Here is a 72,089-nt window from a genome sequence, read left to right as displayed (position 1 = left end):
CATTCAACTGCTTTTCATCAATCAGAATCAATCGTTGATGACACTGCTTTAACCAATCAACTTTCAGCCTGGCCGGAAAGGGATTTTCTCAAATGAAGTGATTTCTCAAATGAAGGGATTTTTCAATGAATGGATTTTTCAATGGTTTTCTCAATGAAGGATTTCCTCCAAGAAGAGATTTCTCAATGAAGGGATTTTCTCAAATGAAGGGACTTTCCAATGTATGGCCTCCTCAAAGAAAGGATTTCTCAACGAGGGGATTTTTAATGAAGGGTTTTCTCAATGAAGGCTTTCTCGAAGAAGGGATTTCTCAATGAAGGCACTTTTCAATGTATGGCTTCATCGGATTCCAGAACAATGATATTCAAAGGGTCAAGTAATTTCATCTTTGGCCATCTTAAAGAATAAAAAAAAAATTCAGGACAATAATCAAGTAAAACAAATTATGCATTTCATGAAACTCCAAACTAAAGACAAAACTCAATTGCAAAAGAAGCTTTCATTAAGCTATTCACATATGCAAGAAAAAGTTTTCGTGGACTTTAGTAAATAACAACCCTTAGATTTACTGAAACTCCCTTCGAGAGAGAAGATATTCGACCATCCAAATTGTGCAAAGACCCTTCAGGATTTTCAAATTTCGTCATTGGAGGTGGATGCCTCAAAGGCGTCTTTGTGTTCGGGAAAGGGGTTTGTACTTATGTTCGGTCCTTGTTCTGCACTTCTTCTAATCAATATTTCCCCCGCCTCGATCATTTCTTGGACTTTCTGTTTAAGTGCTCTACAATCAGTAGTTGGGTGGCCAGGTGCTCCCGAATGATAGGCACAAGTGTACTGTGGGTTATATCCGCCAGAGATACCATGAGGGTAAGTTGGAGGGGGAATTTCACCGATTTTACCGGCGGTTTTTAATTGTTCATATAATCGGTCCAAAGGTTGGCCGAAATTGGTGAATGTTCGAGAACGATTTTGATCGTGGGTTTCAGTATGTTAGGGGTAGTTGTAGATGGGTCTGTTTGGTCGGGGAAATTGTTGATTGTAGAGAGGTCGGGGTCGAACTTGTTGGAAGTTAGGTTGGAATATTTGAAAAGGGGCCATAGGCGAGTTGTTGTAGTTAGGGCGAGGTCGAGGATGAGTGGTATTGGTATGGTAAACAGGATGAGGGCTTGAATAGTAAGGATAAGGGTTTGAGTAGGTAGGGTATTGTCAAGGTCTGGGTCTTGGAACAGGGTTTCGATTCCAGACAAAAACAGTTTCCCCCTCTTGCTTTTTGAATTGTTGCTTCTTCCCATTACTAACTTGGCTTTGCAAGGCATCCAACTGGGATTTGAGGGCAGAGACATTAACAATCTTCCCAACTTTCACGAAGTCATCGAACTCTTCAAGCTTATTGACAATAGCGGCAAATGAGCATCCAGTCATGCGAAAAATTTCTTCAAAGTACGGCGGATCATGTGCTTTAATGAAAGTGCGTATGATTTCGTCCTCGGTCATTGGTGGCTCGACTTTTGCAGCTATTTTTCTCCACCTTTTGGCATAAGTCTTGTGATCCTCGGAGGGTTTTCTCTTTATCCCTTCCAACGTGGTTCGTGTCGGAGCCAGCTCGCAATTATACTCGTATTGCCTTACAAATGCATTGGACAAGTCCAGCCAGGTCTTTGCCTCTTCGGGTTTCAGCTTGGAATACCAGTCGAGTGCATCCCCCTCTAGACTTTCTGGGAATAGCCTCAAAGGCAGATTTTCATCATCTGTTGGCCTACCCAACTTGTTGGCGAACAATCGGAGGTGTGTCTTGGGATTTTCCGTCCCATCATACTTGTTGAATTTCAGGGTTTTGAACCCCTCAGGCAACTGCACATTCGGGAAAAGGCAAAGCTCATCGTAATCCAGGACTCCTTGTTTGTTCAACCCCTGACTTTTCCTTATGAATTCGTCAAAACGGTCAAGGCGTTTGAGAAGCTTTATATCAATAGGAGCAGAAGATTCTCCCATCTCTGGCTTGTTTTGAATGGTATGGTTTGGCAAGAAAGGCTCAGCAGCAGCGTGATAAAAGGCTTGTGGATTCAGAGGCATGTTTGGATCACCTTGAGGCTGAAATCCTTGCCCATAGGGAGGATAGAACGGAGGATTTTGAGCATAGGCATACTGCGGGTTGTAAACTCCCTCAAAAGTGGTTTGAATTGGAGGAATGACAAATGGCTCGGATTCTGGTTGTTTGATGGGCGCAAGCTCGGACTGCACTCCGCTACTAACGAGCTCGTCAATCAACTTCTTTTGTGTGCCCATTTCAGATGCCATTTCCCCAAATTTGGTGAGTAATTCAGTCAACTGAACCCCAGGACTTGTAGCTTCTGGCTGGGTGGTTGCAGCGGTCTTATCAGACGATTCTGGCCGAGTACTCATGTCTACACGATTCCTTTGGGCTTTACTACGGGATCGCGTTGTGATGGGGTTTCGACGAGAAGCTATGTTTAAATATTACCTGAGAATTTTTGAAAGATTGCCTTTAAATTTAACCCTCGCTTGGTTATTCCAATGAAATAAAGAAAAAGAAAAGAAAAAGACAAGAGTTAGTAAATATCGAAAAAATTCGGATGCATGTCCTATGGGGGAGCCCTTTTTGTGCCAAGGGTAGGCCTAGCATGAAAATGCAATCTTCTGAGGTAGGCACTATACCATACCTGATGAATCTGATCAACTCATTGAGTGAAAAATAATTTTGAAAAATTTGGTCAACTGGAGTGACGAGAGACACTTGTCAAAATGAGGTCAACGTCCGAATGGATTGATCACTTTTGATCAATACCAGAATTTGCAAAAACGCACGAGTTTGACCTTGACGAACTTCCTATCGAAGAGATTGGAATTCGTTGACAAATTTTCTCAGTGAAACACGGGTCAAAACCCCAACTGATCAAATGTCTGGATGCAATGGATGTTTTTCTCAAATAGCGACTAGGTTTCCCAATTTGAAATTCGACATTGAAACCCTGATTGGTCAAATGGGTTGAATGAAATTGACCATTTATTTAAAATCGACCGGATTACCACAAAAAGGAAAACGGGTCAAATGAATTGAGTGAAATTTAAAAACTTACTCAAAATTGACCGAATCATCCTAAAAAAGGAACTTGATTGACTGAAATTGAGAATTTTATTCAAAACGCACCGGATCATCCTAAAAAGGGAACTTGATCAAATGAATTGAATGAAATTGAGAATTTATTCAAAATCGACCTGATCACCCTAAAAAAGGGTAACTGATCAAACGCATTGAATGGGAATTTGATAATTTATTTAAAATTGACTAGATCGCCCTAAAAAGGGTAAGCTGGCCAAATGATTTGAATGAAATCGATGATTTATTAAAAGAATGACGTGATTGCCCTAAAAAAGGCAAATTAGTCAAAAGAATTGAATGAAATTGATGATTTATTCAAAATTGCTCGAATTGCCTTAAAGTGAATGAATTGGCAAAATGGATCGATTGAATTGTCCAACCATTGGTGAATTCAAAATTATTGAGATGCATTAGTCTATGAGCCTTCTAAAATCCAAATTTTGGCCTCAATTCACTTATTGTCTCAATAGTGAGGAAATATTGGTAAATGTCTTCAAATTAATGTCCTTTACGCAAGGAATTTTTACCAATTTTGATAAAATGGCCAAAAAGTGATTATTAGACGCTCATATTCCAAAAATCGCTCTTATGAAGACGATCGGATCCTACCTTACCTTGTGCACTACCCCTTTGGATGGTACAAAATGTAAACGTGCAAGTCTCTTTGGATTAAGTATCCGAGACACAAGGTGGTTTATTCCTGACACGGGATCCCCTAAATGGCATTCCCTTTCTAGGGTTTAATGCATGATGCCAGTTTATTAAAGCGATGTAAATATGTGACAAATATGACCTAAGGGACATAAATAATGCATCGAGGGGAAAAAGGTCTAAAAATGAAATGTACTTGTTGAAAAATAAGTGTAATGACTGAAATTTAAACATGTGAGTTATCTAGTGGGTAGGTCACTAAAAGAATGCCGAAGAGGCCTCTTATTGCTAAGGCACATGAATGCAAGCCAAGAAAACAACGAAATGGTTAGTACAATTGATAGTACACATAACATATTGGGAGCAAATAAGAAAGGAAATACAATAAATAAAAACAAGTAAAAGGGGTGGAACCCCTTCCCTCGTGCCTAATGTGCTTAAAAAGGGTGAGACTGACTCTAACCTAGAAAAACTCTAACATGGATGCATGAGGCTGGGGCTCACTCATGCAACTAGACTCGATAAGGCTTCGGCTCCCAAACCTTCAGAGTTAAAGGCGAAGGGTCATCACTCCCAGGGCTCTTGGTCGGTGGTTCGAATGATCCCTTAGGTAGCGCTATGGGCGCAGCGCACACCATCCGCCTACCCAAGGCGATCGATTCTAATCCTACAAGGCGGTGTGGGAAACGCCCACGAAAATAAAATAAAATAGGATAACAATAAATAAACGTGCACATATGAAGTGCTCCCTATTTTGAGGGAAAGGGTTGAGAACCAACGCGAGGCTCTAAAGGTGACACACACCCCCCTAAATGCAATGCGAGCGCGAGATAAACATGTAAACATACATCCAAACAATCAATCATACATACATGAGCGAAGGGGTAGTTTAATGCGTACGTGAGACAAAAAGGTCCTAAAAATGGAAGATGCAACCCTAATATCCACATGCCATGCATAACAAGGGTAAAAAAGGGAAATGAATGGCTAAGTCAAATGGTTGGACCCACTTAGGAAGTCCCCAGTGGAGTCGCCAAGTTGTCGCGCCCCACTTTTTGATAATGTGTGTGGAAGTAGTGTGTGTAGTGTGTGTGAACGTGTGTAGAAGTGAAAGCAAAGACCGTAGGATTGTAAAATGCGACGGTTTTGGTCAAGTAAAGTTCAAAAGGATTTTATGTATGAAAAATGGAGTCGCCACTTGGTATAGAGTTAGGGTGTACCAAGTCACCCAAAAATGAATTTTGTTTTTTGAATGAAAAAGTAAACAAACCCTTTTTGAAATCTTTTAGGTCTACGTAACCAAAAAAAGGGATCGGGAGTCACGTTTGGTAAGGGAGAAGGCAAAGGTGGAGCCTAAGGCACTCTCTTACCCTAGCCAAAACTAGTTGCGTGACTTAACCCTACTTTTCCAAATTATTCTACCCAAAGAATATATCGCGTGTTGGATATGACTATATGAATGCAAAAACCTAGACCTAGGGGGACATGGGGGAAATTTCTCTTCAAAGGTTGAGTGGTGCCAATCACATTAATTGTGAAGCCCAATAATGATCCTTTGGAGAGGTCACGTACAATCCTAAATGACGTAAAAATGAGTGGAATGAATGCATGCCATGTGAAAATGTGAGTTTGTGTGTAATGAAAAAGTAATAAAAATAATAGTGGGTAAGTAGAAATGTGCAAATGGATTTACAAAATAAGGTGAGTAAAAATGACAATGTGAAAATAACATAAAGTGCATGTGTGCGAGTGATATTATAAAGTGTAAGTAGTTGAGTGAAAACGTGCAAAATTAAAGTAGTGTGAAGTGAGAATGTGGAAAAAGGGTTAGAATATAAAGTAGAAGTGTATGTGATAGCTAATGAGTAAAATGCATGAATCCTATAGGAATGCATCAAGACGGGAACGGGGAGTCCTAATTTTGTGACTTTAATTTTTCCTTTGATTAGAAAGGAGAACTAGCGTGCTAAGGCTATTTTGTAGCCACACTCGCTCGTTTCCCTTATCGAAAGGGGACTCTTCAAGCAAATGTATCCTATAACTAGCATGAGAATGCAAAAAGCCTAGAATGAGGGGAAAAGGATTGCAAGAGCATGCCAAATGATAAAAACTAAGAAAAATGCATGAAATGTAGTGAACATGCAAATATGCACTAACAAAAGGGGGACGGCCTATTGGGTCTAGCGTTGGACTAGCGCATTCTATGAATTCCTACTAGCGTTGGACTAGTGGAAACGTACATTCATCCATCACATTCATTCATGGCTATGGAAAGCGAGTAGACATACCAAACACTCGTAAACACGTAGCACGTAACACTTAGCATGCTCGACTAGATGCAAGAACCTAATAAAGCAAATTAACACATAGCAACAAAAACAAGCAATCAAGCTAATGGACCTATTACATTTGCTAGCTAGGCACACGTCTTCAATAGGTCTTCATCAAATGCTCCTCCAAGCCCTATCTATTACAAGCCAAGAGGTGTACACATACCCCATAAAAGAATAACTTAATTAAAAGCAAAAGTAAATAAAATAAATGAAAGAGATTAAGGAAAAGCAAGGAAAACAAAGTAGACATGCAATTCTCACTTAGCACATTGGATCACATAGGGGAGAGACAAAAAAGATAAAAGAAGTTATACCTCCCTTGGAATGGTGTCTCAATGAAAGAAAAATGGCATATTTATCCTCCAAAATAAAAGAAATGGTCAAGGTACCAATTTATTTGGGAAAATTAAAGAAAATATGCAAACACGGGCTCACATGGTCATAAAACTCTTAAATTCATTCATGAAGTGCAATTTAAACAAAGCATGGTAGTTAATTGAAACAAACAAGCAATTGAGTTGAATAATGAAAGTTGCCAATGACCAAATTTAGGACATTATTCAATTGGTTGGGTCATAGTAGCATTAGTTAGAAGCCAAGGGGTTGAAATGCAATTCTTCCTTTATTTTCATGCATGCAATCTACGTAGAAGAAGTGTTCTTTTCCTGCAATATTTCTGCCGTGAATTCCTTTCCATTTTATCATGCAAATATGTTCATCAAATGCCAGGATTTCTACTATCAATCATTGACTAAACATGCAACTTCATTGCAGGATTAAAACAAAAATTGAAGCTGACCATCAAGGGTAAAAATTAAACAGCAAAAGAAGGAAAAAGAAAAAGATGCAGCAGGGCTCTCTGCAATTCAAAGAGCCCAGCCGCAATCTTCATTTCTTAGTTGCAGGCTTTAGCCTCAAGTGCAGAATTCAGCTCCATCATCCAGCTTTCCAACTTAACATTAAAACTGCACACAATCCAAACACAACTATCACACAATCTGCCCACTTTGCATCATGAAACTTGTAAATTTAGATATCAATAGTCGGACAACATGCATGCAAAAACTGAACAGTCCAAGTGATGTTTATCAATGCAGCAAAATGAAAATGAAAGCAAGACCTTCAACTCATGTTATGAACCTCCCTCAACCACAAGCATCTATTCTTAAAAGAACTAAACATAGCAGCTAGATGTAAAGTGTAGCAAAGTTCTTTGCAACATTCATATAATCTCGGCAAAACACAGCTTTGAAACAATTCCAAACAAAACATGGCTGAGCACCTTAAGATAATGCAATTGTTGGAAAAATTTCATACAATCTTTCATTCAAAGCTACAAACAAGCTTCTGCAACTAAGACTTTTGACATCTGATTTAAAATTATATCACAAAGCTAGCTGCCAACTTTCATTTTCAAATGTAGATTTCGGCCTCCCATACAACTTTGAGCAGATATTTTCAAAAACCAACCCTACAACTTTAAGCTAAGCGAACTACATGACCCCCCCACCATCGAATCAAGCAAAAGAACTTAGAAAGGGATCATGCCAAAAATCTGGAAAAATATACAAGAATGGTTCGGCAACTTGGTTACTTATTTTTCCAGCAAGTATTTGAACCTGATTTCAACATTTCAGACTTTAAACATACAAACTCAACTCCAAACCTCCTATTTCCTTTTCCTCAAAACAGGTTAAACATGCAATTTAGGTGGAAAAACTTGATGTGCAGTCACAGAATAGAAAAACAAAACAGAGAATGCAACTTTTTTTTGTTTTTGCTAAGAAATTTTGCAGCTACAAAGCTCGTGTAGGTTAAAATGTCAAAACATCTCATTAAACCCACCATTTATTCACCAAATGCACACACATTTTCCAGATATCTATTTTAGCAATGAAGAAACCAAAAAATGCAGCAAGGAAAACACCAAACATTTCATTCTCGGACCATGAAGCAACCATTTCATTCTCTCGGACCTTCAAACCAAACTAGAAAACTAGTAATCCAAATCCATTAAACTCCCAAACACAACACAAAAATGCAGGAGACAAACCATTGAAGGTCATGCGGAAAACAGAAATGAAAGAACACACAAACAGAAACAAACAGGAACGGCAAGAATAAACGGCAAGAATGAGTCAAAAACTAATTCCAAACCTACATAAACCTCAAATCTGCTGGGCTTGCTTGAAGATATGAAGTAAAGGGATTACCTTTAGCACCTTATGGGATCCCGTGAACAAAGCAGAAACGAAGAAATTGCGTGAGGACGTCGACTTCAACGCCACAGATTTCTGGTGAAGAAATTTCTGGAACACAGCAACGTTTCTTCTTGTTCAGCCGCCACTTCCTTCTTCTTGCTTCTCAAAACCCTCGGTTTTCCTTTCTTTTCCCAGCCCGTCACCTTTTATGCTTCCTTTACTCCCAGCTCCAAGACCCTTGCTTCCCCCTTTTTTTTTTAGTCTTTTCTTCTCAAACTTCTCATCCTTCGCTCCTTCTCACTCTCTCTTCGTTGTTTTTCTTCAGCCGCCAACTCCTGAATCTCTCTATATCTCACTTTTCCCTTTTTTCTTAGCCGTCAGCTTGCTCCCTCTTCTGATTGCTGTCCTTGCAATCTTCCTCCCCAAACTCACAGCCCAAGTCCCTTTTCCTCAGCTCACTCTTTCCTCAAACCTCCGTCACAGACCCTCAGACCCCGTGACCAAACTTCCTCCTCTGTTTTTCTTTCTTTCCGATCCTATCCTCTCCCTATTTGCGGCTCTCTCTTTGCGGCTCTCCCTTAGCTTTCTATTTATACCGGAGCCCTCTCAACCCTCAAACCTCCGTCCTTTCTTCTATATTTGCAGCCCAAAGGGCTGCCCCAATGCTCCTTTGCAAGCTGCGAAAAAATGCAGCTTGCATGCGCGTATCTTTTATCTTTTTTTTTATAATTTAACAAAATATATATAACTAATTAAGAAAAATAACTAATGAAGAAACGCTAATTAAGATAAAAATGAAATGCTAATTTTCTTGTCTTTTTCTTTTCTCTTTTCTAGAAACTCTACACTAAAACTTAAAACTAAAAATAAAAATAAAAAATAAAAAAAATAAAAACTAACTAAAAAAACTAAAACTAAAAGGTGAATAAACTAAAACGACAAAATAAAAACTAAAATAAAAAGCAAATGAAATAAATGACTAAAAGGGCAAAAACGAATGAAACTATAATGCAAACTGTCTAAAACAGAATCATGAAATTAACAAAAAACAATAGATAAGAATTATCACTAAAATGAAGCATTAAAAATTTGGTGTCTACAGTCGTACTCCCCCGTTTCCCTTTCCAATCTTAAGGGGCGTACATGTACCTTCTTGCTCAGAGCTACTCCCGGAAAAGCCCCTTTTCTTGACTTGGAAGTTTTTCACCTGTAGCCTAGCATTCTCTACTCTTTGCGCCTTCTTTACGGCATCGCTAAAGGCGTTAATTTGGGCTACGGCTAGATCTTTCTGGATCTCCACGTTCAAGCTCTGGATAAAACGCCTAATCCGCCCTTGCTCGGTCATAATCAACTCAAGGGCAAATTTGGATAGGCGGGTGAACTGGCTTTCATATTCCGCTACAGATTGGGTCCCTTGGCGAAGTCGGATAAACTTGTCTTCCTTTCACTCCTGGACTAGAGGAGGGAAGAATTTCGCGTTAAACTCTCGCATAAAATTCACCCAAGTCTTGAGCATTTGTTCTCGTTCCCATTTTTGCCGAATAACGTTCCACCAGGAACGGGCGCCCCTTCTAGGTGAAAGACGGCGAAGGTTACCTGCCTCTCCTCGGTATAGTGCAAGGCAGCAAAAATATGTACCATTTTCTCGAGCCACCTTTCGACGACATCCGGGTCGGGCCCCCCAATGAACTTCGGTGGGGCGAACTTCTAGAATCTCTCAAGAGGCCTATCGTCGCTCTCGACGTGGTTGCCAGGATTTTCAGGGTTAGGGTTCGGATTTTGGCCCTATTGCTGCACCACTTATGCCAGCAGGTTGGTCATTTGCTGCATGGCGGCAGCTATTTGAACGTTGGGGTCAATCCTCAGTTCAGGGTTGGGTCCAGATGAGGTTTCCCCAGCACCCCTGTCCGGCGTGGGTTGCCTACGCCCGCGCCCACGTCCCCGGCCACTACGTGTGCCCTCCATTGATCTAAGTCAATCTAAGGTCGAGGTGCAAAGATAATATTAAAGATAATTATAAGCATAAGCAAATAACAAGAGGTACACACAGATCAAGAGCATATATACACACAACTGTACCGAACCAGTCACACAGTAGCAGTCAATTAGATACAACCAAAAGGGGTCCATGAAGGTATCGGGGTCATCCAAAAGTACTATAGACAGACTAGGTCACAAGTACAAAAATAACTCACGAAACGATTTTCCCCCTCTAGGGTTCCGTCCATAATCTACAAGAACAACACCATTTATATCTTAATCAAGGTTGATCATGTTTAACCACACCCGAACAAATCACACGAAATTCCATAGAATTACATTTCTAGCTCACCCAATCCTTTCTAACCTAGGCTCTCATCTCTTTCGTATCCGAGCGCAAGAATCCCATCCAAAATAATTCACAACTCGAGCCGGCCGGTCCCAAGCATAAATCATCCATATTAAAGATTCCTACCCGACATACATACCTAACTTCCTCAAGTCCCATGATAAAGATCTTTATACTTATAACATGCACGGTTCATAACTTACGCTCAAAAGAGCACTTAACCCTTAAAACACTTTCACCAAAAACAGGACCATAACACCACTTGGCCCAAACTCACTCAACGCAGAGACCACGCGAAACAGTTCTGATACCACCTATGACAGCCCCACCTCACCCTAAGGCGAACCAAAGGCTTCAGCGGACCGCCTGCCCAACTCTCACTAGGACTATGGAGTCAATTCACACAAACCCAATATAGTACGCGTGAAAGGTTCTAAGAAAATGAACAATTGCAGGCCACCAACAGTTACAACAGAGCTTACCAAACCTTACGGAAGTACGGAACGTCGGTTAAACACTTATACATTTTTTTACATCGGAGTCTTGAACAAGTGAACCAAAATACAAGCCGAAGTATTCATGCTACACAAAATACAATTAGGGTTTCGGTTACAAAGGAGCTTAACAAAATAACATATACATTACCTCGACCCCTTTTCTACCAAAATCGTGGTTTCAAAGTTTGTTCCTTGTAAGGAAAACAAAGATAACGGGAAGGGGTGAACTTATGCTCAATGAAGTACCAAAATAATGGCAAGTAAGAAACGTGGCCTTCATATTCAATTAGTCACAATGCGAATCAAATAAAGAAATGAACAAACACCATAGATAGAAAGGATACGGGTGGCTCTCAGGAGCCAAATTTCCATTTGCTTCACCGAAACTTGATCGAAATAATAGTTGACACTCCGTCAACGCTAAAGGAGTAACCAATACCATAGACTCCACTTTCTCCGATTTCTTCCACCTCACATACTCCTACCGGGCCCGAACTCCAATCAGTTCAGAAATGGTAATACTCGAGTATACCGGAATCAAAGGTTTCAATACCCAAAGATCCCAAAACAGACTACCGTGGTTCGTTATCTAATCGACCAGGTCCTTGCCGGCCCGATTCGAGTAACTAGGCCACAGGTGTTGAGCTCAGAGGTTACAGAAAGGTCGTTGGATACAAGTTTCCAAACGACGTCCGAACAAATACAGATACAGATAACAGATACAGATGACAGATTCATATTCGCACCAAAATTGGCATATGAATAGACAAAGAACGAGTGTGATAAAGTATACTCTCGTCTCAAACAAAATAAATAGATAGTTCACTCGTTCATATCACAGATTGCATGTACAGAAACCGAGTTAAACAACAAGTGAGGGGAGTGGTACACTCACAGGTTTAAGTACGGATACTTCAAAAGTTTTCACTTCAGACTGGCTTTAATCGCCAAGAAACCCTAAAATCATCAAAGTAAAACAATTGAAGGTTTCACATCCAAAATCGAGTAAACGGAATGTGCAAGTGAGACTCGACTACATGTCGTACGTCTTTCCAGGTTAAGTACTAGTACAAAAGAATAAACTATGACTTTTGAGCCAAAAGATAACAGTTGGTCCTAAGGTTACAAACAACTCCTAAAACCCATCATTTTTACCAAGATCAACTCAACTTGAAAGAATCGCGTAGCCCTAAAATTTTGGGCAGCATACCCTCTGTATTTACCTATTTTCCAGCCATTTATGGCTTCATTGTTTTTCTCAACCAATCCTAAAGTCACACACAAAAATAACCTCATTGTAATAGCCGTTCAATAGGCTCCAAGTGGTACAAGTACAAATTCAAGCTAGGACAATGGTCCGGAAATGATGTTTATGCCCTAAACCAAAAGACAGTTTTGACGTCATTTAGCGGAACGGACACAACTGGAGGTACACTTATCGGATTGGGGTGTAATTTACACCATTTTGAAGCTAAGACAGAGCGCTATAACTTTGATGAATACTACTAAGTCCAGTTCTCACCCTAACTAGATCAAATTTATGAAAACATCTCCAGATTTTCCAGTTCAAAACTCAACGCGGAAATCAACTAGCAGTCCTGCTTTATTCACTCATATCTCAGTACACACAACTCCAATTCAGGTAATTCCAAAGCCATTTGAAAGCTAAGATACAAGGCTATAATTCTTAAGAAGACATCGACAACTAAATCAGTACTATTCCTGGTCAAAACAACCAATTACAGAAGCTGATTAACATGTTCGGATAGAAACAGGGCAGCAGGGGTATTTCGGTCTTTTCACAAGTTACGTTACTCTAATTGAGCTGAAATTTTGTAGCATACTATAAAACATCATTCTCTACAACTTTCATGTTTTGTGCTAAGGCTAAATCGGCCTCTAACTAGGTGTAATAGTACCGGGCAGAATTGGGGAAAAATGAAACCCTAATCTGGAAATTTCCTTTCAAAGCGGAAATTTTCCGCAAATAGCCACAATTTATGCACTATCACTTCATTGTAAACCATTCCCAACCATCATCCATGGCCACACAATAATAAACAAGCAAAAACAGAAAAATCATGAATAAATAGAAAAATTCACCAATCTCAACCAAAATCATGAAATAACCCACAAAATCACCTCTTAGTCTACCACAAGCCACTAATTAAATATCATTAGATAGAAAAGAGGGGTTCTTTAGCCACTCACCTTATCAACCCAAGAAAGGAAGCAATTTAGTACCTTAGTTTTCCAAACCACTTCACTAATCACCTCACAACTACTAAGAGAAGGATTTTTGTTGAGAACTTTCAAGTTTAATCGGTTGGTTTGTTGGATTGAGCAAGGTTGGAGCAAGAGATTTGAAGAGGTTTTCCTTTCTTTTCCTTGAAGGTGGCCGGCCAAAAAGTTTGGAATTTGGGTGATTTTTGAGTCAATTTTTGTATTAATTAGTAAAGTAGTAAATAGTGGTCAAAAGGTAAGAATAAATCTCCAAGTGACACTTGTCCCTCTCATTAAATGCAAAGTTATCCTTTTGTCTCTCTCACACTAATCCATTTAGTAACTTCTAATTATCTCTTCACACCTGATAAATTAAACCCGATATACACAACTTAACCTAATTGACCAAATTTTATCAAACTTACCGCACTAGTGGGTCCCACATCCGGTATACACTCTTAAAACCTTATAAACTAACTTATACTAGAAAAAATGTTTTCAAAACCATCTTTACTCATAAAAATTATTTTCACAATTTTTCAAATAAATAAAATGTGGAAAAGCGTGCAATTAATAGAAAATAAAACCTAATAATTAAGAAAAGTACGGGTTCTCATAGGGGTAACATGTAAGTAAAAGAACGGGAGAGTAATATGGCCTGAGTTTTCCATTGTGAACAGTTACTTATTTTGATTCTCTAATTTGCTTGGCAGGCTAGTATTTGGTTTGAGCCAATCAGTGAGATGACAAATTTGGAAAAGATGCATAAGGAAATAGACATTCTTCGAAAGGAGGTAGAATTTCAAAAGAAATTGGCTGACTACTGAGAAGGACGATGAAAACAAGAATATGCGGAGAAAATTGATTTGCTACACAAGAAAGTGGAACTGAAAAAGAAATACAAAGGAAATTCTCAAATTGGTCAAGCCGTGACGTCTCGTGTGGCTTGTGGATACTGTGACAAGTTAATCACACTGAGACCAAGTGCTGGAGAAAGCAAGGAAAATATCTAATTTGCGGCAGTGCTGAACATCAGGTTTCAAGTTGCCCTAGAGACTCTAAAAAGAGGAAATACTCAACAATCTGCTAGGTCCGCTGCAAAGCAATCGAGTGCCAAACGGAGTAATTAATACTAATGACTATAAGAGGGATCCAAATAGTGGATGCTTTACGAGTGGAGATGGATCTAACTCCACTCGAGGGATTGGGATTGTAGTTTTGCCCTAGTTTAGTTTGGTACTTTTAGAAATTGTAATCTTTTGTATAGGGGATAAAGTCCTTTTGTTGCTTTATACATTTACGACTTAGCACGTTCTCCTATGATTTTGTTTATCTCCCCTTTCTTTTGAAATGATTTGATAAAGTTATCCTCACTTGGTGTATCTATCATGATCTTTTATGACACATAAAAATTTACTTTGTTTTAATTGATTTTACGGCTTATATACATATTTAATTTATTGTTCCACACCTTTAGACTTGTAATAAGATCATAAACGGCACTTGAGAATAGTTTTACAAATCTTGAGAGAGCGCCAACTTTTGCTAAGTTAAATAAAGATGGGTTTTGGTTGGAAGAAATAGCCTTTCTAGGTCATATAATCTCTAAGGAAGGAAATTACTGTGGACCCAGTTAAAATAGAAGCTGTTTCGAAGTGAAAACAACCAGAAAACCCTACCGAAGTTCGGAGTTTCTTAGGGTTAGGTGTGTATTATTGTCGGTTTATCAGGGACTTTTCTAATACTGCAAAACCCTTAACCAAGTTTACTAATAAGCATGGCAAGTTCATATGGGATTCTAAATGCGAGGAAGGGTTTCAAGAGTTGAAAAAGTGTTTGACCGAGGCACTTGTGTTAGCGTTGCCGAACGGAGGAGATGGATTTGTGCTTTATACAGATGCTTCAAAGGATGGTTTAGGGTGTGTATTAATGCCAAATAGAAAAGTAATTGCGTATGCCTCTCGTAAGTTGAAACCTCATGAATGGAATTATCCGATCCATGACTTGGAGTTAGCGGCAGTAATGTTTGCCTTGAAAAATTGGAGACATTATTTATATGGAGTGATTTTTGAGATTTTCACGGATCACAAGAGTTTTAAGTATTTATTTTTCTGGAAAGAGTTGAATTTGAGGCAACGTAGATGGGTGGAATTTTTGGAGGATTATGACTGTTCGCTTAACTATGACCGCGAAAAAGCTAATGTGGTGACAGATGCCCTAAGCCGTAAGGTGCAAGTGGCCAGTTAATGGTGAGAGAATGGAACATGCTAGAAGAAGTTAGTGTTTGGAATCCGTATTTTGAGCCACAAAAGGTAATTTTTGGAAATATCACTATGAGATCCACCTTGTTAGAGAGAATCAAAGAAACTCAAAAAAGAAACCCTATAAGGTTATTCAACGCGTAGGAAGTATGGCTTACAAGTTGGGAATTATCTTTGAATTTATCCAGGATTCATGATGTTTTCCATGTCTCCATATTTAAGAAATATCATCTTGACTCGTCCCATGTATTACGACCGAAAGAAGTAGAGATTGATTAGAATTTGTCACATGAAAAAAGGCCGGTAGAGATTTTGATCGAAAAGTGAAGGAATTAAGATGCAAACAAATCCCTCTAGTGAAGGTCTTATGGAGAAATCATGGAATGGAGTAAGCGACTTGGGAAGTAGAAAAGAAGATTCGAAAGAAGTACCCAGAATTGTTCCTAAATCCAGGTATGAATTTCGAGAACGAAATTCTTTTAAAGGGGGAAGGATGTGAGGATCCGAATTTTTATTTTCTTACTTTTATTTCATTTTACTGGATTATTTAATTATTTATTCACCTGTTTACCCCGAATAATTTATTTCATCCATTTTAAATCCATTTACATGGAACAATGTCTCAATTATATTTTTAAAACGTTCGGTTAGCGAATTTAATTTTTCTGCGGCTTGTTTAGAGAGAAACAGTGAATGCACGTTTTTCGAGGTAAATTCGGTCCTAGAGTGCAATAATCTTGAAAAATTAAAATGATTAATAATAGACTAAGAAAAGTTAACTGAAGGATTAGACGTGAGTGAGTTAAGTTAAATTCAATTAGAAGCACTAATTGCACACTAATCGGTTGTTGACTTTTGGGCACTAAGAGTACCTTTATGTCATTTCTCTTGTCATTCCATCAACTTACCACCTACCAACCAAAATCTTTTCTTCTTCCTCTTGCTTTGGCCGGTCCCCCTCCCCTCATTTCCAACAAGAAAATTTCAGCTCCTTGTCCTCCATTCTTGCTCCACAAAAACTCTCCAAATTTGCTTCTTATCTTGGTTCTTCACACAAGTTTGGAAGAGGACTTGAACAAAGAAGAAACCTTGGTGATTTAAGAGATCAACCCCTAGTGTTTAGTCTTCATTTTGGCAGCAAGGTAATCATCCAAGAAACTCTCAATTTTTCCTCTCAAATCTTAGTAGTGAGTTAGTTTAGTTGTTGGGTTTTTGATGGGTTCACAAGAATCTTGACCTTAGGTAGTGGACTTGAGGTGGTTTTATAGGTAGAAGCCTTGAGGATTTTGTATGTTTAATTGCTTGTTTGTTACTTTTTTTGATGAGATATGGTTTAGTTTTAGTTGCAAAGTTGAAAAAGAAAGCTAGAGGAATGAGAGATGCTTGCTGGCCGAAATTTGCTGGTTGTTCCTCTCTTGTTAATTTCAAATTTTTGATGTTATTTCGGTGCAATAATTCTTGATACATGTTGCTGGTTATGTGTATTAAATACCTTCCAAAAAGCTATGTATTTGGTTGTGTTAAAGTAGGGTTAAAGTGAGAATGAATTCTAAAAAAAATTTTGAGCAGGAAATCCCAACTAGTGTTCACATTTTAGGTCATAACTTTTTGTATGAGAGTTGAAATTGAGTGTCATTTGTGGCATCCAAAACTAGACTCAGAGAGCTTTCCGTCGGTGTAAAATACACCTCCTAACTCATTTCCTATAAGCATAGTGATCTGAAAAAAATGACTAAATTTCCTCACTACTTTCATTCGAGAAACAGTCATAGCTGTAGGTTGTAGCTCAATTTTGGCTATCGAGCAAACTGAATTTTAAGACAGTTCCTTCTAGTGAATTGTAGAATTTTGAATATAATTTTCAACGCCCCGAATCACACTAAACTTTGAGTTGTGTAGCTCTAGTTATAATCAGATTTTTAAACTCTATCTAGTACATCAGAACTGAAATTTTCGTAAATAGGTTCCAAAATTCAGTTTTCTTAGAACTGTGGTATCTTGGAGTAGAAAGGTCCGAATTGAGTTTTGTTTGTTGTATTTGAAACTAGATTTGGAGTTTTAATTGTAGTATAAATTTCAAGGGCTGATTCTATTTCTACGAATTTTACCGAATTTCCAAACTTCACTGAATTTACAAGCCTGTTTTGCTCTGTCCTATCTAGAACAGTGATTTTGAGCTAAAATTTGAATGACTTTGAATTGAATTCTGAGAAAATTGTCTTATAGAAAGTTTTATTGCTTTGAGTCTAGTTTCCAACGGTATAAATTTTTCAATTTTTGAACTTACTAAACTCGAGATACAATTTTTCCAATTAGTGCCGCTTTACGCTGAAAATTTTCTGATTTCAAACAAATACTCTTTTTAAGAACTTTCCACATTCCTTTGCAATTGTTGGACTATTTTAAGTTTAATTTCATGATTAGGTACAAAGTCTCTTTGAACTTTAAACTTTCATCTCAAATCTTAGTTTCCAAGAGATTAATCCCGTTTTTATGATTCTTTTTTGTTGCCTAACTTTCTTAGTTAATGGCGCTTCTCTTCATACTTGAATTATAGACTTCAACCCCTATTCTTATAGCCTCGATTCCCATGAGTTTGACTCCATTTAATTTGAAAAATATGAACACTCTTTATAATCTAAAATTTAGACATGAGATTTGAAGTTTTAGGAGATGAAAACCATCTACCTTTTTTTCTCGATTTTCGTGCCGAAATTGAAAACGGTACTTTCTTTTGGAATTGAGATTTCTTACCACGACTTGAATAAAAAATGACCTTCGTGCTCTCTTTGAGAGTTGTTTCAACGATTTAGCTAGAAAAGCTTCTTTAACTTGACTCGAACTTGTGACCTTGAGAGTGGGTAGCGAGAAAATGTCTTTCTTATTAACCTTGGTCGATCACCTAGGTAATTGTGATTGTACATGTCTCAGGTGATCACGAAAATGCCGAAGAGCTCGTTTGACTTCTCGCTTCACTCTTGTTTTGCCCTTGACTTGTGGTGAGTGTTAAGTGCATGTTCGATATTAATATGTTTAAATTGAGATTTGTATAAGTGTTATATAATACGTAAATTTGCCAAGGGAGATTGTGATACCCTAACTTTTAGGATACTATTGTTGTTAGTCTCCAAGAGAATATTATGATTTCTTTGTTTAAGACATTATTTTGCTTTAAAAAAAAGAGAGAAAACCCTAAATTCTAGAAACCCTAAAGTCTAAACAAAAACCCTAATTTACTTGTGACAAATCGATTTTCTTAAATCTCTCATTTTGAATCAAAACCCTAATTATAATCACTGGAATTGTAAAATCCCTCATATTTTTTTAAAATTTCTTTTTATTTGGCATTTATTCCCTTATAATAGCTATACTACTCATTTACATCTCCAATATTTATAATAAAGAATCAAATTAAGAGTTTTTCCTTTTGCATTCATCGTTAGGGTAAACTAAGATTTTTACGCCTATCCGTAGTGTGACTATCCGGTACGGAGAGTGGATCAAATTTGGTGATTAAGAGTGAGTTTTAGATGATATTAAGTATGTGATTAGAAGTGATAATAATAAGTTAGTGAATTATAAGTGAAAACCCTAGTACGCGCGAAATAAGGAAAAATGGATTGAACCGACGGGTACCGTTTGTTACCGAATGAGTGCACCACTTGAACACTATTTTATTACCTTAATCTTCTCACTTTTATTTCAGCAAAATTGGCCCTAAATATCTTCTTCAAAGGGCCAAAATTCTTGACCAGAAAATCAAGGAAAAAGAACAAAAAATTGACTTCCAATCACAAGGTGACACTTGTCCAATTTTGACCCAAATGAATTCCTATCATCTTAACCTTCTTCAAGCTTCATTTTAGACACCATTTCTGAACATTCCAGCCGTGAGAGTGAGAGAGAAAAGAGGGAAGAAACCATTCAATTTCCATCTTGATTTTTAGCTTAATTTGAGTGAAAATCCAAAAACAAAACCGATTAAACTCTTCCTTTAGTACCTAAGAGGCTTTGTGTGGTGACACTTTAGAGGGAAAGGTTGTGGTTCTCTCTTGCTAGCAGCTTTGGTGAGTTATTATGGTTTCCTATACTTTTCTTGCATTTAATCTTGTTAAAGTTTAGTTAGAAACTCTTAATCTTGCCTTATGACGGAAAATTTGTTAGCTTGGAATGATATGTTGGAATATGGAGCTAGGGTTTATATTCTCAGCCTTTATTATGGTTATCTATCTCTTAATTGATGTTATTGAGTTAGTAATTGGTGGATTTGATGATAGAACACTTGTTGGATATGAAATTCTAGAGGAAAAGTTCAAATTCCAGATTTGAGTTTTGTTACTGCCCTATTCTGTTTGACCATGATGGAGACTGAATTAGGTTTAGTACAAAACATGAAAGTTGTAGAGAATGATGTTTTATAACTGTTTACAAAATTTCAGCTCAATCAGAGCAGGGTATCTTGTGAAATGACAAAATTACCCCTGCTGCCCTGTTTCTGTCAAAAATGATAATCAGCCTCTGTAAGTGGTTAGTTTGATCAGATATATTACCAAATTGGTTGTTGATGTCTTATTAAGAATTATATCCTTGTATCTTAGCTTTCAAATGGCTTTGGAATTACCTGAATTGGAGTTGTGTATGTTGAGATATGAGTGAATGAATCAGGACTGCTAGTTGAATTTCATAGTGAGCTTCGAACTGGAAAATCTGGAGTTGTTTTGGTAAATTTGACCTAGTTAGGGTGAGAACTGAACTAAGTAGTCTTCATCAAAGTTATATCCCTCTGTCTAAGTTTCGAAACGGTATAAATTTCACCTCAATCCGATAAGCGTAGCCTCATTTGTGTCCGTTACGCAAAACAACGTCAAATCTGTCTTTTCTTTCTTGACTTAAACTTCATTTCCGCACATATTCCTAGCTGGATTTTGTACTTGTATGTGTAACGCCCCCACTTCTCCCTAAAGCGAACCAAAGGGTATCCGCGGGACGCCTGCCCAGCTCTCGCCAGGACTCACTACAATCCATCATTCAAAAGCTCGAAATACTTTAAGTAACTTCAATACATAATTAAAGTACTCCAAATATCTCACACTTACAATTATGCAGCTTTCACGCTTAAATACAACCCAACGGAAAAGGGGTACAATAGCCAACCATTATAATATAACTTAAAGTTTTCACAAGAAAACAATCTAGTACTACTCACGAGCACCCTTGGTCTCGAACCCTGTAAAAGAAAATCACAACGTGGGATGAGCTACACAGCCCAGTGAGGTTCCAATACACTCTAACAGTTCAAATAAATCAAGTAAGTTGGGCATATCATATGCATGGTTCAATGTTACACAATGGCGTGTTATCATGAGGTGATAATCATTGTACGAGAAATTTGAGACATTTATCATGGTATGAGACATTTATCATGAGACAGGTATCATGATATAAGTACATTGGTCAGGTAACAGGTATGGAGCATATCACAGGCATAGTTCAGGATTTCATGTTGACACTTTAGCATGAAACAATTATCATGATATAAGGTAAACATATACGGTAGGATACAGTGTTCCAGTGGAACTCTGTCGGTCATCTGCACCTTATGACTTCTGATCCCCACGGTACGGTCTGGCCATCGCCTTATCCCTCCAGTGGTAATACTCGAGTATACCGAAACGGTGGCCCAGGGTTCCAACCTACCCGACCGAGCCCAGTCCTGGCTCGAGTAGGTCAGTAACCAAGGGCAGGGCCCAAGTTCAGCTTAGAGCTTACAACATGCACAAGTAATCAAGTAATCGACAAAAGGTAAAATTCATCATTTGAGTAGGTCGAGTGAGGTAAAGTACACACTCGCCTAATAATGATGGACAGCTTCATATAACATGTGATTCATGATAATCAAGTAATCAGGTGGTCAAGTAACCCAGTAAGTTGGTGATCACGTAAGCAGATAACCAAGTAAGCAAGTAACCAAATAGATTAGAAAACGGTAAGTAAACACGGTTAACGGTAAACGGTAAACGGTTAACGGTAGTAATTACGGTTAATTGGTAGACATATGTCATTTCAATAGGCCGCCATTGGCCGTTTTTCACTTTCACCACGTAAGAGTCGAGGAGATTTACTCCAACCGACTTATGCTGTCATAGCATAATTAATCATTTAAACACATCATGAAAATATGCTCTCCAAACATTTCCTATCTAGTATTTCAAGTAATCACATAAGTATGCTCTTTAAGCATTTCATATCGAATAGTTCAAGTAGTCACGTAAATATGCTCTTCAAGGGTTTCATATCGAATAGTTCAAATATACATACTTCAGGTGTTTCATGTCGAGTAATTCAAGTATACACTATTCAAATATGTATGAGTGTGGTAAATACTTAACATATAGCACTTAACACCTAATGACCAGGGGTTAAGCATGTCATAGACTTATTCCAATTACGTATTCCTATATGGAACACTCACCTAGTCAAAACAAGCGAGTAGTTCTTAAACAAGCGTCTTAGGTGTCCGCTCCGAGTTCCTCTGGGAGATTCCCTCGAGTGCCTGAGCAAACAATAATCAACTACCACTCAAAATCATTCTAATTATCGAGGAAAATTGTACACTAGTACAATCTAAGAAATTAACGCGGAGACGAGTCTAAGAGTTCGTGTAACTCGAGGTTCAAAAGTGGGTTTTAAAACACAAGACAAATCTGATTTCCATCTCTGAAATCAAATGTAAAACGATCAAGTGACATTGAAAGAAAATGGAGAGTTCGAGACCCTTAGTTTCCTTAGAAAATTTCAGATTTAACAAGCAATCTTTGAAAAATCATATCTCACTCTTTACAAGTCCAAAATTGGAAAACTTGGTACTGTTGGAAACCTCTTTCAAAGTACTAAAAGTTCTTAGAAGACACTTTTCCACGAATGTAAGTGAAAGGCACTCAAATTTTGGCTCAAAGTTGGTAACTTGAATTACCAAGACAGATTTAAGTTGATTTTTGGTCAACTTTAGAAATTCGGAAAAATTCACTTGTTTTGAACTAACCTTTGAAATTTGGAAATCAATTAGTGTTGCAATCCAAGAGTATAACAAAAGAAGCGGAACGAGAAACGGAGTTTCGAGCACCAAGATATAGTTCCTCCAAGTTGCTGAAAAAGTTAAGACTGTTGGGCTATTTTCCAGGTTTAAAAACTAGATTCGAAGTATCATTTGGTCATCGAGTTAGCATTGGAAATACATCAACTTGGTACACTAAATCTTCCATGTGTGAAAAACATTTCTACCAAGTTTCGTACAAAAACTCTCACGATAAGGTAGTCATTAAAACAACCAAAGTTTATGAAGAGTTTCAAGGCTAAACTACCTTCTCACTTTTCTTTTGTTTACAAACTTTTTGTACCATGAAATCAGTTCCAAATCTCTCCATTATTGAAACCAAGAGTTCATAAACATCCACTGAGCAATTTAAAGACCATTGACATCCAAATTCTAGAAATAAAACTCTCCAAATCAGATTTGACCATTTGGCTAAGAGAAAACGAAAAGTTTTCCAGATTCGATGAGCGAATTTTGTGACATCATTTGCATATCAAAATGGTCTTAGAATATTACCAAATTTTGTACAATTAAACCTCCATATGAGGATTACTCTTCTATCAAATTTCATTTGAAAATTCACACGGGAAGGTAGTTAACTAAACCATCAAAGTTCAAGAAATTTCCCAAGGTAAAACTGTCTTCTAGCTCTTCTTTCCTTTTAAACATTTTATCCAAAGCAACCAACCCAAATCTGGTTTATTTGTAAAACAAAGTCCAAGGAACATCTAATATAAAGTTTGGTAGATGTTGGACATCAAAGTTTCCAAAACAACAAGTCCCAAATCATTGTTAGTTACAAATCTGTCCAAGTGGAAAATTCTATCACTGTAGCAGTTTCAAACTTTGGCCACAACTCACTCCATTCAACTTGGAATTGGGCGTGGTTGATGGCGTTGGAAAGCTCTCTTCTAAAGCTGAATTTTCTCAGAAGAAACCATTTTCAAATTCCATTCACAAATAGCTCGTTTTTGAGCATCAAGAAGCAATTTCTGTCCTGTCTCCTGGAGAGCAACGAAACAGGACAGTGATATTCAATCGAATGGTGTGACTCACTCAAGTGGAACCAGAATGTGAAATTGGTACCGATGGAAAGCTAGGAATGTCTAGTTTCCAATGCCGTAAACGGCACTTGATTTCAACATCGGAACAAAGAGTTATGGCCGTTACAAAATGACTGCCTGGGCAATACGGGAATCATTTTCCAGTTTTGCTAACTTTGGAAATCAACTCATTTGACCAACCAAATCATGTTATTTTTCAATGAAATTTTGTACACACTTACAATAATAGATAAACAACATAATCAATTCATTAGAATCTCAAAATCTGGCACGAAAACGGTCGGACAAGGCAGGGGTAAAATCGGAACTTTTTACTCCATGCACTCCTTGAAGTTTCTACTAGTTATACACCATTAATCCATCATTTTAACCACTAAACCAACAATATATCCATCATCAATCATCAAATCAGCAACAACCCAAGAGTGGGAGTTCATAGAGCCCACTTTCACATTTTTCCAACAATATCAAGTCATCTACTTACATGCAAGTGCTTAAAGATGCATATCTACCACCATAGATCAAGTTTAAGGTGATGGATCATGTTATACCTTCTTAATGTACTAGATCAGAATTTTTGGCCCTCAAAATGCTCCAAGAAACCGTGATTTCCAGCACCCTTTTGCAGCTCAAAATACTCCTCAAGTGTTATACTAAGTGTGGGTGAAATTTGAAGTGAATTAGAGAAGATTTGGTGAAGATTGATGGAGGAATTTGAAGAACTCTTGAGCTGTTTTTCTTGCTTGTTGTTCGGCCAAATGAGGGAGCAAGAGAGAGAGTGTGATCAGATTTCTAAGCTTCCAAGAGAAGACAATAACTTGTGGCCACAAATCACCCATTAGTCAACTCACATTAGGGTGCGTTTGGCGCGATTCGGCTCAATTCCTCTTGCGTTTGTTTCACTAGTACACTAAACCTCTAATGCATTTATATTCATATAAATATTATTCACTCTTAATTGTCCCAAAATAAGGGTCTAAAGTTCATCAATTTAAATCGCGCGTGTGAAAACGCGTATCTCCATTTTAAGCGCAATAACGCGAAACTTCCGAGAAATTCTTATAACGATAGTACTAATAACTATCACTTGAGTATTTAAACATTAAAATACCTATTTTAAGACTAAGGCATGTATCTCCAATTCTTCGAGCTCAGTGTATCCTCAAATCGGTTATCGTTCCAAATGCACGTGCACTATTTCACTTATCGGGCTTCCGGAAATTAATTTTTGAAACAAGTCATTTTAAAAATATAATGAAACTATATTTCCATGTAATTAGGTCTCAAGAGCTTAGAAAATAATATTCGGAGTAAAAGACCAAATAAATAATTAAATAAGCTAGAAATAGGAGATTAAATAAGTAAATTTTACGAGTCCTCACAACCTCCCCTCCTTAAAAGAATTTCGTCCTCGAAATTCATACCTTCTGTAATTTCAGACAACTCTGAACCGTGTGGTGTGTTCATGTCATGCGTTCTTTCAGATGCCATTGGTCGGTTTCTCCTTCCATTGACTTGTCGAGGAACAGTTCCATTTCCTTGTTGAGCAGTAGTTTCTCGTGGATACCTCCTTGGACAGTCATGAACTTTATGATTGGTACTCCCACATCCCATACACTTTCGTCCCTTTAGCCAACAGTTTTCTTCAGTGTGATTCATCCTTCCACAATATCCACAAGTCGGACGAGGTGTTGTGACCTGACTTGCTTGCGAGGTTTTCTTTGATCGTGTTTGTCCTACTGAAGTCCCTCGTGACATAGTTCCTTTTGGTTCCTTTATCATGAGTGGTGCAGGAAGTAACAGTCCTACTTCATCCACTTCTTTTCTAACTTTGGGTGGTGGTCCATTTTTTCCTAGTGTACTGTCAGATGTATCTCTTTTCCTTTTTTGAAAAGCTCTCAGTTGAGATTTTGTGCTTTCTACCCTTTGCGCTTTTTCAAGAGCGTCACTAAATGTTTCAACCTGTGCTGCAGCAAGGGCATCTTGGATTTCCAAATCTAATCCTTGGATAAACCGTCTTATTCTCTTCCGTTCAGTAGCCACCAATTCTGGGGCATATGTAGATAACTTCGTAAAGCGTGTTTCATACTCAGCTACGCTCAAAGTTCCTTGACGAAGCTTTATAAAATCATCTTCTCTCTTTTCTTGGACAAGTGGAGGAAGAAATTTCTCATTAAATTCACGCACGAAGTTTATCCAAATTCTCGGAGTTTGATCTCTTTCCCACTTGTTTCTTATAACATTCCACCATGCTCGGGCTGCTCCTTCAAGTTGAAATACAGCAAATATGACTTGTCTCTCCTCTGTGTAATCCAAGGCATCGAATATATTTCTTATATTTTCTAACCAATTCTCAGCCACCTCTGGATCAGGCCCTCCAGCAAACTTGGGCGGAGAGAATTTCTGAAACCGCTCTAAAGCTCGATCCTCCCCTATCTCTTGGTTTCCACGTTGGTTTCCTTGTCCAACACCTTGACCTTGTTGAGCTAGCAAGAGCTCTAGGATATCCGTCATGCGAGTTAAAACTTGTCCTATCTGGTCATTTCCTCTCCCAGCACTTAGCTCAACGTTTTGATCGATATCGGACCCATTAGCTACTCTTTCATTTCGGGGTTGTCTAGGTTGACGTCCCTTTCATTGTCCTCTAGTTTCCATGTCCACGACTGATCTATACGCACATGCATAACCCTCACACTTAGTTAAAATTGAACTACACTCATATACCAGTAGCAACATTTGAAGAGGATGAAGACACTTTCACAAATAACATTATCACTATGCAAGTAAACACAAACTAGAGTTCATTAAATCATAACACAAATTATGGCCAAGTAAAGTTCATGCCAAGTCAAAGTCAATAACAAAAATAAACAAGTGATTATCACAAGTACATTCATCTCCAAGGCGCAAACTCTTAAGTTCTACTCCCATCGTCTCACTATGAAAGATCACCAGTAGAGATTCACTAGATTAATTGGAACTAGACGATTCTCGTTCCCTAACATGCTCGATTTCAATCCCAACACAAGGATCTTTTGGGTTACGATATTTTCCATCTTCCACTCTTAATTATTGTACCATCTTAACCAAACAATTATTGGTTTCCTGTAACCATTCACATGAAATATCGATTCATTCTTATTCCCCACAAATGGAGATATAAAGTCCCTATGGTTGCTTTCCACTCCCAAGTACTCGGGTTCAAGAATCCAAAATAGGATAATTCACATCTCGAGCCGGCCGGTCCAAAGAGTAAATCACCACATTCGAGATTCCTACCCAACATACATATCAAATTCCCTCCAATTATCAAGATAAAGGTTTTACAACCTATAACATTCATGATTCACAACTTACATTTCTAGAAGGGCACTTAAGTCTTTACTTAATCACATAGTAAGGACCAAACACCACTTGGCCCTATCTTGCTCCTTTGTAGAGACCACGTGAAGTGGCTCTAAATTTCATCACTACAAGCAATCATTTAACTTTCAGAATAGTCCCACAGTCCGGCATCCTAAACATTTAAGCCTAGGATACACTACAAAATCTGAAGCCTAAGCTCTGATACCAACTGTAACGCCCCCACTTCTCCCTAAAGCGAACCAAAGGGTATCCGCGGGACGCCTGCCCAGCTCTCGCCAGGACTCACTACAATCCATCATTCAAAAGCTCGAAATACTTTAAGTAACTTCAATACATAATTAAAGTAATCCAAATATCTCACACTTACAATTATGCAGCTTTCACGCTTAAATACAACCCAACGGAAAAGGGGTACAATAGCCAACCATTATAATATAACTTAAAGTTTTCAAAAGAAAACAATCTAGTACTACTCACGAGCACCCTTGGTCTCGAACCCTGTAAAAGAAAATCACAACGTGGGATGAGCTACACAGCCCAGTGAGGTTCCAATACACTCTAACAGTTCAAATAAATCAAGTAAGTTGGGCATATCATATGCATGGTTCAATGTTACACAATGGCGTGTTATCATGAGGTGATAATCATTGTACGAGAAATTTGAGACATTTATCATGGTATGAGACATTTATCATGAGACAGGTATCATGATATAAGTACATTGGTCAGGTAACAGGTATGGAGCATATCACAGGCATAGTTCAGGATTTCATGTTGACACTTTAGCATGAAACAATTATCATGATATAAGGTAAACATATACGGTAGGATACAGTGTTCCAGTGGAACTCTGTCGGTCATCTGCACCTTATGACTTCTGATCCCCACGGTACGGTCTGGCCATCGCCTTATCCCTCCAGTGGTAATACTCGAGTATACCGAAACGGTGGCCCAGGGTTCCAACCTACCCGACCGAGCCCAGTCCTGGCTCGAGTAGGTCAGTAACCAAGGGCAGGGCCCAAGTTCAGCTTAGAGCTTACAACATGCACAAGTAATCAAGTAATCGACAAAAGGTAAAATTCATCATTTGAGTAGGTCGAGTGAGGTAAAGTACGCACTCGCCTAATAATGATAGACAGCTTCATATAACATGTGATTCATGATAATCAAGTAATCAGGTGGTCAAGTAACCCAGTAAGTTGGTGATCACGTAAGCAGATAACCAAGTAAGCAAGTAACCAAATAGATTAGAAAACGGTAAGTAAACACGGTTAACGGTAAACGGTAAACGGTTAACGGTAGTAATTACGGTTAATTGGTAGACATATGTCATTTCAATAGGCCGCCATTGGCCGTTTTTCACTTTCACCACGTAAGAGTCGAGGAGATTTACTCCAACCGACTTATGCTGTCATAGCATAATTAATCATTTAAACACATCATGAAAATATGCTCTCCAAACATTTCCTATCTAGTATTTCAAGTAATCACATAAGTATGCTCTTTAAGCATTTCATATCGAATAGTTCAAGTAGTCACGTAAATATGCTCTTCAAGGGTTTCATATCGAATAGTTCAAATATACATACTTCAGGTGTTTCATGTCGAGTAATTCAAGTATACACTATTCAAATATGTATGAGTGTGGTAAATACTTAACATATAGCACTTAACACCTAATGACCAGGGGTTAAGCATGTCATAGACTTATTCCAATTACGTATTCCTATATGGAACACTCACCTAGTCAAAACAAGCGAGTAGTTCTTAAACAAGCGTCTTAGGTGTCCGCTCCGAGTTCCTCTGGGAGATTCCCTCGAGTGCCTGAGCAAACAATAATCAACTACCACTCAAAATCATTCTAATTATCGAGGAAAATTGTACACTAGTACAATCTAAGAAATTAACGCGGAGACGAGTCTAAGAGTTCGTGTAACTCGAGGTTCAAAAGTGGGTTTTAAAACACAAGACAAATCTGATTTCCATCTCTGAAATCAAATGTAAAACGATCAAGTGACATTGAAAGAAAATGGAGAGTTCGAGACCCTTAGTTTCCTTAGAAAATTTCAGATTTAACAAGCAATCTTTGAAAAATCATATCTCACTCTTTACAAGTCCAAAATTGGAAAACTTGGTACTGTTGGAAACCTCTTTCAAAGTACTAAAAGTTCTTAGAAGACACTTTTCCACGAATGTAAGTGAAAGGCACTCAAATTTTGGCTCAAAGTTGGTAACTTGAATTACCAAGACAGATTTAAGTTGATTTTTGGTCAACTTTAGAAATTCGGAAAAATTCACTTGTTTTGAACTAACCTTTGAAATTTGGAAATCAATTAGTGTTGCAATCCAAGAGTATAACAAAAGAAGCGGAACGAGAAACGGAGTTTCGAGCACCAAGATATAGTTCCTCCAAGTTGCTGAAAAAGTTAAGACTGTTGGGCTATTTTCCAGGTTTAAAAACTAGATTCGAAGTATCATTTGGTCATCGAGTTAGCATTGGAAATACATCAACTTGGTACACTAAATCTTCCATGTGTGAAAAACATTTCTACCAAGTTTCGTACAAAAACTCTCACGATAAGGTAGTCATTAAAACAACCAAAGTTTATGAAGAGTTTCAAGGCTAAACTACCTTCTCACTTTTCTTTTGTTTACAAACTTTTTGTACCATGAAATCAGTTCCAAATCTCTCCATTATTGAAACCAAGAGTTCATAAACATCCACTGAGCAATTTAAAGACCATTGACATCCAAATTCTAGAAATAAAACTCTCCAAATCAGATTTGACCATTTGGCTAAGAGAAAACGAAAAGTTTTCCAGATTCGATGAGCGAATTTTGTGACATCATTTGCATATCAAAATGGTCTTAGAATATTACCAAATTTTGTACAATTAAACCTCCATATGAGGATTACTCTTCTATCAAATTTCATTTGAAAATTCACACGGGAAGGTAGTTAACTAAACCATCAAAGTTCAAGAAATTTCCCAAGGTAAAACTGTCTTCTAGCTCTTCTTTCCTTTTAAACATTTTATCCAAAGCAACCAACCCAAATCTGGTTTATTTGTAAAACAAAGTCCAAGGAACATCTAATATAAAGTTTGGTAGATGTTGGACATCAAAGTTTCCAAAACAACAAGTCCCAAATCATTGTTAGTTACAAATCTGTCCAAGTGGAAAATTCTATCACTGTAGCAGTTTCAAACTTTGGCCACAACTCACTCCATTCAACTTGGAATTGGGCGTGGTTGATGGCGTTGGAAAGCTCTCTTCTAAAGCTGAATTTTCTCAGAAGAAACCATTTTCAAATTCCATTCACAAATAGCTCGTTTTTGAGCATCAAGAAGCAATTTCTGTCCTGTCTCCTGGAGAGCAACGAAACAGGACAGTGATATTCAATCGAATGGTGTGGCTCACTCAAGTGGAACCAGAATGTGAAATTGGTACCGATGGAAAGCTAGGAATGTCTAGTTTCCAATGCCGCAAACGGCACTTGATTTCAACATCGGAACAAAGAGTTATGGCCGTTACAAAATGACTGCCTGGGCAATACGGGAATCATTTTCCAGTTTTGCTAACTTTGGAAATCAACTCATTTGACCAACCAAATCATGTTATTTTTCAATGAAATTTTGTACACACTTACAATAATAGATAAACAACATAATCAATTCATTAGAATCTCAAAATCTGGCACGAAAACGGTCGGACAAGGCAGGGGTAAAATCGGAACTTTTTACTCCATGCACTCCTTGAAGTTTCTACTAGTTATACACCATTAATCCATCATTTTAACCACTAAACCAACAATATATCCATCATCAATCATCAAATCAGCAACAACCCAAGAGTGGGAGTTCATAGAGCCCACTTTCACATTTTTCCAACAATATCAAGTCATCTACTTACATGCAAGTGCTTAAAGATGCATATCTACCACCATAGATCAAGTTTAAGGTGATGGATCATGTTATACCTTCTTAATGTACTAGATCAGAATTTTTGGCCCTCAAAATGCTCCAAGAAACCGTGATTTCCAGCACCCTTTTGCAGCTCAAAATACTCCTCAAGTGTTATACTAAGTGTGGGTGAAATTTGAAGTGAATTAGAGAAGATTTGGTGAAGATTGATGGAGGAATTTGAAGAACTCTTGAGCTGTTTTTCTTGCTTGTTGTTCGGCCAAATGAGGGAGCAAGAGAGAGAATGTGATCAGATTTCTAAGCTTCCAAGAGAAGACAATAACTTGTGGCCACAAATCACCCATTAGTCAACTCACATTAGGGTGCGTTTGGCGCGATTCGGCTCAATTCCTCTTGCGTTTGTTTCACTAGTACACTAAACCTCTAATGCATTTATATTCATATAAATATTATTCACTCTTAATTGTCCCAAAATAAGGGTCTAAAGTTCCTCAATTTAAATCGCGCGTGTGAAAACGCGTATCTCCATTTTAAGCGCAATAACGCGAAACTTCCGAGAAATTCTTATAACGATAGTACTAATAACTATCACTTGAGTATTTAAACATTAAAATACCTATTTTAAGACTAAGGCATGTATCTCCAATTCTTCGAGCTCAGTGTATCCTCAAATCGGTTATCGTTCCAAATGCACGTGCACTATTTCACTTATCGGGCTTCCGGAAATTAATTTTTGAAACAAGTCATTTTAAAAATATAATGAAACTATATTTCCATGTAATTAGGTCTCAAGAGCTTAGAAAATAATATTCGGAGTAAAAGACCAAATAAATAATTAAATAAGCTAGAAATAGGAGATTAAATAAGTAAATTTTACGAGTCCTCACAGTATGACTTTGAGCCTATTGAACGGCTATTGAAATGAAATGATTTTGTGTGTGACTTTGGAGCTGATTGAGGAAAACATTGAAGACATGATGGCTGGAAAAGTAAGCAAATTTAGGGGGAATGCTGTCCAATTTTCTAGGCCGTTTAGTTTCTTTAAGTTTGAGTTGCCTTTTGGAAGAAATGAAGGGTTTTTGGGTTGTTTGAACCCTAGGTTTTCATGTTACCTTTTCGTTCCCAAAAAAAAATCATGTTTTGCATCCTTGCATTAGTATTTATTTGGCGAGGCATACGACTAGTAGTCAAGCCTCACTTGTGCATTCTGTTTACTCGATTTTGGATGTGGAACCTTCAATTGTTTTACTTTTGTTCTTTTAAGATTTCTTGGCGATTAACGCCACTATGGTGTGAAAACTTTTGAAGTATCTGTCCTTCAACCGGTGAGTGTACCACTCTCCTGAGTTATTGCTAAACTGGTTATCTGTACTTGCAAATTGCTATTTGAATGTTTTTTCGACTGTTTATTTTGTACGAGACGAGTGTGTACTTTATCACACTCGCTCTCTGGCCTGTGTGACTTGTTTCCTGTATATACTTGAATCTGTTCCCTGCGCCTGTTATAACGTTGTTTGGAAGTGTATCCAACGACCTTCCTGTTAAATCTGAGCTCAATCTCATGGGGAGTTGATTGAATCGAGCAAGCAAGGGCTTGATCGAGGAAATTGACAATCCATGGGTGCCTGTTCCTGGGGAATCTATGGGTATTGGAGACTCTGGATTTCTGGTATACTCGAGTATTATCATTCCTGTTCCTGTTTGGCGTTCGGGCCCGGTAAGGGGTATGTTTGGTGAACGGGATTTTGGCGTTAAAGTGGTGTTCTACTGGACTGGTTCCTTTATTTGAACGTTGACGGAAGGTCAACGAGGCTGGATCAAGTATTGCAACGGGGAATTTGGGTCCTGTGAGCCACCTGTATCCTTTACATTGTGCTGTTCATTCATTTCTCGTATTTGATGTGAATATGTGCCTTGAAAGTGATTTCTCATGAGTTCTATTGTTTCTACTGTTTATACTTTTGGTACCTCATTGAGCTTTTAACTCACCCCGTCCCGTTATCCTTGTTTTCCTTACAGGGAACCATCTTTTGGAACTTCGATGTTTTGAAGAATGAGTTGAGCTAGTTAGAAATTCTTTTGTTCTTTTGGTATAGCTCCTCGACAATTTGAAAACCCTAAATATATCTTAATACAATGTTTCCTTGCGATTTGTAAACTTACTAATAGGTTTATTTTAAACTGTTTCCTCATGTTTATGTGACATATGTATTTGAGAATGTACATTCTCTCATGTCAACCAAAGTTTACTTGTACTTGGTTGGATGGTGACGTGGCAGCGGCACTTCCATTTCGTTTTAATTTTTGTGGGAATGTAGTACCAAAGAATTATTGTATTTTTTTAATTTGGCTCAAACGGGTTGTGATTGTTATCTCCTCGGAGTTCTTTTGAGTGGTTAATAGGGTTTACGTTTGTTCCAGATCCGCAGTCCCCGCGAGAGTTGGGCAGGCGGTCCGCCGAACCCTTTGGCTCGCCTTAGGGTGAGGTGGGGCTGTCACAGGTGGTATCAGAGCCTGCTTCGCGTGGTCTCTACACGGAGTGAGGTTGGGCCAAGTGGTGTTATGGTCCTAATTTCGTGAACGGGTGTAAAGGATTAAGGACTCTTTTGAGCATAAGTTACAAATCATGAAACGTTCTAGGTTTAAACCTTTATCATGGTACTTTGGGGACAATAGTTAGGTATGCTAGGTAGGAATCTCTAATATGGATGATTTACTCTTGGGACCGGCCGGCTCGAGTTGTGAATTGTCTTATTGTGGATTCTTGTACTTGGGTACCACATAGTGGAGAGCGCTAGAATAAGGGTCTGTATCTTGATTGCATTTGAGGTGAGTTTTGATGGCAAAGGTTAAGGCGTGGATGATTCTAACATTTAACCTAGTCATTGGACTGATCAAAGGGATTTGCAATACTTGAACTGTCTGAGACCGACTAAGATGAGCTCATTTGGGACTTGAACTTGTTTTGGCGAGTGTACTCTTACGTACACGTAATGGACATGATTTGATTTTATGCATGAGTAATATGACCTATATGTGGACTTGAATTCGGTGACTGTTTGAGAATGTGAATTGCTGGGTATAGGCTAAGCCATGTTCTGAATTTTTCGAATATCTGAAACTTCATTTCCAACTCAGAGCTAGTTGGTTGAACCGAACCCTTTTGCATGTTCTATTTGGTTACTTGTTTAGCTACCTGGTGGCTCGTAGCTAAGTGATAAATAGAATTGGAGATTCTTAGTACTTGACTACTTTCGAGAATTGTTTGATCTGATTAGTGCAAGTTGGAATTTCGAGGACGAAATTCTTTGAAGGAGGGGAGATTGTGATACCTTAACTTTTAGGATACTATTGTTGTTAGTCTCCAAGAGGATATTACGATTTCTTTATTTAAGACATTGTTTTGTTTTAAAAAAAAAGAGAAAACCCTAAATTCTAGAAACCCTAAAGTCTAAACAAAAACCCTAATTTACTTGTGACAAACCGGTGTTCTTAAATCTCTCATTTTGAATCAAAACCCTAATTATAATCACTGGAATTGTAAAATCCCTCATATTTTCTTAAAATTCCTTTTTATTTGGCATTTATTCCCTTATAATAGCTATACTACTCATTTACATCTCCAATATTTATAATAAAGAATAAAATTAAGAGTTTTCCCTTTTACATTCATCGTTAGGGTAAACTAAGACTTTTACGCCTATCCGTAGTGTGACTATCCGATACGGAGAGTGGATCAAATTTGGTGATTAAGAGTGAGTTTTAGATGATATTAAGTGTGTGATTAGAAGTGATAATAATAAGTTAGTGAATTATAAGTGAAAACCCTAGTACGCGCGAAATAAGGAAAAATGGGTTGAACCGACGGGTACCGTTTGTTACCGAATGAGTGCACCACTTGAACACTACTTTATTACCTTAATCTTCTCACTTTTATTTCAACAAAATTGGCCCTAAATATCTTCTTCAAAGGGCCGAAATTATTGACCAGAAAATCAAGGAAAAAGAACAAAAATTGATTTCCAATCACAAGGTGACACTTGTCCAATTTTGACCCAAATGAATTCCTATCATCTTAACCTTCTTCAAGCTTCATTTCAGCCACCATTTCCGAACATTCCAGCCGTGAGAGTGAGAGAGAAAAGAGGGAAGAAACCATTCAATTTCCATCTTGATTTTTAGCTTAATTTGAGTGAAAATCCAAAAACAAAACCGATTAAACTCTTCCTTTAGTACCTAAGAGGCTTTGTGTGGTGACACTTTGGAGGGAAAGGTTGTGGTTCTCTCTTGCTAGCAGCTTTGGTGAGTTATTATGGTTTCCTATCCTTTTCTTGCATTTAATCTTGTTAAAGTTTAGTTAGAAGCTCTTAATCTTGCCTTATGACGGTAAATTTGTTAGCTTGGAATGATATGTTGGAATATGGAGCTAGGGTTTATATTCTTAGCCTTGATTATGGTTATTTACCTCTTAATTGATGTTATTGAGTTAGTAATTGGTGGGTTTGATGATAGAACACTTGTTGGATATGAAATTCTAGAGGAAAAGTTCAAATTCCAGATTTGAATTTTGTTACTGCCCTGTTCTGTTTGACCATAATGGAAGCCGAATTAGGCTTAGCACAAAACATGAAAGTTGTATAGAATGATGTTTTATAACTACCTGCAAAATTTCATCTCAATCAGAGAAGGGTATCTTGTGAAATGGCAAAATTGCCCCTGCTACCCTGTTTCTGTCAAAAATGATAATCAGCCTCTGTAAGTGGTTAGTTTGACCAGATATATTACCGAATTGGTTGTTGATGTCTTATTAAGAATTATATCCTTGTATCTTAGCTTTCAAATGGCTTTGGAATTACCTGAATTGGAGTTGTGTATGTTGAGATATGAGTGAATGAATCAGGACTGCTAGTTGAATTTCACAGTGAGTTTCGAACTGAAAAATCTGGAGTTATTTTGGTAAATTTGACCTAGTTAGGGTGAGAACTGGACTAAGTAGTTTTCATCAAAGTTATAGCTCTCTGTCTTAGCTTCGAAATGGTATAAATTGCACCTCAATCTGATAAGCGTAGCCTCGTTTGTATCCGTTACGCAAAATAACGTCAAATCTGTCTTTTGTTTCTTGACTTAAACTTCATTTCCGCACATGTTCCTAGCTGGATTTTGTACTTGTATGACTTTGAACCTATTGGACGGCTATTGAAATGAGATAATTTTGTGTGTGACTTTGGAGCTGATTGAGGAAAACAATGAAGCCATGATGGCTGGAAAAGTAAGCAAATTTAGGGGGAATGCTGTCCAATTTTCTAGGCCGTTTAGTTTCTTTAAGTTTGAGTTGCCTTTTGGTAGAAATGAAGGGTTTTTGGGTTGTTTGAACCCTAGGTTTTCATGTTACCTTTTCGTTCCCAAAAAAAAATCATGTTTTGCATCCTTGCATTAGTATTTATTTGGTGAGGCATACGACTAGTAGTCGAGCCTCACTTGTGCATTCTGTTTACTCGATTTTGGATGTGGAACCTTCAATTGTTTTACTTTGGTTCTTTTAGGGTTTCTTGGTGATTAACGCCACAATGGCGTGAAAACTTTTGAAATATCTGTACTTGAACCAGTGAGTGTACCACTCCCCTGAGTTATTGCTAAACTGGTTATCTGTACTTGCAAATTGCTATTTGAATATTTTTCTGACTGTTTATTTTGTACGAGATGAGTGTGTACTTGTTTCCTGTATATGCTTGAATCTGTTCCCTGCGCCTGTTATAACGTCGTTTGGAAGTGTATCCAATGACCTTCCTGTTAAATCTGAACTCAATCTCATGGGGAGTTGATTGAATCGAGCCAGCAAGGGTTTGGTCGAGAAAATTAACAATCCATGGGTGCCTGTTCCTGGGGAATCTATGGGTATTGAAGACTCTGGATTTCCGGTATACTCGAGTATTACCATTCATGTTCCTGTTTTACGTTCGGGTCCGGTAAGGGGTATGTTTGGTGAACGGGATTTTGGCGTTAAAGTGGTGTTCTACTGGACTGGTTCCTTTATTTTAACGTTGACGGAGGGTCAACGAGGCTGGATCAAGTATTGCCACGGGAAATTTGGGTCCTGAGAGCCACCTGTATCCTTTACATTGTGCTGTTCATTCATTTCTCGTATTTGATGTGAATATGTGCCTTGAAAGTGATTTCTCATGAGTTCTATTGTTTCTACTGTTTATACTTTCAGTACCTCATTGAGCTTTTAACTCACCCCGTCCCGTTATCCTTGTTTTCCTTACAGGGAACCATTTTTTGGAACTTCGATGTTTTGAAGAATGAGTTAAGCTAGTTAGAAATTCTTTTGTTCTTTTGGTATAGCTCCTTGACAATTTGAAAACCCTAAATGTATCTTAATACAATATTTCCTTGCTATTTGTAAACTTACTAATAGGTATATTTTAAAGTGTTTCCTCATGTTTATGTGATATATGTATTTGGGAATGTACATTCTCTCATGTCAACCAAAGTTTACTTGTACTTAGTTGGATGGTGACGTGGCAGCGGCACTTCCATTTCGTTTTAATTTTCGTGGGAACGTAGTACCAAAGAATTATTGTATTTTTTTAATTTGGCTCAAACGGGTTGTGATTGTTATCTCCTCAGAGTTCTTTTGAGTGGTTGGTAGGGTTTACGTTTGTTCCAAATCCGCAGTCCCGGCGAGAGTTGGGCAGGCGGTCCGCCGAACCCTTTGGTTCACCTTAGGGTGAGGTAGGGCTGTCACAAACAGACTTTGGAGGTGGAAATTGGAGATCTTAGACTTGCGACTTTGGTTGACGCTAATATACTTTTATATGTTATTGGAAACCATTAAAGTGTAAATTTTGTATACTTGGGTTTTGTGGTTTGTAATCATAAATGGTATACTTGGGAGTTTTGAATTTATATATTTGAAATACTTCTTAATTAAGTCGATGGTTAATTCATGATCCTTTATTAAAGTTGATTGAGTGCGTGAGTCTTGACGAGAGTTGGACAGGCGTTCCGCTGATACCCTAGGGTTCGCCCTAGGGAGAGGTGGGGGCGTGTGACACACACACAAGACAAGAAAACCAAAAAAAAAAAAAAAACATTCTTGCTGAAGTATCCTGCCATCATTGAAGCTTTCATCTAGAAATCATTGTGAGTTTTTCCTCTTATTTCATTTTTTGACTCCAACAAGATAATCCCTAAAAAGGTGACAAAATGATTATTATGTTCCTTCTTCATAAGCTTGTTCGGTCTTTCTTTTTTCTTTTTTCTTTTTAGCTTTGATAATCAATGTTTGAATTGCTTTTTTTATGAAATGAACTTGTCGTTGTGTTGTTGAAGTGTTGGAATAAGTTACAAGTAAGATTAAGTAAAAGATAATGGTTTTGTGTATGTCCTCCGTATGTTTGAAAAAATGTCCAAGTGAAAAAAAAAACTAAAATAGTAAATTTTGTGTGTATATATTTGCTAAAGTAGATGGTTATAGCTAATTCATGGCCTGAAAAATTGGATAATTATTTTTTTCATTTTTTCCCAAGTCTAAAAGGCAATGAAATGAATTTTTTTATTTGGGACTGTTGAGCTTTCAATATGCCATATTGTTGTTGTTTTTTATTGATTTAAGGTCATAGTTGTATTGTAAAAATTGCAAGGAGTATTTTGGTATAAACTTTATGAATTTTGGTGAAAATTTGAGTGATTTAAAAAAAATCCAACTATACATTGCTCTTTTGAGCGCCTCTCGTTCGTTTTTTTTTTGTTGTAAAAAATAAGGTCGAAAACGGATTTTACATGAAAAATCGAGTAGGGAGGTGTGTTTTGGTGAATTTTTTTTATCAGAAAAGTCACCGGCGTCCGTCATGATCGTTGGTGTCGCGCCCCATTTTTCGCGATGGGAAAATAAGATGTGTTTATAAAAGATGTGATTTTATTAAAAAAATAAGTGAAAAAGGACCTAATGGGACATTAAAGAATGCGACAGTTTCAGTCCAAAATTTAGTCTAAAAAGGGTTTTTAAGAAAAATTAGAAGTCGCCACTTGGTATTGAATTTGGGTGTACCAAGTCACCCAAAAAGTGTTTTTAAATAAAATAAAATAAAATAAAACCCTTTTCGACAATTCCAAATCTTTGAAAACAGAGAAAATGAGTACTGAAGTCACAGTTAAAGAAAGGAAAGGCAAAGGTTAGATTAACTCAAACCTAATGCACCCTTTCAACCTACTCCAAGCTAGTGGCGTGGTTTAGTCAAAATTTTCTTAATCTAACCCTTAAATTTATCACATTGGGATGTTTTCTACATGGATGCAAATAAAAATATCGATAGGGACAAAATGTCCATTCAGGGGTTTAATTGATATCAATCGCATTAATTGCGAAGGCCAAAATAATTTCTTGAAGGGGTCACGAATATGCGAATGATGAAATTTAATGAAAAAGAAAAGAAAAATAAATTATATACATAGATATAAGTGATAAAAAAAAAGGAATGCAACATAATGGGTACGTGAGGCAAAAACTCGTGACATAATTTTCTTATACAGGGATTAATGGGGTATTTAAACTAAAGAGTTATAATCACCCATATCCATGTTCAAAGAATAATTCTCCTAATATGAACAAGCAAATGAACTAACTTATTCCACAATTTCTTAAATGAAATGCAATTCTAAATGATATGATTAACACATGCAGATGGTAGGGGATAGAAGATAATATAATAGAAAATATCATGCCAATGAGAAATTATCCTATAATAAAAATATGTATGAAAATATAATGAATATCATACAAATGAATCTAATGCGTGAACGATCTAAGGATCTAACATTGGACTAACCCATTTCTATAAGTTCCCACTAGCGTTGGACTAGTGAGAAACGGAAAAAGAACCACAACTAGCTTTGGACTAGTGTGGTGACGTCATGCATTTATAATACATAGTAAAACAAATAAGACATAAATTAAAACAAATAACACATAAGAGCACGTAGCACATAACACGTAGGCACAATATCTAGATGCAGAAATCCTAAGGAAAGCGAATAAAAGCAAATAAAGATCTAACTATTACATTCGGAAACCCTAATTGCAATCTAAATGGGTAAAGAATAGAAAATAATAACATAACTATTACAATTTGGCGTTTAATTGCCTCTCAAATAACCATCAAAAATTAAATTAAATATATGAAACTTAGAATGAATAAAACAAATAATTAAGAGAAAATCACTCAAAACATGCAAATTCACACATAAAAACACATAAGAGCACATAAGAAACTTCAAAATAAAACAAGAAACTACCTCCCTTGAAGTAGTAGCTAATTGGATTTGGTGTTACCTATTTAACTCCAAAATTAACAAAATCATCAAGACACCAATTTAATCAACAAATAAATCATAACAAATGGAAATAAACATGAAATCAATCAATTGAAACACTTAAATGAAGTGTAATCAATGATTACAGAAGAAAAGCAACTTCTATTTAAGCAATCAAATCTGTTGGGGATCTAATTGCGAAAATAAATAAAATTTTGGGGTTAAATTTTAATTATCACAAAGATTTAGGGCCAACATTAAAGAAAAATAAAGTTTAGAGATCTATTTGCAATTAAAACAGTGACCTGATTGAAAGAAGCCTATAGTATTTAGGGCCATAATAGAATAAAGTAAAAGTACAGGGACCAAACAACAAATTCATTTCTGGGTCTTCCTAACCCAACAGGCCACTTGGGCCATTTTATTTATTTATTTGGGCCGAAAGCTTCCTAGCCCAACCGATACCCAAAGGAGAGGAGCAGGCTAAGCCTGACTCTTTTACCCAACAAACCCAATGAAAAGAGTGGGCTTCAATTCCCAAACCCATGCTGAAATCCATAAAAATAAACCAAGACCCACTTCCTAAAACCCAACAAAAATGAACCAGATTTTATTCCAAAACCCAACCAAACAAACCTTAGTCCAAAAACTCCAATTATTTTACCAAGCCCAATAAGATAATAAATTCACTAAAACAAATTAAGGTTTAATTATATCCCAAATCACAGAAACAACATGCTTAGAGATGCACTTAAAATATGAAAAGAAGATGAAAACTCAATAGGGACATGACCGGTTCAATTACAAAAGCTTTTGGGCCACAATGTAATTATTTAAAAAATTGGGGAGCTAAATTGTAAATTTTTCAGATTATCATGCAAAGCTTCTGAAAATCATCTCCTGCAACTTTCTCCTACAACATTCTGTCGGTGGCAATGGCTACCACTGACGGTGCCACCGGACGCCAATCGCCGGCAATTTTTCGGGTCGCCAAAAATTACCAAAATACCCACTCCCACTCGATTTTTCACGTAAATTTCATTTTCGGAGTTATTTTTTACAAAAAATGAACCGAAGGTAGCCAAAATGGCTAAAAACAAATCAGCTTTTTATTTTTTAAAACATCATATCTTTCACCAAAAATCATAAAAATTATACTATAACAATCCTTACAACTTCTACAATACAACTATGATTTAATCTGACAAGAAAACAACATAAAAAAAACTAAAATAAAGCAAAACAGCCCCCTAAAATTCTTTTTTTGTTATTTTGGCATTTTTCAAACAATTAACATGCATTCACAGAAATCATTTTTTTTTAATGTTTATTCGTGACTTCCCCAAAAATTCAACAACATCAGTAGCAACAACAAACGAAGCCAAGGGACAAACAAACATCAAATCATGTAATTAATTTAATAAATTAAAGAAAGGAAAAAGCTGAAAAAAATAAAAAGAATAAATACCTCAATGAAGATTGTAGTCTCTTGACTAAAATTTGATGAAATTACAAGCTCCAATCATTTTTATTGGTCTTGCCCCTTTCTTCTCCAAAGCTCGAGAGATAGCCGAGAGAGCCCAGGGAGTTTTCTTCCACCTACCTTTGTCCGAGAGAGTCCAGAGAGAGAAGTTGAGAGAGTTTTTTTTTTCTTCTTCCATTTTCTGCTCCTGCCCCAGCCGAGGTCCTTGAAGCAAATTTTTCTTCCTTTTCTCTTCATCTATCCATTGCATCTTCGGTCAAAAACAAAACCATCATGGGAGGCATCATGATGAATAAGGTCATCATGATGTCTCCACTATCTTTTTCTTTTTTTTTTAACAAAAACTAATTTTATTTTTCTTTTCTCTTTTTTTTTAAAAAAACAAACCTGTAAAAATGAGAAAACTACACATTAAAATGTAAGAAAATAAATAACTCATTAAATAGAAAATAATCAATAAAATATTAAAATTTGACAAAAATTTGATGTATACAACTTACCCCTCTTTGTATAGGGTTTGACAAAAAAGACATAGACACCAAATAACTTACCTGTTTTTTCTAATTGCACCTGGGCTAAGATAACTAGCCAAAATTTGGCTATAATTATTGGATAAAATGACGCAATAAGGTTGCAAAAGACGTGACCGTACTCGTATAGAGTTGCCTACGTATCCCATCATGGGAATCAGGTCAAACGTAGTTCGAATACCAATGAACCACAAATGAAACAAGTGCATTGACCATATATGATCTTTGCAAAGTATAAGAAGTCTGAACTCTCAGAACTTCTAAACATGAAACACAAGATGAATGAGAAAACACAATTGTTAATTAAAACAGTCAAAAGAAGTAAATTGTCATAACTAAAAAAAAATGCACGGAGAAATGCAGCTACACTCCAAGAAGGAAGTTAGAAGAGTGTGCAGCGGACGCTGAGACTCGCAAATAGGAAATTAAATTTGATTGTCAGGAAATAACAGATTGATAGAATAAGACCCGAGCCCAATAAAATAAAATGGTCAGTGGGATAAAACCCGACTCTGCCGAGATTGGTGGGATACAACCCAAACCCAATGAAACAAAAGCGATCAATGGAATAAAACCCGAGCCTGCCGAGATTGGTGGGATACAACCCAAGTCCAACGAAATAAAAGCGGTCAGTGGGATAAAACCCGAGCCTGTCGATGTTTGTAGGATACAATCCAAGCCCAACGAAATAAAAGTGGTTAGTGGGATAAACCCAAGCTTGCCACAAAATTTGGTCAGTGGGATAAAACCTAAATCTGCCATAAAATCGATCAGTGGGATACAATCCAAGCCTGTCGTAAAATTGGTTAGTGGTATAAAATCCAAGCCTGCCATAAAATCGGTCAGTGGGATACAACCCAAGCCTGCCGTAAAATTGGTTAGTGGGATAAAATCCAAACCTGCCATAAAAATGGGTCAGTGGGATACAACCCAAGCCTGCCGTAAAATTGGTCAGTGGGATAAAACCTAAGTCTGGCATAAAAATTGGTCAGTGGGACACAACCCGAACCTTTCATGAAAATTTGGTCAGTGGGATAAAACCCGAGCTTGCCGTGAAAATTTGATCAGTGGGATAAAATCCAAGTCTGCCATAAAAATTTGGTTAGTGGGATAAAATCCATGTTTAATGGCAATGTGATGAAATGCTCACTAATTTAGTGGCCAAGTAAATGAAATGCTCACTAGTGGGACTAACCCATGTTTAGTGGCGATGCAAATGCAATGCTCACTAGTGGGACTTACCCATGTTTAGTGGCAATGTAAATGAAATGCTCACTAGTGGGACTAACCCATATTTAGTGGCAGTGTAAATGAAATGCTCACTAGTGGGACTTACCCATGTTTAATGGCGATGAAAATGAAATACTCACTAATGGGCTGACCCATATTTAGTGGCAGTGATGAATGAGATGCTCACTAGTGGGATTTACCCATGTTTAGTGGCGATGAAAATGAAATACTCACTAGTGGGACTTATCCATATTTAGTGGTAGTGAAAATGCAATGCTCACTAGTGGGACTAATCCATGTTTAGTGGCGGTGAAAATGCAATGCTCACTAGTGGGACTAACCCATGTTTAGTGGCAGTGTAAATGAAATGCTCACTAGTGGGACTTACCTATATTTAGTGGCGATGAAAATGAAATGCTCATTAGTGGGACTAACCCATGTTTAGTGGCGATGTAAATGAAATGTTGGCATGTATGAAAAAATTGTATAAGATTTATTTGAAAAATTATCCAAAAATTTGCCCCGGTGTGATGTGCTGTCATTTTGATAACCTTAACCTTTCGGATTTTTACTGAGGTCACCCCTCCTTTTTCTTTTTCTTTTCCTTTTTTCCTTTTGTATTTTTTTCTCTCTTTTTTTCTTTTTCTTTTGTTTTTGTTTTTGTTTTTTTCTTTTTTTTTCTTTTTTCTTTTTTTTCTTTCTCTTTCATTTTTTCTCTTTTGTTTTTTTTTATTTTTGAAAAAGACTTCCTCTCGGGGTTTCACCTAATGAACAAATCTTGTCGACTATCATTATCAATTCAGAAATGTGTTTTGAGAAATGATGGCATCAGTGCGATAATTCTTCCCATGCAAAATTTGCGAAGGTGTATTGATATCATTTGTCATTTGATTAAGTGATTTTTATTAGAGATAATACTAAGGCAGAGGTCGGGACTTTATGATTTATATGATGGAGTCAGGTGGGGTGTAGAAGAAATGTTAAGGCTTGAAAACAAATCTTCAAAAAAACTTTCAAAAACTCTAAGACCGCGTTCTATCAACATTTACCCCAGTATGAGTAAATAAAACTGAAAAAATTGCCCCAGTTTGGCTTTGAATCTTTTTTTCTTTTTCATCTCTTTTTTTTATGACAAATAGGAGATAAAAATTTACCCCAGAATGTAGTTTGCAATCTTTAAGGGGGGGCTATCAAATGAATGATTAAGTTATTCTGAAGGTTCGAAGGGAAAAATCAGGGGTGAAATGTTCAAAGAGAAAAGAAGAAGACCCGCCTTTAATCCACCTTAGATGGTGTCTCAAAAAGAAAAATCACATAATCAGATAAAGAATTTCTTACACATGTCTAAATTGATTAGCAGAGGAAAGACCTGTCCATCCAGGTCTGTGAGAATGGACGTTCCTCCAGATAGCACTCTTTGAACAATAAATGACCATTGCCGAGTTGGAGCAAAATTTTCTTTAACCTCCTCTTGAATCGGAAGAATTTACTTCAAAACCTTATCCCTTATTTCAAATAAGCGAAATTTGTTTTTCTTGTCATAAACAATGAATCATCCTTTGTTGATAGCGTTGTCCATGACAAACATTTAACCTCTTTTTCATCAATTAGAGGCACGAACTCATTGTGCTCCTTGATCCATTTGATTTCTTCTGCCTAAGCATTTGTCAACATGTGCAAGAACGGGATCTCAATTTGGCAGGTATTATCACTTCCATTCGAAGCATAAGAGAATAAGGTGTTGTCTCAACTTAGAAATGTAATTTCCAAGTGAAATGCTCCCAGAGTTCAATAGAAAAAAAATTTGTAAAATCAAAGGAAAAACTTTTTTTTTTAACTCCCTTTTTTCCTTTCTCTCCCTTTTTTCCTTTTTCTCTTTTTTGTCTTCTTTTTCTTTTTTTTTCTTCTTTTTTTTTCAGTCCCCCCTTTTTTCTGTTCTCTTCTTTTTTCTTTTTTTTTTTGTTTTCTTTTCTTTTTCTTTATTCCCCCTTTTTTCTTTTCTCTTCTTTTTTTTCAATCCCCCTTTCCTTTCTTTTCTCTTTTATTTTTCAAGTTGGCTGCTGAAATATGTACTCCTTTTGAGTAAATAGCCGATCCTCTACTTTGCAAATGTAGCATTATTGCTCGATTTTTATTTGTGATTAATCTCCAAATTTGCAAGTTTTGAATTGCACTTTTTCCTCGATCTCAACCATAAACACCTGCATAAGGGGAATTTTTTAATTTTTAATTTTTGTTTTGTTTTTTTTAGCAATGATGTAACAATTAAGATTCATACAAAGTATTGACTTATCAAGATTTTAAAAATATATACTTGATCTTGGACATACCCTACAAATGTATTATAAAATTTTTGCCTCAATTTGAACTTATTTGGTGAAATCTCACAGATATTACAAAAAAAATTGCCCCGATTTGGGCTTATTCTAGTTGCAAAATAATCACATACAATGTGAATAGAAACTACATTTTTCAAATGAAGAATTTAAATATCATATCCAAACTCATGTAGAAGATTCCATGATAAATCCCTCAAAATATGACCAAATTGAAAAAGATTTCTTCCTTGTTTTGGGATTGGTGTTGAGGGAAAATGATCACTTTTCTTATGAGCTCATCTTTTAGAACCAATCAAATGGATATTATTCAGGATTTTGAGATGGCTTAAGGGAATGGTATGTCAGAATCTGTCTTTTTTTTTTTGTGCCCAAATTGTATCCAACACATTCAATATCGCATCTTGGTGAAAGCAAATAACTTATCACTCTTATTTTTTGAGAAAACTCAGTCAACATATAAGCTTTATAGGCTTGTAATATACGGGTAGAAACGATAGCTAAATATATGAAAATAGTTTATGGCCTTATGATCATGAGTGATTGGTAGATTCCTTAGAGGCAAGATTTTCACTTCAAATTGTCATGAAAGATAAGTCAGCAATGGACTTTATAAGCTTGTAATGTAGTTTGACAACGATGGCTAAAAAAACTTTCAAGGACAATGCACTTAAAATCGCATTTCTTCCCAAAAATTGCCACAGTTTTGGACTTAAAATCAGGAATTCCATTTTGACTCCCTTTTTCTTATCAATTCTCTTTTTTTCTTCAACAATCACTAAGGGGAATGTAGCATTGGATGTCTTCGCATTTTTCTTTTTTTTTTCATCATTTTTTCACATTTTTCTTTTCTCTCTTTTTTTTTTACCAATACTGATATCCCAATGTCAACGATAGAATTGAAAACTCCTAATTTGAAGTGTAGATGGCCCCTCTTTCTTTTCAATATTGAAGACCAAATATCAATGGTTGAGTCAAATTCCCTTAACTTGTAGCATTTTCTCCTTTCTTCTTTTTTTTTCTTTTTGAAATCTCCTTCCCCAGTGTGGGGGTGCAATCGTAAGTACTTTTGAAACGAACCACTAATTTAGGCTCAAATGAGGATGCAAAGGATAAAAGTGTTTAGATGGTAGAAACGATGGCCAAAACATCATTCTTATTTCTCATGACAACCAAAGTAAAGAATAACCCGTTGGAAAAATCCATTTCCATTTGACATTCGAAAATTTTTCCATGGAGGGTCATGATCACTGAGGCTTTTATTTGAAACGAAATTCTATTTTTTTGAAGTCTCAAATGGGAAAATAAATGATAAAATCTGTATAGCTAGAGAAACGAAAGCCTAAAGTATCATTCCAAATTTCCAAAACAAATAAGAAGTAATGTATATTTTTGCTTTCACTCAGATGTTGATTGAATCTGGTTAGACATACTTGCCATTTTCACAGTAAAATTGTCTCACTTTGAAGCTAGTCAATCAATGCGACTGACTTTGGAGGTTCAATAGAAGTGGACAAAAAAATGAAAAAGAAAAGTGTCGGGGTTGATATTTTATAACAAACTATCAAATTTGAATGACCCCTCTTTATTTTTGACTACTCTTATTGAATAGTTTAGACCACAAATTTAGTGTATGCAAAGAATTTTAGGGATTGGACATACACTCATGAATTTTCGAACAAGAGGTTGAAAAATCTCAATTTAGTCTTATTTTTTAAAATCTATCATGAAATCTCCCAATGAGCAAATAAAGAATGAATATATACAAAACAATAATTGTCTAAATAAAAACTTTATTATTCAAATGTTTGAAAATTTTTTTTTCAAATATAATACATGTGAGAAAATGAAAATCTCTAAAGAATACACTTTTAAATATATACACACTTTCTCTTTCTATTTTTTGAGACAAAATGTATTAGAAACAATGAATCAAAAGATTTTTGAGATGCTTTAAACTGGCATTTTCAAATGGATTTTTCATTCATTTTTTGCATTTTTTTTTACATTATAAGATCTGCCCAAGAATCAAGTAACACTTGTAATTTTTCAAAATTTATCAGACCCAAAAATATTATCAGATATAAGAAAAATATTTTTACCTTGTTGAAATAACTTTTATAAATGCAGGGGAGGGGAGAAAATTAAAGAAAAATACCCAGAGTTAGTAAGCAAAACTGTAAAATCGGTATGTATGTCCTGTGGGGGAGCCCTTGTATGCCAAGGGTTGGCCTAGCATGAAAAATGCAATTCTCTGGAGTAGGCATCATACAATACCTGATAGATCCGATCGACATATTGAGATTCAATTAAAAGACAATTTTGAAAAAATTGGATAATTGGAGTGACAAGAGACAATTTGTCTTAACAAAATGAGGACAAAGTCCAAATGGATTGATTGCTTTGATTGACACATAAAATGATATCAAAATCAATTTAATGTGAAAAACTTATTTTTTTTAACGATTGAAATGTCTCGATTAATTTCTTTAGTGAAATGGATCGAATGAAATTGATGGTTTATTCAAAATTGACTTGATCACCCTAAAAAGGGTAAACTGGTTAAATGAATTGAATGAAATTGATGATTTATCAAAAAATGAAATTAAAAATGAGCAAAATTATATGGAGTGGATGGTCTATCCAAAAAATTGACTTAATCATCTTAGATATAAAAATAGGGTGAATGGAATTGATGGTTTATTTGAAAGTTGACTAGATTGTCAACCATTGGTAGTTCCAAAAAATTCATTGTGATGCATTAATCTATGAGTTTTCTAAAATCAAGATTTGACCTTGAAATATTTATCATCTCAACAATGAGGAATTTGTGAATTTCTTCAACTTAATGTCCTTTACGCAAGGGGTTTTTTACCAATTATGATAAAATGGCCAAAAAGTGATTATTAAAGGCTCATATTCTAATGCGTAAAAACTGTTCCATCATTCTCGATGTCGTCACACGGAAGGGATCGAATCCTACCTTACCTTGTGCACTACCCCTTTTGGATGGTACAAAAATATAAACATGCAAATCCCATTGGATTATATATCTGAGACAAAATGTGGCTTATTCCTAACGTGGGATTCCCTAAATGGCATTCCTTCTATGGTTGATGCATGATGCCAGTTTATTAAAACGTATGAAATAATTAAAATATGACCTAAAAGTGCCCCATTTAAATGCCGGAGTTGTGGCGACCCCACTTCCCCCTAAGGCGAACCAAAGGGTTGGCGGGCCGTTTGCCCAACTCTCGCCAGGACTCACGCAAGCATTCTAACCCAAAACCTTTCGAAGAATAACCTAATCTATTACAAAACAATTCCTCCGAAGAAGACCGTCACTAAAACCACATTAACTTCAGAGATAGCAGTGATTTAAAATAGCCAAACGACGGCTCCTAAACATTTCACGCGTTGCGAACTGCGGAATAGAATCGTACCGTCCCAACTAAGAAAAAAATTCATATAACAAAATACAACAATCAAGTCAAACATCCAAATTAAGTTTTACACATTTTCCAGCTTCAAATGGCAATCCAAAATAAAAAGTACATTATCCAAATTTAACACACTACAGCCCACACAAATAGTCATAGTATACAAATACATCCCAAAACGAAACATGGATAAGTTTCAAACCTTTCACTTTCCAGAACCTGTCAAGGAAAACAAATAAACGTGGGGTGAGCTAAAACTCAGTGGTGCCCCAAAACATGCAGTCACGTAAATCAAACAGCGAGTAATAACTTAACCAAATTGAACAGTTAGGAAAGCGTATAACAGCACAAGGTAGGATACAGGGGCTCTCAGGAGCCATTTTCCTCGCTTGATCACCATTCATCGTAGTTGACCCTCCGTCAACTCTCACTACTTATAGTCCATGTAGATCCACTCATTTTTACTCCTAACCCGTCACCGTTCATACCCCTGTCCCGGGCCCGAATACCGACTAAGAACGCAGTATACTCGAGATATACCCGTAGATGATTGGTCGAGGGATTCACCTAACGACGTTATTGTAGTTAGATTCATGCGTCGAGAGATTCACCTAACGACGTAACTACATTTAATTACCAGGTCAGGATAAGAGGCCCTCCCACCCTTAAGGTGTGGTACATTCCCCTGCCTAGTGATTTAGTACTTGAGATAGGATAAGAGACCCTCCCACCCTCAGGTGTGGTACATTCCCCTACTCAGTACTTAGCACGTGAGATAGGATAAGAGACCCTCCCACCCTAAGGTGTGGTACATTCCCCTACTCTGTGCTTACCAAACGCAAGCAAGATATTCACGAAAAACACTTCAAGCAAGTCACCACTCGAACGGCTAGTGTGATAAAGTACACACTGCCCACTTCGATGGATCAGAAACCATTTTCCAATTATCACATATCAAGTCAAGAAAGTACTTTAATCAAGTAAGCATAGAACAAGCAGGGACACTCACCAAGAGTGAAGTTCAGATATCAAGTTGGGAATCGAATCCTGCGTCCTCGCAATATCCTAAAATATCAAATTTTGAAACTATAAGTTTCTATTCAGTTTTTAAGCTTATACACATCGAGGTTTATCTAATGTATTACCAGTTTACTTTCTCAAAGTAATTTCAAAAATCTACTTAGGTTGAAACTTGACAAGAGAAGAAGAAATGTTTCTTATAGTTTTCCTTGAGATACTTTTCCTTAAAAAAAAGTAACTAGCATTATTTTCTTGAAATAAGTCGACAAACCACTTGATATCAGGGCTAGAAAGATACTTTGAAAGATTTCTTTAAAGTTACGGTACATGCAAAATTTGTCATTAAAACTATTTTACCTAAAATAAAGTTTCTTACCGAGCAAGTTTCTATGCTTTTAACTAAAATTATTAAAACTCGTATTTTGGAACTTTTCCTATAGTCAACTAGCCAAGAACAATTCTTGGAGAAAAGAAATGAAGTAAAACAAAGCCTAAAGTTTTAGAAACTAGTGAAATCATTTTCTAAAGGTAATAAGGCTAGTTTAAGCTTAAAGGAAGAAATATCGAGTTGACAAGGTTTAGAAAATCCCTACATGAAATTTCTAACTTTAACATATAGTGCTAAGTTTTATCGTACCATACTAGAGTGAAGATATATTTAAATAACTTGCTTAAAAACTTCTCAAGTTCACAGGGCCAAAATGGATTCCTTACGATTCCGATTTACAAGCACGTAATATTTCAGATTCGTCAATATAGCAAACTAACATTTCAAATAGAAATCTCACTAGGGTTTCAGCAATCATTAGCCCTAGATTTCCACAGATTCATTTCTGATCAAGAATAAAACGAATGACCAAGGCTTCGTCAATCATTAGCACTTGGTTTTGGCAAGCTCATATCACATTTTAACTAAAACAAAATGAAGGTAAGGCCTCCAAGAAATTCCAGCAGTTAAGATACATCACCCTTTAATATTTATAAAATCATTCAAATGGCCAAGGGCTTCATCAATCATTAGCCCTTGACAACCATCAATCACTTCCAACCACAATTCAATCAGGAATTTAAATCACAAATAAGCTAAATGTTCGATCCAAGTCAAAATTCAGTTTCATGAAGAAACAGGACCTTCAAGCAGGACAATCTACTTTGAGGAGTCACGAACAGCAGTACACATGGAGGAAAAATATGAAATTTCTACAGAACAAAGGCCTATGATTCTAGTTTCCAATGCCACTGACGGCACCTTAAACGGATTTTCCTACACCAAGATACAAGCATTTTACTGAGACTGGTCAGGGACATCCGAAAATCTGGAAACTCATTGTTCACTTGTGAAAAACTCCTTTTTCTCTTTTAAAACCATAAAACTTTTATTCAAACCATCCGTACATTTAAGTATGACATTCATACCAGCATATACCAAGGCAAATAATGCTTAATTCCCGTAAATGGTTCAGCCAAGAAATCATATATATACTAATCTGCCATCAGCTAAGTATAACAATCATCAGTTGGCAATTCAACATACAATTACTTCCTTAATTCCCTTCATTTTAAGTACAAGTCTTTCATGCATGAAGAAATCAAGGCATTATACAATATTTTACAGCTTAGTTCAGAATTTTAGAACCAAAATTCGCAGAAGAAAACTGAAAAATTCTTTTCTTCTTCACTCGGCTACACTGGAAAAATTCCAGCAGCTTAGTCCATCTTTAAACCGAATTTTCCTCGGCTGAAACACTAAATTATGTACCCAAAGCTAACATGCAAGACTAATAAATGAAGTCACTATCAATTCCAGTTTAAAACAGGGTCGGTCACCAACAAAATGTATCCAAAATTCCAGAATTAATTCCACTATTCGCAGATGACATGCATGCAACAGATTTTTGTTTTCCCTTCAAATTTCTGGCTTATACACAACTAATTGATCTCATGCAGGGCTTAATCATCCAATATTTAGCTAGCCACACACACAACCAAGAGAGTCAAATACTTTTCTAGTAAATTTCATACTACAATATCCATACAATTCCCAAAACAACTTCATCGGCTAAGCTGGAAAATTGATTAAGCAGTCCAGTAACTTCTAACAAAAATTTCCAGCCATGCAACCGAAATCCTAGCCATAAAGTTCACATGCAACACCAAATAAAAGGCTATCTATCAAATTGGCTCAAGACTAAGCTCAGATCATCACAATCAAACAAACTAAAGCTGAAATTTCCAGCTCAAACTCACGGCAGTTCCAATTTCTTTTGAAACCAAATTTTTTGGTAACTTAATTCTTCCTCCACCCGTACACCTCTCACATGCATGCCTCTAAGCAACTTCATCAACCTATAAACATCTAGTCCAGGTCCAAAATTTACCTTAGTTTGGAGCTCAACATCCTCGGCTAGCTGCAAAATGTTTTCCTCCTCTCGGTAGTCCAGAAAATGCAGACCGCTAGCTGCCTCTCTCTCCCTTGCTCTGGCTTGCAGCTGGATAAAAGAAATTTGGTTCTCAGCCTTCACCAACTCACGGATGGAAGGAGAAATGAACCGCAAGTCACTCTCTTCCTCTCTATCGTTAATCACGAGGTGAGGAGTGGATATGGAGTGGAGTGTGGTCTGAGGTGAATTGTTGCAGAGGAGGTGGTATGGAGTTGCGGTAGTGGTTTGTGATATAGAAATGAGGAGGGAGAAAGGTGAAGCTCACTCACGATTTTCTCCCTGGTTTCACTCCAGCTCACGGCAGAACCAGAAAATTTTGCAGCTCACGGCTTCTTCCCTCGGTTCCTCTTTGTCGATGATAACGAGGCCAAGAGGAAATGTGGTTGTGAGAGGGGAATTTGTGCAGAGGAAATGGAATGGCGGTTTGAGATATGAAATGGAGAGGAAGGTGTATGGTGCCGCGGTTTAGGAGAAGGGATTGAGTGTACGAGATGGTTGCGTATAGAATTAGTGAAAATGTGATTGGTCGATGGATGCGGTGATTTAAAATGCTGTCAGAGGGTTTGTTTGGCTTGCATGGAAATGTTGTGGTTGCAAGGGCATTTTAGTCTTTTCACTTTGCTCCCTAACCTCAACTTAATCCCTCAATTCTAACTTAATTCCAAAAATTATCCCCAAGTGTGATTTGAACGCCTAATTATATACCAGTATACTTAAACCATTTTTATCGAATATTTATCGATTACAATTTAATATTAAGGTTCCTAGTAATTCCTAACATTATTTAGCGATTAAATTAGTTATTAGAATTTTCAATTATTTATTCTCAAGAGATAGAGTTAGTCTAACTCGAAATTTATCAATTTAGTAATATAAAGTCAAGTGAAATAATAATTTAATACAAGTGTGTCAGTTTGCACATAAAAATTATTTTTACGCACTTATTGTGGAAACAAAGAAGGATAAGACTATAATTATCGAAATTTTCACGCCTTAAGTATGTTTAGTATATTAGTATCATGTTTATCTAAAATTCATTGGTTTTCATCTTAACGCGGAAATTCCTATTAACATTTAACATTAGCAACTAAATGGAATTAATCATTGGAATTTAAATAATTTGTTTTAAGGTAGTATGGTTATCGACTCAAGTGTCATTAATATAGCATAAGGGAATTTAAGTATTCTAACATTATATGTCAAGGCGAAAAAATTTAATCTAACTCTAAAGATATTAATTTGATCTAGCAAAATCAAGAAATTTCATAACTTAGGAAAATTATATTATTTTCGCATAAACCTGTTTTTACGTACTTAATTACGAATAAGTAAAAGTAATGCTAGAAATTATTAAGGAATAAAAGTAATGCAAATGAAATATGCACTGGCTTATATATCTATTTCCAGGGTTCTCACATCCTCCCCTCCTTACAAAGAATTTTGTCCTCAAAATTCACACTTTCTAAGGAAATAAATCAGGGTACTTTTTCTGCATATTCTTGTTTCCATCGTCCTTCCCAGTAGTCAGCCAATTTCCTTTGAAATTCTACCTCATTTCGGAGAATGTCCATTTCCTTACGCATTTCTTCCAAAGTTGTCATCTTATTAGTTGGCTTAAATCAAGTAGCTAGCCTGCCAGACAAATCATAGGATCAAAATAAGCAACTATTCATACTGGAAGCTTGAGCCGTAATGCTCTTTCATCCTTTCACTAATGGTTACTCCAAAATATAAACCTTAACTACTTTCTACTTAATCCAGCGAGTTCTTAAGTATCACCGAGATTACCCTCGTTAATCACTATCACGACAGAATAAGGAAGCCTTATCCCAAAGAAAAATTTCATGTCTTAGTGCACTATTCAATACTTACCTTCAAAGTTGTTTGAAACAACAGTCATACTTCTTATTCTCACTAGGGCTTTATTATATTTCTTCGATTCATTCTTACTATTTTGAGGTCAATTTCCCCATGAAATCTAGATAGACGAATTTCAAGAGTCATTCCATTTTCGCAACTCTTTTGGTTCCTAGGTTAGTTGATTGGCCTAGAGTTTTGGTACTCCACCAACCGTTCTAAGATATCAGTCATATGGTCAGTAGGGGTAGCTACGTGGGTGGGTTCCTTCTAAAATCCCATTGATAGCATCTTTGCTGAAGTCTGTCTACCATTAGCTCTTGCAACAATTATAACATCATTAAAGGCTCAACTACTTGAATTTACAATTTATCTGCGCGTCATACTCAATTAAAAATTTTCACCCAAGATAGCATTATCAATCTGACATTATCGCTCCCTAAGCTCTATATTTCTCACAACGAGTTGATTTAAAATAAGTAATAACCAATTATGCATACATACGATTGCGGTTAATTTCACTCCATATATATCATTAATACCAAGCAAATTCATGATCAATTTAATTACATCACAGAACAAAGTCAATTACAACATATATCTAGCTCGAGTACACTCTAATCAGAAATCAAGCAAATCTCTTTTTAAGTGCATTCAATATCCAAACATGGCAAAGTTCCGACTCCAACATCCCATCCTATTGATTTCTATCCGTAATAGAGTTGGTAAATCCTTGAAATTCCTACCTTTATTCACAAAAGTTCAGTTTATTTCATTATTTTTTTCCCATTCACTGGATCTATCAAGTCATTGCTTCAACGTTGGTCTAACCTTTCTTCTAAAGGTATGAGCTGATAAATAGATCGAGTTTACTAACTTTTAAATCTTATTCATGTTCTTACCCTTTCCTATTTCTAGTTATTAATAATGGTTACATCAACAACTTGTATACATGATACGATAACTATTTCTTTAACTCATAAGCTGCAACGTTTTACCAAGACATGATTGCCCTAATAATCACCACCTACTCCATATATTATTTATTTTTATTTTTATCTTTATTTTTTTCTTAATCTCATAGTTCTATACACCACTTTGGTTACCAAAATTCACTCAGGTTAGTAATTATTTAATTCCCGGGACTAATAAATATTACAACGTTACAAAAATTAAACACGTAATCATCAAATTATATACTCACAATATAAGTCACATTGCATACCAAATTCATACAACTTCAAAAGCTAGATAATTCACGAATACATTCAATATTTTCATACATAACTCAAACTTCAATCTTTATAAGTATGAAAGGAAACAATACAACAATACACAAATTACTATAACCACATAGCTAATAGCCTAACCCTTAGTTTAGATTCAACTTAACCTCCATTAGTTTAGTCCTGGACAATCCCACTAGACCCCCTTAGTAACACTAATCAAATTTCCTTAGTAAATTGTAGATCTATTACGTCTAGTGCCAAATCAAATAATATGATCATTACCTAAGTACATCAGTGACTCTTAAGTATTCTAAATGAACTCAAACATTTCATTCATCAAGTTTTCTAATAACCTAACAACTAGGTATCTTTATCCCATTGGATATTAGCCCCGAATAATCCTTCAATAAAATTCAAAGACCACAACGTCATCTAGAGCTCACCTTTAATTATTTGCAAATGATAGCATACTAATCATGTGGCAAATTTATCAAACTTATCTCTCCTCCGGGTTTAAAACCATTCACAACTGCATAGTTCTTATTTAAACTGCTATTTCACTCAAATTCTAGGTCTAAAGCCACATTTTTGGGTAAGAGGTGACATAAAATCCATTTACCTTTTAACGACTAATGAAGCTATTCATCTTAAAGAAAATATAAAATTTGCACTAATCTTCAAGATCTCACTGCTGGCTTTACGCTTTTAACTTTCAAAAGTCAGACTTGGTCCCTTCGATCCTACTTTTCCAAACTTAGTCATGATTTCTAGTCACATCATAATGTGATATACTGAATTCTTTTCAATTGCCAATACTCCATTAAATGTAATATTTGGTACTCGGGTACAAGAATCCGAAAATAAGGTGATTCACAACTCAAGCTGGCCAGTCCCAAGCATGAATCACCTATATTTGATATTCCTACCCAACATACATATCTAATTCCTTTAGCAATAGTAATTAGTTCAACACTTAATAGGCCTTTCCCCACGGTCTGAGAACCTTTTCCCGGTTTGAGTTCGATAAGAGCTCTGATACCACCTGTGGCGACCCCACATCCCCCTAAGGCGAACCAAAGGGTTGGCGAGCCGTCTGCCCAACTCTCGCCAGGACTCACGCAAGCATTCTAACCCAAAACCTTTCGAAGAATAACCTAATCTATTACAAAACAATTCCTCCGAAGAAGACCGTCACTAAAACCACATTAACTTCAGAGATAGCAGTGATTTAAAATAGCCAAACGACGGCTCCTAAACATTTCACGCGTTGCGAACTGCGGAATAGAATCGTACCGTCCCAACTAAGAAAAAAATTCATACAACAAAATACAACAATCAAGCCAAACATCCAAATTAAGTTTTACACATTTTCCAGCTTCAAATGACAATCCAAAATAAAAAATACATTATCCAAATTTAACAAACTACAGCCCACACAAATAGTCATAGTATACAAATACATCCCAAAACGAAACATGGATAAGTTTCAAAACTTTCACTTTCCAGAACCTGTCAAGGAAAACAAATAAACGTGGGGTGAGCTAAAGCTCAGTGGTGCCCCAAAACATGCAGTCACGTAAATCAAACAGCGAGTAATAACTTAACCAAATTGAACAGTTAGGAAAGCGTATAACAGCAAAAGATAGGATACAGGGGCTCTCAGGAGCCATTTTCCTCGCTTGATCACCATTCATCGTAGTTGACCCTCCGTCAACTCTCACTACTTATAGTCCATGTAGATCCACTCATTTTTACTCCTAACCCGTCACCGTTCATACCCCTGTCTCGAGCCCGAACACCGACTAAGGACGCAATATACTCGAGATATACCCGTAGATGATTGGTCGAGGGATTCACCCAACGACGTTATTGTAGTTAGATTCATGCGTCCAGAGATTCACCCAACGACGTAACTACATTTAATTACCAGGTCAGGATAAGAGGCCCTCCCACCCTTAAGGTGTGGTACATTCCCCTGCCTAGTGATTTAGTACTTGAGATAGGATAAGAGGCCCTCCCACCCTCAGGTGTGGTACATTCCCCTACTCAGTACTTAGCACGTGAGATAGGATAAGAGGCCCTCCCATCCTAAGGTGTGGTACATTCCCCTACTCAGTGCTTAGCAAGCGCAAGCAAGATATTCACGAAAAACACTTCAAGCAAGTCATCACTCGAACGGCTAGTGTGATAAAGTACACACTGCCCACTTCGATGGATCAGAAACCATTTTCCAATTATCACATATCAAGTCAAGAAAGTACTTTAATCAAGTAAGCATAGAACAAGCAGGGACACTCACCAAGAGTGAAGTTCAGATATCAAGTTGGGAATCGAATCCTGCGTCCTCGCAATATCCTAAAATACCAAATTTTGAAACTATAAGTTTCTATTCAGTTTTTAAGCTTATACACATCGAGGTTTATCTAATGTATTACCAGTTTACTTTCTCAAAGTAATTTCAAGAATCTACTTAGGTTGAAACTTGACAAGAGAAGAAGAAATGTTTCTTATAGTTTTCCTTGAGATACTTTTCCTTAAAAAAAAGTAACTAGCATTATTTTCTTGAAATAAGTTGACAAACCACTTGATATCAGGGCTAGAAAGATACTTTGAAAGATTTCTTTAAAGTTACGGTACATGCAAAATTTGTCATTAAAACTATTTTACCTAAAATAAAGTTTCTTGCCGAGTAAGTTTCTATGCTTTTAACTAAAATTATTAAAACTCGTATTTTGGAACTTTTCCTATAGTCAACTAGCCAAGAACAATTCTTGGAGAAAAGAAATGAAGTAAAACAAAGCCTAAAGTTTTAGAAACTAGTGAAATCATTTTCTAAAGGTAATAAGGCTAGTTTAAGCTTAAAGGAAGAAATATCGAGTTGACAAGGTTTAGAAAATCCCTACATGAAATTTCTAACTTTAACATATAGTGCTAAGTTTTATCGTACCATACTAGAGTGAAAATATATTTAAATAGCTTGCTTAAAAACTTCTCAAGTTCACAGGGCCAAAATGGATTCCTTACGATTCCGATTTACAAGCACGTAATATTTCAGATTCGTCAATATAGCAAACTAACATTTCAAATAGAAATCTCACTAGGGCTTCAGCAATCATTAGCCCTAGATTTCCACAGATTCATTTCTGATCAAGAATAAAACGAATGACCAAGGCTTCGTCAATCATTAGCACTTGGTTTTGGCAAGCTCATATCACATCTTAACTAAAACAAAATGAAGGTAAGGCCTCCAAGAAATTCCAGCAGTTAAGATACATCACCCTTTAATATTTATAAAATCATTCAAATGGCCAAGGGCTTCATCAATCATTAGCCCTTGACAACCATCAATCACTTCCAACCACAATTCAATCAGGAATTCAAATCACAAATAAGCTAAATGTTCGATCCAAGTCAAAATTCAGTTTCATGAAGAAACAGGACCTTCAAGCAGGACAGTCTACTTTGAGGAGTCACGAACAGCAGTACACATGGAGGAAAAATATGAAATTTCTACAGAACAAAGGCCTATGATTCTAGTTTCCAATGCCACTGATGGCACCTTAAACGGATTTTCCTACACCAAGATACAAGCATTTTACTGAGACTGGTCAGGGACATCCGAAAATCTGGAAACTCATTGTTCACTTGTGAAAAACTCCTTTTTCTCTTTTAAAACCATAAAACTTTTATTCAAACCATCCGTACATTTAAGTATGACATTCATACCAGCATATACCAAGGCAAATAACGCTTAATTCCCGTAAATGGTTCAGCCAAGAAATCATATATATACTAATCTGCCATCAGCTAAGTATAACAATCATCAGTTGGCAATTCAACATACAATTACTTCCTTAATTCCCTTCATTTTAAGTACAAGTCTTTCATGCATGAAGAAATCAAGGCATTATACAATATTTTACAGCTTAGTTCAGAATTTTAGAACCAAAATTCGCAGAAGAAAACTGAAAAATTCTTTTCTTCTTCACTCGGCTACACTGGAAAAATTCCAGCAGCTTAGTCCATCTTTAAACCGAATTTTCCTCGGCTGAAACACTAAATTATGTACCCAAAGCTAACATGCAAGACTAATAAATGAAGTCACTATCAATTCCAGTTTAAAACAGGGTCGGTCACCAACAAAATGTATCCAAAATTCCAGAATTAATTCCACTATTCGCAGATGACATGCATGCAACAGATTTTTGTTTTCCCTTCAAATTTCTGGCTTATACACAACTAATTGATCTCATGCAGGGCTTAATCATCCAATATTTAGCTAGCCACACACACAACCAAGAGAGTCAAATACTTTTCTAGTAAATTTCATACTACAATATCCATACAATTCCCAAAACAACTTCATCGGCTAAGCTGGAAAATTGATTAAGCAGTCCAGCAACTTCTAACAAAAATTTCCAGCCATGCAACCGAAATCCTAGCCATAAAGTTCACATGCAACACCAAATAAAAGGCTATCTATCAAATTGGCTCAAGACAAAGCTCAGACCATCACAATCAAACAAACTAAAGCTGAAATTTCCAGCTCAAACTCACGGCAGTTCCAATTTCTTTTGAAACCAAATTTTCTGGTAACTTAATTCTTCCTCCACCCGTACACCTCTCACATGCATGCCTCTAAGCAACTTCATCAACCTATAAACATCTAGTCCAGGTCCAAAATTTACCTTAGTTTGGAGCTCAACATCCTCGGCTAGCTGCAAAATGTTTTCCTCCTCTCGGTAGTCCAGAAAATGCAGACCGCTAGCTGCCTCTCTCTCCCTTGCTCTGGCTTGCAGCTGGATAAAAGAAATTTGGTTCTCAGCCTTCACCAACTCACGGATGGAAGGAGAAATGAACCGCAAGTCACTCTCTTCCTCTCTATCGTTAATCACGAGGTGAGGAGTGGATATGGAGTGGAGTGTGGTCTGAGGTGAATTGTTGCAGAGGAGGTGGTATGGAGTTGCGGTAGTGGTTTGTGATATAGAAATGAGGAGGGAGAAAGGTGAAGCTCACTCACGATTTTCTCCCTGGTTTCACTCCAGCTCACGGCAGAACCAGAAAATTTTGCAGCTCACGGCTTCTTCCCTCGGTTCCTCTTTGTCGATGATAACGAGGCCAAGAGGAAATGTGGTTGTGAGAGGGGAATTTGTGCAGAGGAAATGGAATGGCGGTTTGAGATATGAAATGGAGAGGAAGGTGTATGGTGCCGCGGTTTAGGAGAAGGGATTGAGTGTACGAGATGGTTGCGTATAGAATTAGTGAAAATGTGATTGGTCGATGGTTGCGGTGATTTAAAATGCTGTCAGAGGGTTTGTTTGGCTTGCATGGAAATGTTGTGGTTGCAAGGGCATTTTAGTCTTTTCACTTTGCTCCCTAACCTCAACTTAATCCCTCAAATCTAACTTAATTCCAAAAATTATCCCCAAGTATGATTTGAACGCCTAATTATATACTAGTATACTTAAATCATTTTTATCGAATATTTATTGATTACAATTTAATATTAAGGTTCCTAGTAATTCCTAACATTATTTAGCGATTAAATTAGTTATCAGAATTTCCAATTATTTATTCTCAAGAGATAGAGTTAGTCTAACTCGAAATTTATCAATTTAGTAATATAAAGTCAAGTGAAATAATAATTTAATACAAGTGTGTCAGTTTGCACATAAAAATTATTTTTACGCACTTATTGTGGAAACAAAGAAGGATAAGACTATAATTATCGAAATTTTCACGCCTTAAGTATGTTTAGTATATTAGTATCATGTTTATCTAAAATTCATTGGTTTTCATCTTAACGCGGAAATTCCTATTAACATTTAACATTAGCAACTAAATGGAATTAATCATTGGAATTTAAATAATTTGTTTGAAGATAGTAAGGTTATCGACTCAAGTGTCATTAATATAGCATAAGGGAATTTAAGTATTCTAACATTATATGTGAAGGCGAAAAAATTTAATCTAACTCTAAAGATATTAATTTGATCTAGCAAAATCAAGAAATTTCATAACTTAGGAAAATTATATTATTTTCGCATAAACCTGTTTTTACGTACTTAATTACGAATAAGTAAAAGTAATGCTAGAAATTATTAAGGAATAAAAGTAATGCAAATGAAATATGCACTGGCTTATATATCTATTTCCAGGGTTCTCACAGGAGTAAGCCTAAAATGATGTGCAATATATATGCGTATGCAATTAACTAAAATTTAAACGTGCTTGATATAAAAGGCGATTTTGTCCTAAACGAGTATCATGCCAGGACTCTTATTTCTAAGGTTTGTGTATATAGAAAAGAGAAAACAAGAGAAGGTTAGTTCAACAAATAACACATAACACGTTGAGACAATAAATGATACAAGAATAGAAAGTAAAGAAAGAGGGGTGAAATCCCTCCCCTCCTGTCTAGTGTTCCTAATTGGGTTAGGCTTGACTCTATCCTAGGGTACTTCTAATATGGATAAATGAGATTGGGCTCACTAATGCATCTAGATTCGATAAAGTTTCAGGTTCCGAAGCCTTCAGACCAAAAAGTAAAGGGTCATCAATCCCAAGACCCTCGATCAATGGCTTGAGTGATCTCTAGGTACTGCTATGAGCGCAGCGCACACCATCCGCATACCTAAGGAAATCGATTCTAATCCTACAAGGAGATGCGGGATGGCGCCCATGAGAAAAATAAAAATAGGGTGAAAAGCAATGCATGCACGTATGAGGTGCTTCCTTTTGAGGGGAGAGATTATAATTAAACAAGCATGGAGGCTCTAAGGTTGTATTTCTCTCACTCAAGATGCAAGCGCGATATAAGTATATATAAACATAAATAACTGAAAATAAATAAACAAACCTTTGCATACGCGGATATCGAGAGACAGTCGCGTGTGTGTAATGCAAAACATCCTAAAAAAGAGGAAAAATAAAAAATAAAAGAAATATGCAACCTAAACATCCAAATATGATAAGTAAAAGGGTTAGAAAAAGAAAAGACAACTAAACCAAGTGGTTGGACTCTCTAGCTTCCCTAGTGGAGTCGTCAAGTTGTCGCACCCCATTTTTCGCGATGAAAAAATAAGATGTGTTTATAAAAGATGTGATTTTATTAAAAAATAAGTGAAAAAAGACCTAAAATGAGACTTTAAGGAATGCGATAGTTTGGGTCCAAAATTCAGTCTAAAAAGGGTTTTTAAGAAAAATTAGGAGTCGCCACTTGGTATTGAATTTGGGTGTACCAAGTCACCCAAAAAGTGTTTTTGAATAAGATAAAATAAAATAAAACCCTTTTCGACAACTCCAAATCTTTGAAAATAGAGAAAATGAGTTTGGAAGTCACAATTGGAAAAAGGAAAGGCAAAGGTTAGATTAACTCAAACCTAAGGTACACTTTCAACCTAGTTTAAGTTAGTTGCGTGGTTTAGTCAAAATTTTCTTAATCTAACACTTAAATTTATCACATTGGGATGTTTTCTACATGGATGCAAATAAAAATATCGATAGGGACAAAATGTCAATTCAGGGGTTTAATTGATATCAATCGCATTAATTGCGAAAGCCAAAATAATTCCTTGAAGGGGTCACGAATATGCGAATGATGAAATTTAATGAAAAAGAAAAAAAAATAAATTATATACATAGATATAAGTGGTCAAAGAAAAAGGAATGCAACATAATGGGTACAGGAGGAAAAAACTCGTGACATAATTTTCTTATACAGAGATTAATGGGGTATTTAAATTAAAGAGTTATAACCACCCATATCCATGTTCAAAGAATAATTCTCCTAATATGAACAAGCAAATGAACTAACTTATTCCATAATTTCTTAAATGAAATGCAATTCTAAATTATATGATTAACACATGTAGATGGTAGGGGATAGAGGATAATATAATAGAAAATATCATGCCAATGAGAAAATATCCTAGAATAAAAATATGTATGAAAATGTAATGAATATCATACAAATGAATCTAATGCGTGAACGATTTAAGGATCTAACATTGGACTAACCCATTTCTATAAGTTCCCACTAGTGTTGGACTAGTGAGAAAAGGAAAAAGAGTCACAACTAGCGTTGGACTAGTGTGGTGACGTCATGCATTTATAATACATAGTAAAACAAATAAGGCATAAATTAAAACAAATAACACATAAGAGCACGTAGCACATAACACGTAGGCACAATATTTAGATACAAAAATCCTAAAGAAAGCGGTAAAACATATAACACACAAGCATGCAAACACACAAGCGAATAAAAGCAAATAGAAATCTAACTATTACATTCGGAGACCCTAACTACAGTCTAAATGGGTAAAGAATAGAAAATAATAACCTAACTATTACAATTTGGCGTTTAATTGCCTCTCAAATAACCATAAAAAATTAAATTAAATATATGAAACTTAGAATGAATAAAACAAATAATTAAAAGAAAATCACTCAAAACATGCAAATTCACACATAAAAACACATAAGAGCACATAAGAGACTTTAAAATAAAACAAGAAGATACCTCCCTTGAAGTAGTAGCTAATTGGGTTTAGTTTTACCTATTTAACTCCAAAATTAACAAAATCATTAAGGCACCAATTTAATCAACAAATAAATCATAACAAATGGAAATAAACATGAAATCAATCAATTGAAACACTTAAATGATGTGTAATCAATGATTATAGAAGAAAAGCAACTTCTATTTAAGCAATCAAATCTGTTAGGGATCTAATTGCAAAAATAAATAAAGTTTTGGGGTTAAATTATAATTATCACAAAGATCTAGGGCTAAAATTAAAGAAAAATAAAGTTTAGAGATCTATTTGCAATTAAAATAGGGACCTAATTGAAAGAAGCCTATAGTATTTAGGGTCACACTAGAATAAAGTAAAAGTATAGGGACCAAACAACAAATTCATTTCTGGTCTTCCTAATCCAACCAGCCACTTGGGCCATTTTATTTATTTGTTTGGGCCGAAAGCTCCTTAGCCCAACCGAAACCCAACGGAGAGGAGCCGGCTAAGCCTGACTCTTTTACCCAACAAACCCAATGAAAAGAGTGGGCTTCAATTTCCAAACCATGAAATCCATAAAAATAAACCAAGACCCACTTCCTAAAACCCAACAAAAATGAACCAAATTTTATACCAAAACGAACCAAACAAACCTCAGTCCAAAAACTCCAATTATTTTACCAAGCCCAATAAGATAATAAATTCACTAAAACAAATTAAGGTTTAATTATACCCCAAATCACAGAAACAACATGCTTAGAGATGCACTTAAAATATGAAAAGAAGATGAAAACTCAATAGGGACATGACCGGTTCAATTACAAAAGCTTTTGGGCCACAATATAATTATTTAAAAAATTGGGGAGCTAAACTGCAAATTTTTCAAATTATCATGCAAAGCTTCTGAAAATCATCTCCTGCAATTTTCTCCTACAACATTCTGTCGGTGGCAATGGCTACCGCTGATGGTGCCACCGGACACCAATCGGCACCAATCGCCGGTAATTTTTCGGATCGTCAAAATTTACCAAAATACCCACTCTCACTCGATTTTTCACGTAAATTTCATTTTCGGAGTTATTTTTTACAAAAAATGAACCGAAGGTGGCCAAAATGCCTAAAAAATAGATCAGCTTTTTATTTTTTAAAAACATCATATCTTTCACCAAAAATCATAAAAATTATACTATAGCACTCCTTACAACTTCTACGATATAACTATGATTTAATCTGACAAGAAAACAACATAAAAAAAACTAAAATAAAGCAAAACAGCCCCCTAAAATTCTTTTTTTGTTATTTTGGCATTTTTCAAACAATTAACATGCATTCACAGAAATCATTTTTTTTAATGTTTATTCATGGCTTCCCCAAAAATTCAACAATATCAGTAGCAACAACAAACGAAAATAAAGGGACAAACAAACATCAAATCATGTATTTAATTTAATAAATTAAAGAAAGGAAAAAGCTGAAAAAGCTGAAAAAAATAAAAAGAATAAATACCTCAATGAAGATTGTAGTCTCTTAGACTAAAATTTGATGAAATTACAAGCTCCAATCATTTTTGTTGGTCTTGCCCCTTTCTTCTCCAAAGCTCGAGAGATAGCCGAGAGAGCCCAGGGAGTTTTCTTCCTCCTGCCTTTGTCCGAGAGAGTCCCGAGAGAGAAGTTGAGAGAGTTTTTTTTTTTTCTTCTTCCGTTTTCTGCTTCTGCCCAGCCGAGGTCCTTGGAGCAAATTTTTCTTCCTTTTCTCTTCATCTATCCGTTGCATTTTCGGTCAAAAAGAAAACCATCATGGAGGCATCATGATGACTCTCCACTATCTTTTTCTTTTTTTTTTTTTTAACAAAAAACTAAATTTTATTTTTCTTTTCTCTTTTTTTTTAAAACAAACCTGTAAAAATGAGAAAATTACACATTAAAATGTAAGAAAATAAATAACTCATTAAATGAAAAATAATCAAGAAAATATTAAAATTTGACAAAAATTGGTATCTATAGTTGGTTGGTGAGGAGCTTAGTCTTGCCGGAGAAGAAAAAGAAGAAAGGAAGCAAAAGAATGAAAAAAAAAAAAGAGAAAGGAGAAAAAAAATAAAGAAATTGGGCTATTATTTGTTTTTAGTTGGGTTTAAGAGTGGGTTGGTTTTATGTTTGCTTTGGATTTTCATCTGGGCTGCAAGCTTCAGTCCGCTGAATTTTAGTGGGTTGATTCAATTTTTTTGTTTGGGTTCATGACTAGGTTTTGAAGTTTAAGTTTAATACCTTTATTAACTTTGAGTTGGTTTAATTAATTGGGTTTTTCTTGTTCTTTTTAATAAAACAATTTGCTTATTTTTCCTTGGAATGAGGCGTCTAGCCCAGGTACTAAAAATGATGCCCCTATTTTGTTTCTTCATTTTGCCGAAATCAAAATCAAATTTATAATTTAGCCCCTGATCTTTTGAGTAATATTGTTGTGGCTCAAAAAAGTTAAATTTCTTTCATTTAGGTCCTTAATTTAATTGCATTTTAGCCTTTAAACTTTGTCTTTATTTAATTTTAACCCTAATTTTTATTAAATTGTATTTTGACCCCAAAAACTTGCTAATGTTATAATTTAGTCCCTCATAGTTTTTGATTCCTCAATTATAATTGTTCTCTTCCTTTAGTTGTTAATTATGCTTCTTTGCATGCACTTAAATTGTAAATTTTGAGTGTTTTGAGTTTATTTACATTTTTTTTAATATAATAATGTGAATCTAGTACATTATTTTTATATTTCTAATTAAATTGATGCCGTGATCCTTTGTCGATTTTGAGCATACATAGGACAACCTTACCTCATTTAGTCATCACTTTGAAAGAGAGGTACCCTTACTATCCTTTAAATTCTAATTATGTGATTTTATGTGCTTCTATGTGCTTACATGAATTTATATGTTTTTCTTTTATTCAATTATTTTAAATTTCTATTCAATTTTTTATGTGTGATTAATCTGAAATTTGTAATTATTTGGAGTGTACTTAAATACCTTAAGATATAATAGATAGGATAGATATATTTATTCATTATATTTTCCCATTTTAAATTGTGGTTAGGTCCCTAAATGTAATAGATAGGATAGATAGATTTTATTCTATTATATTTTCCAAATTTAGATTGTAGTTAGGTCCCTAAATGTAGATGATAGAATAGATAGATTTATTTCATCATATTTCCCCATTTTAGATTGTAGTTAGGACCTCCATTATAATAGATATGTTTTGTGTGTTTATGTGTCTTACATACTTGTGTGTTTTATGCATTGTTTTTTAGGATTTTGCATCTAAAATATTATGCTTATGTGTTATGTGTTCTTTGTGCTTTTATGTGTTTACTTGTTTTAATTCATACTTTATTTGTTTTATTATGAATTATGAACGCATAACATCACCATACTAGTTCAATGCTAGTTGTGATCCTTACTCATTTCTTTGTTAGTCCAAAACTAGCGAGGATTTATAGAAATGAGTTAGTCTAACGGTAAACTCTTAGGTCATCCATGCGCTAGATTCATGTATTGTGTGTTATTCATTCTATTTCATGCATATTTTTCTATTTTAGGATCTTTTCTCCTTTGCATAATATCTTCTTTTATGTTATTCCCGTACCTTCTACATGTGTGAATTATATCATTTAGAATTGCACCTTATTTAAAAAATAAGTTAGTTCATTTTGTTTGCTTAGGTTAGAATACTTACCCTTTGAATGTGGGAAATGACCAATTATAGCTTTCTAACTTAAATGCTCTATTATTCCCCCTATAAGAAAGAAAATTATGTCACGAGTTTTTTTGTCTCCCATACTTATTATGTTGTATTCTAATCTTTTTGGTCATGTATACTTATATATATATATATACATTATAAATTTTATTTCTTTTGAGTCATATTTTTGTATACTCGTGAGTCGTGACATCTTCAAGAAATTATTTCTGAGCTTCGGAATTAATACAATTGGTACTAATTAAATCTTGAATAGACATTTTGCCCATTTTGATTTTTTTTTAAAGTTTAGCTTTGTATCTAGATAGGAAACATCCAAACGTGATAATTTTAAGGTTTAGGTCAGGAAAATTATGACAAAACTTAGATAAGATTGAAAGGGTGCCTTTGTGAGGATCCGAATTTTTCTTATTTTTATTTTAGTTTACTGGCTTAATTAATTACTTACTCATCCGTTTTCTCCGAATAATTTATTTCAATTATTTTAAAATTATTTACATGGAATAATGTCTCAACTATATTTTTAAAACGTCTTGCTAGCAAAATTAATTTTTGAAAACTCGTTTAGTGAGAATAGTGAATGCACGTCTAGAGGTAATAATCGATTCGAGGATACAATGAGCTTGGAAATTGAAGACTCATACATTAGCCTTAAAATGGTTATTTTTATATCTAAGAACTTAAGTACTAGTTAGTTATACCATTGTTATAAGAATTTCTTAGAAGTTTCGCTGTAGCGCGCAAATCGAAAGTTCGCGTATATCGAGATAGAGCGGTTAATTGGTGATTTAAGAAATTTATTCTAGACTATTAAGTGTGAATAATTATAAGGTTTAAGAAAGTGCATTGGAGGTTTAGTGCACAAGTGAAATAAAATCGAGGGGAAACGAGTACGAAATGCACACGAACGCGCACTAGTGAAGGGTTGACTTTTGGAGTAATTTGAGCCACAAACACTTAAACTTCTCAAGGAAGCTTCACCATCAGAAAAACACTCTCTCTTTCTCTCCTCAAAGCAGCCGAAACTCCATAGAAGAAGAAGAAGAAAACCTTCATCATTTTACCTCTCAAACTTGCATCAAATCACTTCAAAATTTTACCACAACTTGCAAATCACTTGGTGATCATCTTAAGCTAGGAGAAGAGCTTCACTTCCATAGTTTTCTTGAGCTTCAAAGGACCGAAAATTTCTGATCTTAACATCTAGGGAGGTAAATGATGATCAACCTCTTGAATCTTGGTATATATAAGTTGTATTGCACTTGTGAGTTCATAGATTCATATGGGTAGCTTTATATTGTTGGAAATCTTGTGAGTGAGCTCTATAAAATCCCACAATGGCTTGATGAACTGATTTGATGAAATTTGATGTTATTTATGTTGGATTAGTGCTTAATCTAGTGAAAATAAGTTGTGTTGTGAAAGAAAACTCAAAGGAAGTGAGATGAGCAAAAGTGACGATTCTGCCCCTGTTTTGCCGTGACCCTTAGTGCAATTTTTTGTAGTTCAATTGACTTGATTTTGATGTAAATGTGTTGTGTGGGTTGTGTGGAAAGTTTCCACCAAAAATCATCCAATTTGGTCGGCCAAAAGTTGAGATTTCGAAAATGTAGCAAAACTGGAAACGTAACCAGAGCCTCTCTGGCAGTGATTTTGTTTCGGCCATAACTCTTTACTCCGACATCGAAATCAAGTACCGTTTACGGCATTAGAAACTAGAAATTTCTAGTTTTCCAACGGTATAAAAGCATACCCTGATTCCACCTGAATGAGCCGTACCAACCTTGTAAATTTGACTGTTCTATTTCTCATCTGTACTGGAAACCCTGTTTTGAACTGCGACTTGATGCTCAAATATGAGCTAGTTGTGGGCAGAATTTTAAAACGATTCCTTCCGAGAAATTGTAGCCTTATGAATTTAGTTTTCAACGCCACTAACTACGCTCAATTCTGAGTTGAATTGAGTGAGTTGTGGCCGGATTTCAGAGCTGTCTTCGTGAAAGAAAACCCTAATTCTGAACTGATTTATAGGTAATCTTGATTTGGGACTTGTTATTCGAAATCCTTGGTGCTAATCACCTGCCAAATGTATTTTGGGATGTTTTCTAGACTTTTTGTTCATAAATGAATCATGTTCGAGGAATTTTCATTGGCCAAATGTTTAAGAAAAGAAAAACGAAAATGCAAGGCAGATTTGCCTTAGCAAATTGTAGAATTTTAATAGTTTTGTTAACTGATCTTCCGTACGAAATTTTGTGTGAAATTTTATAGAGGAATAGCCCTTATATGGTAGTGTACTGATACCAAATTTGGTGCCATTCCAATACCATTTTGATACCCAACTAAAGTCCCAAAATTTATGTTTCAAATTTGGAAAATTGGCCAACAGTCTCCAATTTTGAACCAACTTTGAGCTGCTATATCTTGGAACCCAAAACTCTGATTCTTATTCCATTTGTTGTGTTTTAAAATTTGATTGTAATTCTAATTGAGGTACAAATTTTGGAGGCTAGTTCACTTTCTACGAATTTTGCTGAATTTCCAAACTTTGCCGAAAAACATGACTAAAACTGTCCTGCCTGTTCAGATCAGCCTCTTTGAGCTGAAAAACAAGTGTCTTCCATTTAGAATCTTAGAAAAGTGTCTTCTAGGAACATTTAGTACTTTGAAACAAGATTCCAACGGTATAAGATTTTTCATTTTTGGACCTATTGAGTGCAAGATATGATTTTTCTAACTTTGACGCACAAAGCCAAAATTTGCCGATTTCTTAGAAAATGAAATTTTGAAAACTTGACTTCTTATCTTGATATTAATCTATCGTTTTGAACCCAATTTCATGGAAGATATGAGTTTTCTCAGTAATTTTAAAATCCACACTTTTGAATCTTAGCTTTCGATAAAATGAAACCCTTATAAAGACATTAACTTGAATTCTAAAACAAGTGTGCATTCTTTCTTGTTTGATAAGGAATTTGTGAAATTGTGAGGGTGATTATTGATCACTTTTCTTCAGCCAATCAAGAAGGTCTCGAAGAGAATCCTGAAGTGGATCATTGACGACTTTCTTTACTCACTTATTTTGATTGGTGAGTGTTCCTCATAGGTGTACATGTCTTGAATAGTATTGCTACATGTTTACCGTTAACCGTGAACTACTACCGTTTACCGATCTATATGATTACTTACCGTTACCGATCTATTTTGATTACTATCATTTACCGATTTACCTAATTACTTGATTACTTGACTACTTGATTACTTGATTACCATAAATTACATGTTCATATGAAACTACTGTATATTGCTTACGTGTTTAAGTGTTAAGTGTTACTGATAATTACTCATATGAAATTGCCCCCAGGTTTTAAGGCGAGTGTGTACTTTATCTCACTCGATCTACAAAAATGATAAATTTTTACCGTTAACCGTGATTATTTACCGTTTACCGATTTTCTTGATTACTTGTGCATATTGTAAGGTCTAAGCTGAACTGGGCCCTGCCCTTGGTTACTAACCTGCTCGAGCCAGGACTGGGCTCGGTCGGGTAAGTTGGAACCCTGGGATACCGTTTCGGTATACTCTAGTACTATCACTGGAGAGATAAGGTGATGGCCAGACAAACCGAGGGGACCTGAAGTTATAAGGTGAAGTTGACCGAAATGGTTCCACTGGAACACCGTATCCTTCAATTTGTGTTTATTACTGTACAATGATAAATGTCTCATGTTAATGTGCCAATGTGTAACCTTGAACCATACATGTGGTATGCTCAAATTACTTGATTTATTAGAACTGCTAGAGTGTCTTGGAACCTCACTGTGCTGTATAGCTCATCCTACGTTTTTGTTTTCTTTAACAAGGTTCAAGACCAAGAGTGC

At 36.0% G+C, this 72,089-nt stretch overlaps 2 long non-coding RNA genes across 2 annotated transcripts; both read right to left on the bottom strand.

Moving 5' to 3' along the window:
* Positions 1-49,396: 49,396 nt before the first annotated feature.
* Positions 49,397-53,500, bottom strand: LOC113692533 (uncharacterized). The gene is made up of 2 exons (XR_003448974.2): positions 50,406-53,500; positions 49,397-49,615 (listed from the first exon to the last, which is right to left on the bottom strand). It is a non-coding gene; the product is annotated as an uncharacterized lncRNA (long non-coding RNA).
* A 3,718-nt stretch (positions 53,501-57,218) lies between these two features.
* LOC140008587 (uncharacterized) lies at positions 57,219-66,659 on the bottom strand. Its single transcript, XR_011816092.1, has 3 exons — positions 65,969-66,659; positions 58,243-58,298; positions 57,219-57,452 (listed from the first exon to the last, which is right to left on the bottom strand). It is a non-coding gene; the product is annotated as an uncharacterized lncRNA (long non-coding RNA).
* Positions 66,660-72,089: the final 5,430 nt, after the last annotated feature.

This window comes from Coffea arabica, chromosome 6c, assembly GCF_036785885.1.
Source record: "Coffea arabica cultivar ET-39 chromosome 6c, Coffea Arabica ET-39 HiFi, whole genome shotgun sequence".
Classification (NCBI taxonomy): domain Eukaryota; kingdom Viridiplantae; phylum Streptophyta; class Magnoliopsida; order Gentianales; family Rubiaceae; genus Coffea; species Coffea arabica.
This window is presented reverse-complemented; position numbering and strand designations above follow the sequence as displayed.